Source organism: Prunus avium, chromosome 5 (genome assembly GCF_965620075.1).
Source record: "Prunus avium chromosome 5, drPruAviu1.hap1.1, whole genome shotgun sequence".
NCBI lineage: Eukaryota > Viridiplantae > Streptophyta > Magnoliopsida > Rosales > Rosaceae > Prunus > Prunus avium.
Genome location: NC_142288.1, coordinates 14,124,396 through 14,192,264, shown reverse-complemented (window position 1 = coordinate 14,192,264; position 67,869 = coordinate 14,124,396). Strand labels below are relative to the sequence as shown.

The 67,869-nt window shown below is 36.3% G+C and overlaps 9 protein-coding genes, 2 non-coding genes and 1 pseudogene across 16 annotated transcripts in view; 4 read left to right on the top strand and 8 right to left on the bottom strand.

Moving 5' to 3' along the window:
- Window positions 1-1,558, bottom strand: part of MCD1 (multiple chloroplast division site 1) — a 2,117-nt gene extending 559 nt beyond the window's left edge. For 2 of the 3 annotated variants that reach the window (XM_021969651.2, XM_021969656.2), the window contains exons 1-4: window positions 1,276-1,558; window positions 911-1,195; window positions 572-738; window positions 73-439 (exon numbers count right to left, since the gene is read on the bottom strand). In XM_021969651.2, coding sequence (XP_021825343.1) covers window positions 73-439; window positions 572-738; window positions 911-1,195; window positions 1,276-1,314 — 858 coding nt within the window. In that variant the 5' untranslated portion in view covers window positions 1,315-1,558. The remainder of the gene's footprint in view (window positions 1-72; window positions 440-571; window positions 739-910; window positions 1,196-1,275) is intronic. The other variant, XM_021969653.2, reaches the window with a different exon arrangement.
- A 1,943-nt stretch (window positions 1,559-3,501) lies between these two features.
- On the bottom strand, window positions 3,502-5,867 carry LOC110766344 (V-type proton ATPase subunit F). 2 transcript variants are annotated; one of them, XM_021969661.2, is made up of 5 exons: window positions 5,708-5,867; window positions 5,002-5,080; window positions 4,829-4,910; window positions 4,117-4,199; window positions 3,502-3,909 (listed from the first exon to the last, which is right to left on the bottom strand). In XM_021969661.2, the coding sequence occupies exons 2-5, from the start codon at window positions 5,062-5,064 to the stop codon at window positions 3,745-3,747; spliced, it is 393 nt and encodes a 130-aa protein (XP_021825353.1). In that variant the 5' UTR covers window positions 5,065-5,080; window positions 5,708-5,867; the 3' UTR covers window positions 3,502-3,744. The 2 variants fall into 2 exon arrangements, with proteins under 2 accessions (XP_021825353.1, XP_088109054.1); XM_088252928.1 differs by having other exon boundaries at window positions 5,595-5,850.
- A 1,093-nt stretch (window positions 5,868-6,960) lies between these two features.
- On the bottom strand, window positions 6,961-8,344 carry LOC148294368 (uncharacterized). The gene is made up of 4 exons (XM_088253722.1): window positions 7,568-8,344; window positions 7,432-7,485; window positions 7,261-7,355; window positions 6,961-7,039 (listed from the first exon to the last, which is right to left on the bottom strand). Exons 1-4 carry the CDS (start codon window positions 8,342-8,344, stop codon window positions 6,961-6,963), a joined length of 1,005 nt encoding a protein of 334 aa, XP_088109848.1.
- Window positions 8,345-10,921: 2,577 nt separating this feature from the next.
- On the top strand, window positions 10,922-14,580 carry LOC110766329 (GDP-mannose transporter GONST3-like; annotated as a pseudogene). Its single transcript, XR_015835678.1, has 6 exons — window positions 10,922-11,115; window positions 11,285-11,413; window positions 11,591-11,630; window positions 12,310-12,385; window positions 12,469-12,669; window positions 12,832-14,580. The product of XR_015835678.1 is annotated as a GDP-mannose transporter GONST3-like (transcript).
- A 1,350-nt stretch (window positions 14,581-15,930) lies between these two features.
- TRNAW-CCA (transfer RNA tryptophan (anticodon CCA)) lies at window positions 15,931-16,002 on the top strand. Its single transcript has one exon. It is a non-coding gene; the product is annotated as a tRNA-Trp (tRNA).
- A 7,243-nt stretch (window positions 16,003-23,245) lies between these two features.
- On the bottom strand, window positions 23,246-23,983 carry LOC110766336 (RING-H2 finger protein ATL80). Its single transcript, XM_021969644.2, has one exon. The coding sequence runs from the start codon at window positions 23,849-23,851 to the stop codon at window positions 23,348-23,350; it is 504 nt and encodes a 167-aa protein (XP_021825336.1). The 5' UTR covers window positions 23,852-23,983; the 3' UTR covers window positions 23,246-23,347.
- Window positions 23,984-25,873: 1,890 nt separating this feature from the next.
- LOC110766331 (outer envelope pore protein 21, chloroplastic) lies at window positions 25,874-27,505 on the bottom strand. Its single transcript, XM_021969639.2, has 5 exons — window positions 27,295-27,505; window positions 26,987-27,061; window positions 26,713-26,865; window positions 26,440-26,538; window positions 25,874-26,108 (listed from the first exon to the last, which is right to left on the bottom strand). Exons 1-5 carry the CDS (start codon window positions 27,385-27,387, stop codon window positions 26,025-26,027), a joined length of 504 nt encoding a protein of 167 aa, XP_021825331.1. The 5' UTR covers window positions 27,388-27,505; the 3' UTR covers window positions 25,874-26,024.
- Window positions 27,506-27,761: 256 nt separating this feature from the next.
- LOC110766332 (Ribophorin I) lies at window positions 27,762-32,065 on the top strand. Its single transcript, XM_021969640.2, has 10 exons — window positions 27,762-27,920; window positions 28,242-28,286; window positions 28,570-29,204; window positions 29,289-29,436; window positions 29,515-29,691; window positions 29,926-29,994; window positions 30,163-30,252; window positions 31,011-31,169; window positions 31,246-31,470; window positions 31,717-32,065. The coding sequence occupies exons 1-10, from the start codon at window positions 27,819-27,821 to the stop codon at window positions 31,906-31,908; spliced, it is 1,842 nt and encodes a 613-aa protein (XP_021825332.1). The 5' UTR covers window positions 27,762-27,818; the 3' UTR covers window positions 31,909-32,065.
- Window positions 32,066-32,392: 327 nt separating this feature from the next.
- On the bottom strand, window positions 32,393-34,515 carry LOC110766330 (FKBP-like peptidyl-prolyl cis-trans isomerase family protein). Of its 2 annotated transcripts, none has more exons than XM_021969636.2 (6): window positions 34,204-34,515; window positions 33,637-33,710; window positions 33,447-33,533; window positions 33,160-33,309; window positions 32,935-32,994; window positions 32,393-32,713 (listed from the first exon to the last, which is right to left on the bottom strand). In XM_021969636.2, exons 1-6 carry the CDS (start codon window positions 34,481-34,483, stop codon window positions 32,651-32,653), a joined length of 714 nt encoding a protein of 237 aa, XP_021825328.1. In that variant the 5' UTR covers window positions 34,484-34,515; the 3' UTR covers window positions 32,393-32,650. The 2 variants fall into 2 exon arrangements, with proteins under 2 accessions (XP_021825328.1, XP_021825330.1); XM_021969638.2 differs by having other exon boundaries at window positions 33,637-33,707.
- Window positions 34,516-37,708: 3,193 nt separating this feature from the next.
- LOC110766337 (MLO-like protein 9) lies at window positions 37,709-42,670 on the bottom strand. The gene is made up of 16 exons (XM_021969645.2): window positions 42,344-42,670; window positions 42,075-42,254; window positions 41,795-41,852; window positions 41,331-41,551; window positions 41,102-41,218; window positions 40,852-40,906; window positions 40,678-40,766; window positions 40,349-40,423; window positions 40,157-40,245; window positions 40,025-40,074; window positions 39,476-39,516; window positions 39,182-39,355; window positions 39,048-39,083; window positions 38,882-38,949; window positions 38,455-38,515; window positions 37,709-38,348 (listed from the first exon to the last, which is right to left on the bottom strand). Exons 2-16 carry the CDS (start codon window positions 42,198-42,200, stop codon window positions 38,097-38,099), a joined length of 1,512 nt encoding a protein of 503 aa, XP_021825337.1. The 5' UTR covers window positions 42,201-42,254; window positions 42,344-42,670; the 3' UTR covers window positions 37,709-38,096.
- A 9,418-nt stretch (window positions 42,671-52,088) lies between these two features.
- Window positions 52,089-52,160, top strand: TRNAD-GUC (transfer RNA aspartic acid (anticodon GUC)). The gene has a single exon. It is a non-coding gene; the product is annotated as a tRNA-Asp (tRNA).
- Window positions 52,161-53,063: 903 nt separating this feature from the next.
- LOC110766343 (DHHC-type zinc finger family protein) lies at window positions 53,064-58,203 on the bottom strand. Its single transcript, XM_021969660.2, has 10 exons — window positions 57,627-58,203; window positions 56,631-56,744; window positions 56,408-56,528; window positions 55,834-56,015; window positions 55,585-55,653; window positions 55,322-55,393; window positions 55,094-55,222; window positions 54,919-54,999; window positions 54,610-54,816; window positions 53,064-54,154 (listed from the first exon to the last, which is right to left on the bottom strand). The coding sequence occupies exons 1-10, from the start codon at window positions 57,669-57,671 to the stop codon at window positions 53,258-53,260; spliced, it is 1,917 nt and encodes a 638-aa protein (XP_021825352.2). The 5' UTR covers window positions 57,672-58,203; the 3' UTR covers window positions 53,064-53,257.
- Between the last annotated feature and the right edge of the window lie 9,666 nt (window positions 58,204-67,869).

The window sequence follows — 67,869 nt, the reverse complement described above, 5'->3', positions numbered from 1 at the left end:
TGTTAAAGTAGAACATCATTGCAAGGTTTTTTCCCTTTCTATTCACAACTGCAATGTATTACAAGTGCTTACCCTCTGCAGTGCTTCATGCTCAGCTTGAATTCGAAAGGGAACACCATGTTTCTGATACACATTGTTTTGTGCTAAGTCTTCATCAATGTCACCGGCAGTGGTTGCAAAGGGATGATTGGCAGGAATCCACCTAACCGTATCAGGGTCAACATCAGGAGGTATTGATTCCCCTTCCTTTAGGAATATTGTCGGTCTCTTCCACTGGTAAGCCCGTGATCTCCTTTTCTGATGGACAGCTTGCTGCTCTTTTGTAAGGGTAACTGGGGCTAGGCGATAAACCTTTCCACACATCTCTACAGTTGAATTGCCTTTACCAACCTTAACCAATGGATTATTGAATGGGTCATCATACTTGAGAGGCTGGGAACTGTGAAATACGGGCACCGAACATTTGCAAAGGGCAAAACGTAAGTAAACACTTAGAATTTTTGAAAGTTTTCAAACTTATGCCCTAAACAATTCTACACAAAGACAACGAGAAAAAGGGTCGGAATCATACATGCCTCTTCTATCAGATCTAAGCTGGCCACGTCTAACGAGATCAGCAACAGAGCCAGGACGATTGTACTTTGATTTCCTCACCGCATACACTCTCAAAGCAATGACCAAAAATGCAGCCGCAATACATAAACCAATTGCCAAATTGGATCCCTCTCTTTGCCGCATCTGATTATTATTCGAAAAAAAGAAGAAGAAAAAAAGTTAAACCCAGTTGCAAATTGCAAATATATAAACCAGCCAATGTACAGACACTGAAAATAAACCTGGAAAAAGAAACCCAGTACTTTTTCCAACATTTCCATCACAGAAACCCCAATATTAAAAATGAAAATCTTACCGAGAAGACGACGGGAGAGAAGGAGCTGATAATTCCGTGCAATTTGCCAACAGGGTCTTTGAGATTTATACCATTTTTGTTCTTACTCTTCACTACCCCATCATTACGGAGACTGTGGTCTTGGCCAGCAGAGGAGCTAACCGAGCCGTCAATGGCTCTCAATAGAAACCTCTGACTGGATATTAATCGTCCAGCCCAGCTGAGCTCACCATTTCTTGACCCGAATTCGGGTCTAAGCTTCAGCAGGAGGGAAGGGGTTCGATGCTTTGAGACCAAATGTGAGAGCTATGATTCAGAATCAAATCAGTGAATAGAACTAATAGTAATTATTTATTGCAATGATTGAAAAAGCTTCAGAAACATACCGGAAAGGGAAGGACTTGGAGAGTCGAAATGGAAGCCATTAGATTAGAGGATGATTGAGTGCTTCAATTTCATACCTGAGAACGAATTAGGGCTTAGGGTTTTGAAGATGTTACCGTTTGTGTGAAGGAATTATGTGCCTTTTGTAATTGTAGGGCTCAAAGAACAGGGAACTTGTTAGTAATCACTGACAAAGTAGTGCACTTTGAATTTGTGAGTTCATCGACGTCAGAAATTGGGAATGAGATAATCACTTTGATATTCGATTCTAAGCTGAGTTAGGAAAAAAAAAAACAAGAAGAAGATGCGGAGGAGATTTACTGCCTGTTGGATCAAACGGACGGTGAGGATCTAATTTTAAAAAAAAATAGTGAATTTGTGAGTTCTTTTTCTCTTTATTTGGAGAATCACAATACACATCATTCGCGTAATTGCTCAAGAACACTAATTAGTGAGTTAATGTGGCTCTAATCACATAATTTATTTCTTAGATCATCATCGAATCAATGATGATCTCTACGAAAAATTCACTCGAATAAAAAAACATTTAGTTATCTAACAGTTACCAAATAAAAAGACAAACACAATAATTTCGATAAATAAAAAATTGTTCACAATAATACCAACTGGCTATATGATTTTTGATTTGGATAAAACTTTGTAGGAATAACTTTGTAGGAATGATCTTCGAATTATTACATGAAAAATGAATTGTTTGAATTATGAAATATATCGTGTATTAGGCTTGAGCTAGTGGTTAAGCGTTTGAACGAGATTAAATTTTGGTCTATTGAAAGAACTACAATTAGAAATAGTTAGAGAATGGCATGGTGGGTTGGACAGGTTTGAGAGTCATGTAAACTGATCGGATTCGAATCGAATATACCTCAATTCAAATCCAAATTCATTTATAATTAAATTATCGGATTCAGATCGCATTCAGATTATCGAATTCGGATCGGATCATATTATTATTGGATTTATTTTGAGAGGTACAAAAAATCAAAATTTCATTAGTAGCCTCGTTCTTTTATTGTATTTATTTGCTTTTTTATATTTTATCATAAGAAAATAGTTTTAAGTGTATTCTTAGTGCATATAAAACTAAAATTACTCATTTACACTTGTATTTATCTGCTTTTTATATCAAATTTTGATATTTTATCATAAAAATTAGTTTTAAGCGTATTCTTAGTGCATATAAAACTAAAATTACTCATTTACACATATAAAATACTAATATAAAACATACAAAATTTAAATTAGACTTCATACTAAGTCGGATCGGATTATTATTGGATCAAATAAACTATAATCCATATCCGGATCCATTTATAATCGGATTATTGAATTCACATTGTAATCGGATTATCGAATTAAGAAGTTCAATCCATCTCCTATTAATTACACCGGATTTGGATCGAATTCATATCAAAATCCAATCCATTGACAGATCATGACCGTCCAAGTTACAAATTCTATTTGCTCATTAGAACTCAAGGAAATGAACCTTTTGACAAAAGAAAAAAGGGTTAAATACTTTTTGGTCATTCGGTTATATACGAAAATTCAATTGGGTCATTGAGAAAAATATTTAGGCAAATTAGTCACTGTGTTTCCCAAAATTTACAATTTATAGACATTTCGTTATCTTCCGTTAAGTTCCACCTTCAAAGCACGAGCTTTTCACCATCCAATTATTTTCTTCAAAGTGATAGAGCACCAAAATATATTGGTAAGTTGTAGATTTCATTTTAATTTGGTTTGACCTTTTGATTTTCCTAATTCGTTGAGTTTTAGGAAGAAGATTGAAGGTGCTTCCTGAAAAAATAAAAATAAAAATAAAAACTGCACTTAATGAAAGATAACGAAATGTCTATAAATTGTAAACTTTGGAAAACACAGTGATCAATTTGGCTAAATTTTTTTCTCTGTGACTAAATTGAATTTTCGTGTAAAACTCAGTAACCCAAAAAGTATTTAACCAAAAAAAAAATTCTCAAATTAATTGTTTGGGTTGCTCAAATTGCGGTAGGAACATGTTGAGGAAACTTCAAAAAACTAACGTGAAAGTTTGAGGTTGAGAAATAATAGGAAATATCATTTGACAAAGGCATATTAAATGGTTTTGATAAAAAAAGAGAGTAAAGTTTCTCGTCAACTTTTCTGACATTGTTCTGTAATTCTACTTATATGAGAGCTTCCATAAACAAAACCATACTCTCATCAAGATCAACAATGACATGAGATTTATTCCTATTAAATAACATGAGATTTATTCCTATTAAATAACATGAGATTTAATTTGCATTGTAAATTTACGCACAAAAGGAAACTAATATACGTACACATATATACCAACCGTCTGTGGGTCAGTAACAGAGCAGTTGGTGTGAACAAAGGGAAAAGCATACATGGTATCAAAAGCAATGCAATACTTATTGAGCAAAACACATGAAACTACTTGATGATCAACGCCTTCCTGATGCCACAGATTCGCTAGAGAAGAGGTACTTCACTCTTGAAAGAACTGAATCATGAGCAGGGTCATAGGGATGATCCTTGGAAGGGATTTCCAAAATAGCTGGAATTGGCTTATTGTAGCTATCAACTAGAAACCTTATCATGTTTGCAACCTGGTAAGAAAAGCGTAGAAAATGGTCATTTCCTTTTCAAATAATCTTCAACTAACAACCAATTTGGAAGGAATGCACACAAAGAATGCTATAAATTCTAATATGTATTGCAACCACTTGGACGGCAATAAGGATATTGCCTTGCGGACCAGAAAAGTCCTCTAATCATAACAGTTGAAGAACTTCAACGTATGAGAAAGAACTTACATATTGGCTGATCAAGACAATTGCAATATCCTCCTTTGTTGTAAACTCTTTGAATGCATCTTCAATTGCTTTCACTGTTGTTTCTGAGCAGAAAACCAGAAAACAAATACTATTAGACAAAAAAAACAAAAAAAAAAAAACACCAGAGACTGAACCTTGCTTCAAGTATTAATTTGAATTCATAGCTAAGTTTTTCACACCAAAAACAGAAAAGAAACTAAACTTTTCATTTAAGGGACCAAGTTGTTTAATTTAAAGTGTTGTGATACTCGTTAAATTTAAGGGAACTTCAAAGGACTGTCACAGCAGACCAAATTTAACTGACCAAAATGTAAATATTATACCTTTCTTCACTAATGAATTGTAGCCTAATTTGCTTGCTTTTCTTTGATAAACAAGAAAACGAAAACTTATACCATCGATAAACTGCAACAATACTTACAATAGAGCAACTTCTCAACAAAAAGATAATAGTCTTTTACCTAGAATACATCTCCTAGAAGTTTGTAGTTTCCTTTCCCCTTCCCAGGCCCCCCTATTTCATTTACCCACTGGATTAGTTCGTAAAATATTCTTACAAATAGATTACTAATCATATACCATAATTGGCATTTTAGTCCACCTGATGACCTATGCATACAAACATATAGAAACAGATTACCAGTATGGATGAAGTTCCAAAGTTCAAGCATCAAAAAAGCTCAAAACGTACTTGAATCAACAATAAGATAATTTGTCTTTCTCCGCAAGTCAACGTTACCCACTCCAGCCAGCAAAAATCCAGTTACAGTGTCCTACATAATAACAATCATCTCATCAGGAAGACAAATCAAGACTGCAACAACTATTTCAACCAAAAGAATTACAGAACAACATTATCCATACCTCATCAGCAATCATGGCAATGAGTGCTGAGCTCTTAGTGGGGATATGAGCTCTGCCAGCCATTCTAAGTTGATATCCACTACATCAAGGAGAAAACAAACTATCAGGACAAATATGTGTTCTCACTGACTACATTAAACAGTATAATTTACAATGTACAGAACTAGAGCCCATCAATATACTTGTCATTTGTGCCTACTACAATTTAACTGGTACAAAAACCATTATTCTATGCCTTTTGGTTGCTGAAATAAAAAAGAAACAAAAATTTAGACCTCAAAGTTTAAGTGTGATTGGATTCATAGATACAAAAAGCCTTTTACCAATCAACAACTTAAGTTCGGCTGAGTTGAGTTTCAATCACTCGAATTTTAGGACGTTAATAATGGTAAAACCTAAACTGGGTCAGCACAACGCATATATATGTATTAACAAATGACCAAATCTAGCACTGAGAAGGCGATTTTAGAAATCCAACCAAAAATCATATCAAAACACATAAACCTAAAAACATGGAATCAATAGATTTTTTGTTCATTGGTGTCAAACGAAAAGCTAACAAATCTGGAAAGAAAAAGAAAAAACAAAACAACCTCTCTCAACTGCGAAATTATGGAAGCCACGATCTCAGGCAGATATAATCCAAACTGAAACAACACCAGATGTAAAACGATAGCGTAAATAAATTTGGTGGCTAAGAGATTACCTGAGATAAATTCAGGCGGGCCGTGAGGTGTATGAGAGAGGGAGGGAGAAGAAGAGAGATCGGGTCGATAGTGTGGAAGATGCGAGGAAAGGATAAAGTTGTACCTATTTTCTCCTGTATAGTACAACTGTATATAACTAGCATACAAACCCAAATTTTATTTCGAAACAAAAATATATATATCCAAATTTTCTTTCAGCAAATCACAAATAATCCCTAAATCGATAATTTACAAAAGTATATACAAACTCCTGTAAGTTATGTGAGTCTCATTTTTTATGCTAAAGTGGTCTCTACCTCAAGGAAAAAATTGATAGAAAATTGATAATTTATTAAACAATTATAAAGATGAAAATTAAATTTATAAAACAAAAATTAAAACTCCAAAACAATTCAGCTCGTTTGGGAGTACTTCTAAAAGGGTTAAAAGTGCTTTCAGACAACCAAAGGCCCTTCTAAGAGCATTTGATAGAAAAGTTTAGAAATTCGCATAGGACATAGAAATGCTTTTCGGAGAAGAACCTATCATATGTTTCTTTAGGAAACACTAAAAGTACTTCGATTTCTTAGAAAAATTTCAACATCTTTATAATATAAGCGCTTCTAAAAGTGCTTCTTAGAGAAGCAGTCCCAAATATGCCCTTCGTTGGTAGCGTGTTGTAGTTTAGACTATCAATTCTATATAATAATAAAAACTTCAATTCACAAATAAGAAAGGCTTTTTATCACAAAACGTCCCTGACGTTTGCGAAACTATCAGATTGCATCCTTAAGGTTTTTTTGTATCACAAATGGTCCCTAACGTTAATATGGGTGCTCTTAAATAGTCCCTCCGTCAAAAAATCTGTTAAATCCCTATTTTATGAGGGATATAATCGTCAAATCAATCCCTTTGACCTCTTCAATGCCTTAGACCTATTTGCCACCAATTTGGAACCATTTCCCTCCATTTCTTATTGGAATTGGCGGGCAACTAAAGCTGCTGTTCATTTTCACATGCTAAAAGCGCTAAAAATGAAAGGGAATAACAAAAACAAATTGGACTATAAACAACTCACGTTGAACAAATTGAATAAACTAAACTACCAACCACTATGAACAAATTGAACCAACTGCATACATCAAAAACCACTTCCATACATAAAAAACTACTTTCAATTACATCATCAACCACATTCAGTTCCATCACATTAACCCCTACATGACTTCCATCAAAAATCACTTCCTTTTTTTTGGGGTCAGAAAGTAGGATTTCACTTCCATACATACAAAAATCCTAGACCACTTCCATCAAAAACCACTTTCAGTTCCATCACTTTAACCCCTAGAAAGCTTCCATCAAAAAACAATATCATACATCAAAAACCTTAGACCACTTCCAATTACAGTTCCATAAAACATCATCTCAAACTCTCCATGGCCTTCCTTTCTTTGCTGGAGACTTTAATTTCCTTCTTTGGACAGTTTGTGATGTTGAGGCTTGCTGGGATGAAGAATTGTGTGCAGTAGGAGGTTGTGATGCCACTTGAGGTGCTGGAGAGGGTTGTGAAAACCTGACAACTGCTAGAGAAGGTTGTGAAATACTTGTTCCCGTTGGAGCATTAGAGTTTGACCTTGATTGCTGTATTTTCCTCCCTCCTCTTGCCACCTAGACAACAATTAAAGTCAAACTATAATACAATAATTAGAACTATTTTAATCACAATACAACGATTTTGTAAAACCTTAAGTTTTGGTTTCCTTTGTCTAGGTTTAGGGACCACTTGGGCACTTGGAGGCTGCAAAGCATATGAAGAATTTTAGTAATTAATCAATAAGCAAATGAATAATATAATTCCTTGAAGTAAGAATATAATATACCTGTTGACTTGTTGATTTGCCACATGTTTTCTTATTATGGCCAGCTTGGGCACATTTGCTGCAACTAAATTTTTCATGAACCCACTTAGATAGTTTGTTTCCTTTGGTTGCAGCTGGTGGATCACCCTGCTCCCTAGCCCTTTTCTTTCTTGGCCTCCCAGTTTGCTTCTTAAATAGAGGAGGCAACAATGGGTGAGGACCAGTGCTTAGCCACTGATCCATGCTAGGCATTGGAGAAATAATAGGGTTATAGCACTTAAGATAAGCTTCCCTTTTGTAGCACTCATCTACATATGAGTAAGGGTCATGCTTCCTTCTAAGAATGCAACTGATTGCATGTGGACATGGGAGCCCACAAAGATCCCATCTCCTACATGAGCATGTTTTTATTGCAAGATCCACTGCAAATTGCCCCCCATGCATATTTGTGACTTGATACTTCATATCCCCAGACAAAGTAGGAATACAATAACCAGCCTCCAGCTTGTTCTTCTCCATAATTTGTTCAATCCTTGGACCAACATGCCTTTTCCACTTCCAAGCTGCAACCCTCCTGTTTGCCATCCTCACCATGAGATTTGTCCTTATACCCTCAAGCATTGAAAGAATTGGCTTGTCCCTTGCCTTTAATATTGAAGAATTGAAAGCCTCACAAAGATTATTCAGCAAAATATCATACTTATACTGGGTTCTAAAGTGTGATCTACTCCAATGAACTGCAGATTTTGGGTGCAACCACTTCCAAGCAACTTCACTCTCTTGCTTCATCCTCTCCATATGGCATTGCCACCAAGGGATTGTTGTTGCCCTAGCTGCATCCCACATAAGTTGTTTCAATGTCAGGCCACTATGTGAAGTCTTGAAATTGTTGTAAAAATGACGGACACAATGCCTATGTTCTGCATTGGGAAGTAAATCACCAAGGGCAAGTCCTAAACCCTTTTGTTTATCTGAAATGAAAGCATAACCATGTCCATTTTCAATGGCTAAGTCCGCCATCAGATTTCTTATGAACCAGTCCCATGTCTCTTTATTCTCTATCTCTACAACAGCATAAGCTAGCGGGAACATTCCATTGTTCCCATCAATCCCTACTGCTGCCAATAACTGACCAAGATGTGGTCCCTTAATGAAACACCCATCCATACCAATTACAGGCCTACAACCTTGCAAAAATCCAGTCTTGCATGCTTCCAAACAAATATACAGCCTATGAAACCTTCTTTGACCACCATCCAACTCAGTTTTAAGCAAAACTGTGCTTCTTGGATTTGCCCTCTTCAATTCCTCACAGTAATCGTGCAGCTTGTGGAATTGCTCAACAAAACTACCTTTGTTTAACTTCGTTGCCTTCAGCTTAGCTCTATATATTTGTTGCATACTCGGCTCCAAGCCAAAATCTCTCTGAATTGCAGCTGTAAATCCAGGAACTGACCAATCCGGATCAGCCCTTAACTCATTTGCATACCTTTGAGCAAAAAAAGTAGAATTCAGCCAATAATTTCTCTGATCCCTTGAACACTCGTGCTCCAAATTCATGGTTTTGATGACCATTGTTGGTGAGTCATCAATTCTCGAAGCAAATATCACAAAAGGGCAGCCCACCTCACATGCAACCCTTACTCTTTGTTTGTCATCCTTTTTAAACCATATGTTCTTCCCTACCATGCAAGTATAGTGTTGCACAGCCTCTTTAAATACTGTTTTGTTGGCAAAGTGCATCCCAATATCAAAGGTTGGATTTTTTAGCATAGCTTCTCTCCTCCATTGTCTGAAGTTTGGAACATTTCTTTTCCTCCTATTGCTGGTGACTTCACCATTCTCATCACACTCGTCATCATTGTCTTGTTTGCTATGAAGATCTTCTGAATTCTGGACATCATCTGAAATCTCCCCTGCATAACCCATTTCTTCAGGCTCTTCTTCAATTGGATTGTCAATGCACTCCTCAAACATTGTATCATCAACCTCCACCTCTTCTGCATCTGTGTCTTGCTCATAGTCACTATCTATGAACTCTGTATCATCTTCTTCATCACTCTCTTCATTTTCACTAGCATTCCCAGCTCTTTCCCTTTCTTCCTGCATATTAACTTCTCCATTTTTTGTACCATTACCATCTTGTCCCTCATTTTGCCCTTCATATTCCCCGTTCTGACCTTCAGCTTCTTTGTAGGTGCCACTTGCTGTTTCACTTAGTAAATCCCCATGCTGACCTTGCCATGACAACTCATAAAGTGCCACATCAAATGAAACAACATATAGAGGGATAATTTTGCTGTTAGGCCTTTCTGCAACCATCTGCAACACATTTTTATCATTACCTATTAATTTGTAATCCTTATCACGAGGCAACTTGTAGTAAAAGCATATGTTCTCCCCTGTATAACCTATTTCTTTTGCAATCCTAACCAGCTCAATCCACGATAATTTATCTCCATCTATATTGTCAAGACACACAACCTCCCCTCCACAATATTCATCCCCTTTTCCGACAGCTACTTGCATCAGTGTACCTCCATAGTGAATCTCAAGAGTAAGCTTGTCAGGATCTGCCATAACAAACAATTAATCCCAAGAATTGAAGTCTGTTTTTTTTCCTTCATTACCTATTTCAAAGCCTTTCTATAATAAATACGTACACCAACCACATGAAAACAAACCATATATGACAAACCACAACCACACACTGACAACAGCCAAAGTACCAAAGCAACAAAACAATAAACAAACCCCCATGTTTGAATATGACACAAACTAGTCAAATATGGACCACACCCAAAGCATAAAGCCACAGGTTAAAGCATAAAAATTCTCATCAGAAGCAAATAGTCAAATATGAACACTTTGCTTTTTCACTCTTCAAAAGATTCTTACCTTTATACGTTGGAGCCTTTCCCCCTTTTCGATAGTTTTCATTTGCCTCATCCATCTTCTCTCAATCACTTTTGCAGATGAGCTTTACCGCCCAATTTCCCACGACTGAAAAACCTTATTTCAAAGAAAAAGCATAGAAATGGGTCTGATGATGTTGACGACGACCTAGAGGAAATATATTTGAATTGTGAGAGGTAAAAGTGAGTTTTTTTTTGGGTCAAAGTAAAAGTGAGTTGATCTGACGATTATACCCCTCATAAAATTGGAGATTTAACGATTTTTTTGACGGAGGGACCATTTAAGAGCACCCATATTAACGTTAGGGACCATAAGTGATACAAAAAAACTTTAAGGATGCAATCTGATAGTTTCGTAAACGTAGGGATGTTTTGTGATAAAAAGCCAATAAGAAATAATCACCTTTTTTAAAATAAAAAAAAGGATATAATTAAGAAAATAAAATAAGAAAAAAGCACGGGAGAATTCTCCGAAAAAAGACCGCGAAGCAAACAATGGTGGTGCATTGATACCCTTCCCTCTCCAACTAAAATTGTTTCTCTGTTCCCCCATTTCACCAAAAAAAAAATAAAATTGTTTCTCTGTTTTTATTTATTTCTCAAATTCAAACCCTTCTGAATTTCCCTCTCTGCTTGACGAACTTATGGGCACAGGTATCTCGCATAAACCCTGATTAATCGTTGCTTTCTTACATACCCATTTGCCTTTTCTTTTTTTATGCCTCGTCGGGCATTTGGATTTTTTTATTTCATTCAATGGGTTTTTTTTTTTTTTTTTTTTTTTTGGTGCTTATTCTTGCTTTGATTGCTTGGTGAATTTCAGCACGTAGTTTGACGGAGGAAGGGAGAAATGGGGGCTGGGAACTTACTTGGGACGATAAGGAGGTTTGTGGGCACTATCTGGTTCGCTTTTGTCCTTTCGATCTCTTCGCCAATACTCGAAGCGATATAGGTGCATTGCTCTTCAATTCGTAATGAATTACACCTTTTTAACAGTCCATCTGGTTGCTTAGAAAAACCAACAAGGAATCACGATTCTGAATTTTAGTTTTTTGAATCATTTGCTTTTTTCATATGTTTAGAGAGTGCAACACATCAATAACAGCAAATCTTTTGTTTTCTTAATCAGGACCCTGCCCTAGAATACATGACCCCAAGTTGAAAGAAAGGTGATTAACTGGATTTTTTGTGTAGATTAGGATTTTCTTGTGGGAAATGTTACTTGGGTTTTCATCTTGCGTCTTTTCAGTGCATCCAAATTGAATGAAATATAATATATAAAGTCCTTCCCTTTTTCGCATGTCAACTTAATTGCTTTCATGATTTTGCTAACAATCTCCGTTTTTATGAATAATTATCTGCTTTATATGTGTGGAATGATATGTTAGTTGCTTGCTGATGTTTCACATGTCATGATGTGCTGCTCTTTTTAACTATTTTTTTAAAGGGTTCTGTTCCTGGTGCTTGAACCCTTTGCAAGCTTTTTTTTTTTTTTTTTTTTTTCATTTTTCTTACATGTAAACAGTTGATGAATATTTATTTTTACACTGTCTGGAAAAGGGTATATCATTGCTCCCATTAAGCTTTCATAAGAGCATCTAGATTGTTCTGTCAAAAGTTGAAGTTTTTTTCTTAAAGATCAGATTATCATCTGAGTTCATTTAATACACTCTCTTCCTTTTCATCAGAAAACTTGAGAACTTGCTGTTTTTGTTTTCGTATAAAACACAAAATATATCACCTGCTGCCTGCTACATTTTTTTTCTTCCCTTTTTACCTGATATGGCGCTGTGATTATATTTTATTGTCTCAGTTTTAAGTGGTTTTTTTATACGTTGGTGATTTTAGTTTTGAGAAGTCCCCACAGCATGATGCATATGTGGCCAAGTTTGAAGCTGAACTAGCTCAGTTTTGTGAGATATTGGTAAGTTGCACTTCTAGCCAGTGGGCCTTATGATCTCAAATTATTCACATATATGTCTTTGTCTTATTCTACTTGCATTGCAGGTGATGGATTTGGATAGAAGAGTAAGGCGTGAGCGAGAACGCCGTCATCAGGAGGTGGAACCTGCACCGCCAAGTCCACTGTCAACTGAACAGTTTGAACAGTTGTCTGTTGTGGAGGAAAAATTAAAGAAGTTGCTTGAACAAGTGGAGGCCCTTGGTGAAGCTGGGAAGAGGGATGAAGCTGAAGTGCCCATGAGAAAGGTGTTGCTATTCTTTCCTGATTTTTCTGTTAAACATTTGTTTCCAAATTGTGCAAATAATTTTACCCAGAAGTCTATGCACCCTGTGGTCCTGGCAACCAGGCGCATTTTCCCTATCCTGTTTTTCTTGATGGACTGACAGAATCTTTTGATCCTGTGATAGATGCCTAATAATAATGGTGTGGTGAATCCTGAAGCTGGTCAGGGCCGTCAGGTCCAGGGTAGTTCTAGTTCCCCTACTCTCTTCGGTAATACCCAATCAAACTGGTATAGTGTTTTACTCCAGCAAATCTCAGTCTATGGGGTAGCCGCTGGCTACTGCTTATCTGCATCGTTGCTTTCCATCATCAACAAATGGGCTGTCGTGAAATTTCCTTATCCTGGGGCACTAACTGCTTTACAGTATTTTACAAGTGTTATTGGGGTCCTCGTTTGTGGCTGGCTTAAGTTGATAGAGTATGATTCGCTTTACCTACTTACCATGTGGCGCTTCCTACCAGCGGCAATTATATTCTACCTCTCTCTCTTCACTAACAGTGAGCTCCTTCTCCATGCTAATGTTGACACTTTCATTGTCTTTCATTCTGTTGTTCCAATTTTTGTTGCCATAGGAGAGATTCTCTTCTTTCACCAACCATGGCCATCAATGAGGACATGGACCTCACTTGCCACTATTTTTGGGGGAAGTGTGATTTTTGTACTAACGGATTACCAGAGTAACGGCTTATAGTTGGGCTCTAGCTTACTTGGTAAGCATGCCCATAGACTTTGTCTACATAAAGCATGTGGTAATGACCATTGGTTTAAATACATGGGGTCTTGTACTGTATAACAATCTTGAGGCTCTTCTACTGTTTCCGTTGGAACTACTTGTAATGGATGAATTGAAGAAGATTCAGCATGAAATCTCAGATGAATCGGATTGGTATTCTCTTGGGGTGCTTTTGCCAGTGGGGTTATCATGTTTATTTGGTTTATCCATCTCTTTCTTTGGGTTTTCTTGCCGAAGGGCTATTTCTGCAACTGGATTTACTGTTCTTGGTATAGTGAACAAATTATTAACTGTTGTGATTAATCTGGTTATTTGGGACAAACATTCAACCTTTGTTGGTACAGTGGGCCTGTTGATATGCTTGGCAGGTGGTGTTATGTATCAGCAATCTACAAGCAAGAAGCCTAAGGATGTGAATCAAGTAAAAGCACAAGAGACTGAGGAAGAACAACAAAAGTTAATTGAAATGAAAAGCAGCTTAGAAAACAATAACAATGAGAAATGGACTGTTGAATCTGAAGGGGGAAAATGACAGACGGCTTTTTTCAAGGTAATATTGTTCCCTCTTTTTTTTTGTGGCTTCTGGATTTTATTTTTCTCCAATTCAGATTTATTGAGTTAAAGACAATTTGTGTTTGACAAAACACTATGATCGACATGTGGGTTAAAAGACAACTTGGTTAAATGAGTTATATTTTTCAGCCACAAAATTCTTTGTACTGATGATTAATTTCTTAAGCCTCATCTGCAGCATTATTCGACCGGAGAACACCCTGTCAGATGAAATGTTGCATTCTTTTGTTCTGTAAATTTATACTCATAAAAAAGTCCCAGTAGCAATAGCAATGCCTTATTTGTTGTAAGGATGCGGGATGTCTAAAGACATGCCTGCAAATATCAGAATGTTCCTTGTTTACCCTCAAAGCTTATTTTTTTCAGTGTGCGTGTAAAAATCATGGGAGATAGTGTTGTAAGCAGTTCGCAATTCTGTGTAACATTTTTGAATGAGTATTAAAGGGTTTGGTTTACTGGTTTGTAATTTAACAAAAAGAACATATATTGGTTTGAGGATTATATTTTAGAATAGGTGATGCATGTTTTGCTATAGTCTCTATTATCCATTTTTATCAAGGTTTTTCATGCCTTCTGATACATGTACACCAAAATTTATGGAATTTCCTCTTCCCCTCCCTACCCCAAATAAATAAAATAAAATAAAATTACAGGAAAACTTTTGGATTAAATACAACTATATATAGTGGTGAAGTGTTATTGTCATAAATTGTTTTGTTTGAGTTTGTTGGAGCAGGAAATTTTGGGTCTTTCAACAAGTAATTTAATTTCCATGTTGAGAAGCTAGACACCATCTTTGATTATCAACAGTGAGTGAGGAGGGGGGTACTTGTAAGAAAACACTCCGAATCTCGAGTTAGTGTTTGTTCAGGAATATTTCAGTAGAATCAATCATCCCTTTCTTCCCTTATGCTGGAGGATTAGTTGGCTTTTTATAGGCACTGAACCCTTGAATTTGGAGTCCAAAATCCCTTATTTATCTCCATGTTCAATGGTAGTGGATATCATGTTGATTCCCTCCACTCCCTCAAATTTAGGGTTCATGGGAAGTGTCTTATTACTTGAGCCTTAACTTTTACTCCCACCGAACTAAATTCATAAATCAACATGGTAGCTGTGCTCTGGCTATGCTCTATGGTCTTCTTTTTGCTCAAGAGCTGGTTTTCTTGATGATCTTATTTTTGGACTTTGATGCTCTTGCTGATGTTCAAATGGTGTTGGCTGAGGAGGAATGTATAGTTGCAATAGAAGAAGGTAATATTGTCAATGAGATAAAAACATCTGAGTCTTTTTGTTCCTTGGTGATTCAATACAGACAACGTTTAGCAAACAAAGGTTGCTCATAGTCCAAGAGCACACCATGCTCTTTGAGTGAGTTTACATGATTGTATGATTTGGATGATGGACTTCTTTCTTTAGTTCAAGCTGATGCTGGACATATTATAAAAAAACTCATATAAAGTCGAAAAACTCAAAATTAAACACTTATCATTTTCCAATGGGTTAATTGCCGAATACCTACTTACAATCACAAGTGGCTAATTTTGGGTTTTTCTCTCCAAATAGACTCTATATGAGTTTTTCTATAATGTGTCATGTTAGAGTGAGCCTATTTGTGAAAAGCCACAACAACAAAAAAAGAGCATTTCCCCAAGCCATTTTATGCGTTGAATATTTTAGGGACTTAGAATTGGGTTTCAAAAATGAAAGAAGCAAATATAAAACAAGGGCTCCAACAAAATAAAAAAAAATAAAAACAAGGGATATATATATTTTTTGTTTTGGTTGTTAAACACAAACTTGATAGAATCTTAGGAAATATTCGAATATTTGAGGTTATGGATAATTGTTGTCCTCTCTGCTCTTGGGTTGTTTCGTCTCTGTTATAATAAATATAAAATAGCAATCATAATACAAGGATCCGTGGCGCAATGGTAGCGCGTCTGACTCCAGATCAGAAGGTTGCGTGTTCGATTCACGTCGGGTTCAAATTTTGAGATTCATTTTTGACATTTTTTCAAATAAATTCTCACTTGAATCTTCCATAGCTTTTTGTAGTAATCTTCCATAGCTGTTTGTTTTATGTCATTGTTAACAATCTAAAACCAGAAAAAGTACGTCTCCATTAATGCAATGGGTCCCATTCCATGTGTTCTGAATTGTTATTTGCCTTTTTCTATCTCCGATGATTTATTAAGAGGCAAAACGTCACTTTTGGTCCCTGTGGTTTACCACTTTTACCACTAAGGTCCCTGTGATTTCAATCTGATCATTTTTACCCCTGTGGTTTTCAATTTAAGCAATTCAAGTCCAATCTCCAATTTTTGTCAAATTAGGTTAACTGTTGTTACTTGTTGAAGGGCATTTAAGTCCAAAAACAAGAAAGAGAGAAAGATTTAAAAAAAAAAAAAAAAAAAAAAGGAAAAAGATAGGGGAAGAGAAGCCGTCAGCCACACAACCACCATATATAAGAAATTTATCAGTTTTCTATAATAGAATATGGTCTTTTTTCAAGTGTATGGCATTCCAAATATTCTGGGCTGGGTTGGTAGGAAGAAACGGTTTTCAAAATCCACCGAGCTCGAATGACATTCACACAAGAATCAACCTGATCAATTAATACTGCAAATTCACAATACGAAAACATATAAATAATATAAAAATGATGGTATATATATATCCATCAAAGTCAAAAGCTGTAGTGTGAAATATCTATATGCAAGAAGTAATCTGTGTTGAGCTTCTGTTGGCTCTCACTGAAGTGACCATCTTCATGGATGATCAAACAATAAGCACACTAAGAAGAAAGAGCAAGACCAAGAACTCAGAAGCAAAGCAAATTTCTTAACCTAGCATCCATGGCCAACTAATTTACCTTGATTATTATTATTATTTCCGGTAAGCCGTTGCACGAGATCCATAAACTCTTGAGGCTGCACATGAAACCTTTGGTGAAATCAGATAAACTATAACTGGATTTGACGAAATCGGCTGCTGCTTCTTCTTCTTCTTCATCTCCTGCTTTGAATTCTTGCTCACCACAAGAGGTTTAGGCCTTGGACCCTGCAACTCCAAATGCCTTCTCATCATGTTGCTACAACTCATCATCTTTATTTCTTTAATTATTTCTGATATTAATGAAATATCAGGTTGAGGAGAGGGCGGAGAGTGTGGTGGTTGACGTGTGGGCTGGTTGTGTGGCTGACGGCTTCTCTTCCCCTATCTTTTTCCTCTTTCTTTTTTTTTTTCCTCTCTCTTTCTTGTTTTTGGACTTAAATGCCCTTCAACAAGTAACAGCAATTAACCTAATTTGACAGAAATTGGAGATTGGACTTGAATTGCTTAAATTAAAAACCACAGGTGCAAAAATGATCAAATTGAAACCACAGGGACCTTAGTGGTAAAAGTGGTAAACCACAGGGACCAAAAGTGACGTTTTGCCTTATTAAGATGGTGCCTTTGCTTTTGGTACTAGTTTAGGATTGTGCTTAAAACACTAATACTTTTACTTAAATAAATAATCATCTATTTTAAGGATGGAATTAGGTTATGCTAAAACTTTGAGTGGGTGTTTTATTCAACGGTTCCAAATAGAAATTAATAAATGGTTTATCAATAATAAAGAAATAATACTACCGTAAGGTTGTCCAAACACGTTTTTTCTTTGTTTTATTTTTCTCGTTTTGACTCTGATTAGGTCTAATTCACTATCTTTGCTTAGATGAAGACAAGAAAGTTGCTAGTGTTAGTGCAGTGACGATACTTTGGAAATTATTATTCCTTCGGAAGTTAGTGGACTCTTATTTCAATTGACATCAACAGTCAAATAAATACTCAAATATTAAATGTAGCAAACGATGTGTAGAAATAATATGAAGAGAGCCCAAAACAGGGTCAATTTCAGAATATTAATTTTGTAAATAAATAAAAAAAAAATAGATTGCTGCAGGGAGACTTATGACTAGTAAGAAGGGTGACTACACCTTTTGGTTCGAAACCATATGTAAAATATTGCAAATCACTTAATCTTATAGAGCTTAAAGGAAAAACAAATTTTATCAATGTGGGAGTAATTGTATTTGCTTTCAATTTTTATTTTATTTTTTAGGAATAACTATAGTATTGTTAATATTCAACAAAGTTATGATTTTCCTTTTTTGGGGCGGATGTGTTGTATTATGTTTTTCACACAATTTTTGGATTATTAGAATACTCCACTTTCAATGGTTGAGATTAAACATGAAATGACTTCTTACTTAGACAATTATTAATTTTATTTTCTCTCACATAAAAATAGATGAAACAATTTTATTTTATTTTCTCTCTTTCTCTCTCTCTCTCATGAGACCATAAAAAGCCTCAATCTCATTTTCTCTCTCTATCTACAACAAGAGTCTCCTCCCTCCCTCTCTTTCATGAGGCCAAAAAAGACCTCCGTCTCTTTTTGAGTGTTTGATTTAGGGATTTTAATCTTCTCATATATGAAAATTTTGACTATTACTATTTTTTTTTCAATTAAAAACTTTTATCATTTTAATAGGTAGAGAATACAAAGAGAAAATTGATGCCATATTGCTGATTATCTCGTGAATGAGGCAAGTTCTATTGATCCACCTTCACTTTTACCAATTAGATGAGCTTAAAACTTCTTTAATTTGAATCACCATTCATGATTAAAAATGATGTTCTATAACTGGAAGCTATCCTTGTCGAACTATTGAAATTATTTAGATCATTGAAAGTAGACATAGGGCTCAATTTTGATTAAGATTCTTATGCTTGAAAACTTATAGATAGTATTTTTATTATGTGAACAAGAATTCAGAACATTAGAGATGAACAATGTCCAAGATAGCACCTGGCATGGTCGAGGTGATACAATATACATAGGTAACCTTGGAAGGAAAGTCATTCTTTGAGATTGTTGTGAATCATGAGCTTAATAAACTGGGCATTTACCATTCTAGAAATTGGCTACAACTATGATTGGAAGTTGACTTGAAATTTGATTAATTTCCCCGGAGATATGTAATGAGAGTTGAAGGAAATATCTTGCGTGTGCTCCAACATTTTGATGAGACAATATTTACATTAAGATATGAGAAATTGCTTTGACATAAAAGAACTATTGAAGATGAATTGATGGTTGCATATGCCTATGCTTGAAGAAGGGGAAACTGAAGAGACTCTTCATGATTTGAGCTTTTAGTTTTTGGTGAGATTCTTTATTTATTACACTTTTGTTGCGTCGATTCAGCTGCACCAAAATGGATTCAGCTGCATCCTCAACTTGTGATACTCGCAAGTGCACGAGCCGTTTGGTAGTATAACATATGTAAGTGCGAGGTCGATTCCACATGGATTGGTGATTGCATAATCCAATTCAGTTTTCCTACACAAAACAGAAAAACAAGAAAGAAAATAAATAAAACAAGAAAGAAAGAAAAGAAAATAATTCAAGCAGATAAGTTCTCAAGTTCAATTAGATTAACAGATTGATTCTAGCTAAAGTATGATTAAGCCATGGTGTTTGGTCATAACCTTGTGTTCCTAATTCCCTAATTTGATCATTTGTTGTCTAACCTAAAATTAAGCATTAGGAACCCATTAAGCATAGAAGAACATTTTAAACAACCAAGTATGTATCTAATCCCTGTTGTCGAATGTCCATACATACTCTTCCTATCCATAGTTCAATTCGAATTAAAGCATGGTGTCTACTCTTAATTCAAACCAAGATAGCTAACATGCAAGCCTAAATGGTGATCAATCATTCAAACTAGCATATTAACTTTGAATTATCTTTCCAAGCATATACAGCCCAGCTCAAGGAAAAATAGGAAAGCCCTTCAAATGTCATTTTTTTGCCCAGTAACGCAGATGCTGCCGAATTTGACCTTAAGTTGCCAAAACTTGTATAACTTTCTCTAGAAGACTCGGAATCATGAACCGTAACATTCTCCAGAAACTAGACGTCCGCATCTTTCCAATGATATATGGCGCTTTATCTGGTTCTTCTTGAGCAAGTACATTCCAATCCGTGAAGTTGACTGATCTGCAGAGATCGATGAGCTAACTTGTCTCCAAAATGTATTTAATGAGTCTCAAGCTTATTACACTGAAATAAACACAAAACTTATTAAAAGCACAAGTTTAACTCAAAAACATAACCAAATCATAAGTCAGAAGGATACAAAATGATATGTAATTATGCACCGATCAACCTTAATAAATATTTTTAAAGATGCAGCTGAGATTACGTCTCCAAGAAAAAAAAGGAGGAGAGAGAAAATCGTTTCTTTTATTTCTATGAGAGAGAAAATAAAATTAATGATTGTCTATTTAAAAAATTAAACCTACTTGCCATGTCAGGTTTAATCTCAACCATTGAAAGTGAAGTAACCGAATGGGCCGAAAATTGTATCAAAACTTGTTAAAAATATAGTGTCACGGATCCGCCCCTCTATATCCTTTAGATTGTTCATGATTTTCTGAAATCAAATTAATTACCTTTATCATTCATTTATGATTCCCATATTTGTAGCTAACCTTGTTTGCTTCCTCATGCAAGATGCATGCACTTTCCCTTCTTCTCATCTTGATATCTGAATTTTGTTTTCATTTCCTAAGAGCATCCATAATCATGCTCCTTATTTTTTAGTTAAAATTTAGCTAAAAATACTAGAAAGCTATTTTAGGAGCTCCTTATAAAATTTCAACTCAACTCCAACCATGCTCTCTAATTTAGGGAATCATAAATGATTAATTTTTTTTTTTTTAGTTTAGCATAAATGCTCATTCTTCATATAAAATAATAATAATAAATAGTTAGCATTAAATAAATACTTAAAATAGCATTAAAGTAAAGTAGCATTTAATTATAAGGAGCCACTATGATTCTTTTCTCTCTCCTCAAATTTAGGAGCTTCTAGAAGTCTCCCTATTTTAGAAGTTGGATAGGGAGAGCATGGTTGGAGGTGGGTTTTCTCACTTCCTCCTTAAAGTTTAGGCCTTCTACCAAAAAAATCGAAAACCAGAGATTCACGATTGATTTTTTCGGGCTGTAAACCGTGTTGATCGAAAAGTTAATGGCGGTCTGACATTCAGAACAGAGCCGACGAGTCTCGGACACGGAAGCGATATTCAATTTCCCTAACTTGTCAGTTACCTACATAACCGATATATATTATTTATTAATTATTATTTCAATTACATGTGTCAGCATTTTTTTGGGTGTAATGGAGAGTTCTATGGGTTTACAATGGAGCCGGTTGCACTGAATCACCTGAAAATTTTAGTAATTCCTTCGAAATCATCGATCTCATCTCATTTTCGCAAAACCCATCAAACTCTCTCTCCTCCTCTCATTCTCTTCTCTTCTCTCCTCTCCTCTCCTCTCCTCCAATTTGGCGACTCTTTGCCTTCTTTGACGAGTTCTTCTCCTCCTCTATGATCGCAGCCTTTTGGTAAGAAAGAATAGATTTTCTCCGTCTCTCTATCCTTCTCTATTTCCCTCTATCTCTCTTTTTATCTTCTCTATTCTCTTCTTTCTTCTCTCCTCTCTCTTTCTCCCTTATCTATTCTCTCTTTAGGTTTATGTCGAATAGGGTTTGTTTAGGATGAAATCAATTACGGTTTTCTTTAGGGTTTGTTTAGGATGAATTAGGGCTTTTCGATTAGGGGTTTCTGTTAATTGGGGGTTTTGATTAGGGTTTGTGTTAGAGTTTTTATGGTGTTTTGTATTAAGGGTTTTTTTTAAAAAAAATTACGATTTCTGTTAATTGTGGACAGAGACCTGCTGCTGTTGCTTTTTATGTTGCTATGAGCTGTTGCTGTTTTTGTTTGGAAGCTTAATTTGAGGTATAAATAAAAATCACAATGGAAGCTTAATTTGAAATTGAATGCATCTGTTTTTGTTTGGATTTGAAAGCATCTGTTTTTGTTCGGGCTGTTCAACAAACTTTGTTGTAACAATGTAAGTTTTCACTGCACATTTCATATTCGAGTTGTAATTTTAAATAACTTCTTATTGCACTTCATTTCATATTTGTGTTGTAATTTAATTTTAAATAAGTTTTCATTGCACTTCATTTTCTATTTAGGTTGTAACTTTTTATTTAGTTTTCATTGCACTTCATTTTCTATTTGGGTTGTAACTTTTTATTAAGTTGTACTTGTTATGTATCATAATTTGATGATATGATGATGCATGATAATCAAAAGTTTTGAATGACAAAAGTTAGGAGACCTAAAACTTATATAAATAAAGGCTTGAAACAAATGGTCTAAAAAACCGGATCGTCCGATGATGCAGTTCAACTGTAGTGCGGTAAACCGCAACTTGCGGAACCGGTCACGGTTGTCATTTAGGCCATTCCGATGAGGGTTGATCGATAGCCGATTGCCATAGATCGGTGCGGTAACCGAACTGAAAACAACATTTTTAAATTTTATCTAAAAGGGTGATTTAGGGAGTTCATTGTGGATGCTCTAACGGACTCAAACAACTTTCAACTTTCCTAATTAATTTATTCGACCGTGATTATAAAAATAAAAATATTTAATTGACTTTTCCTGTATTAAAATGATTGATTTACTTTTGTTGTTTTTACTGGTCCCATTGCTTTAAAAAAAAAAAAAAAATCATTCATGGTCCATCTTGAAATTGAAAAATAAAATATTTATAGGTATAAAAATAAAATGGATTCTACATTTTACACATGTCATTTATCTATATCAATTTTGAGCTGTGGATTACAAATGTTAAAGTTCTACTTCTTTAGGGTTTGCGATTTAATAATAAAAATTTATCGGAAAATCGAAGATAGTTCATGAATGTGTAACAATTTCTTAAATAAAAAATCAAGTGAAAACAAGAGAAGCAGAATGATGTGAAAATATTTTTGCTCACCACTTTAATTCAAGGTATATTCTCATTACCCTTCTCAATACTTGACGTTCATGGGCATAATCATAGTTAACTATTTCTTTTATATTTGAGAAATCATTGTTATATATCAAGCGTTGAGAAAAGTGATCGTACACAAAAACGCTCACAAAGGATGTAGTAGGAATGTGGATAAATCAGGAATGTGAGTAGATTTGAGTGTTATTGGCAGCTAATATTATTAATAACGTGGGATCAATCGATGAGGCCTCCCAACTCATGTTAATAATTGTAACAGCTAGGCGCATGGAGCTAGCTTGCTTAATTAGCTTGCTAGCTGTGAGCTTTCTTCTTCTTAATTAACAATTAAATTAAGCGTTGAACTGAAATGCTTTTTAAGATTACAAATTAAAATTTACAAGTTAAGAACAATTAAGAAAATATCAATTAAGTAAGAGAAGAGAAGCCGCCACACTTGTGGCACTTATTAGAAACCTCCGGAATCTGACGGCAGGAGGGGCAGGACGAGTGCGATCGCAGCCACACGTCGATGCACGCCACGTGGAAGCGGTGGCCACACTGCGGCAGCTCCCGGATCTCGTCCCCGGGGGCGAACTCGGTGAGGCAGATGGCGCACTCGGTGAACTTGGAAGTGCAGTCCGCTGTGTAAGTGAGCTTCGGGAGCGAGCGTAGGATTTTCTTCTTCAACCCCTTGTTCGGCGGAGGAGTCGGAGGCGGAGGAGGAGGAGGAGTGACAGCGTTTGCGAGGCGGCGGAGCCAGACGCAGCGAGCCACGACGACGAGGCCGAGGACGCAGACGAGAGCGCAGAAGAGGGCGAGGAGGATCAAAGCGGTGTCGGAGCCCATGTTGGATGACGGTTCATCGTCGGGTTCGGGAAACAGTGAGGGAGGGTTAAAGTCGCCGCCTAACAGTCGCAGAGGACGAGTCATGTTTTGTGAATGTGTGAATTTGGTTAGAGAGAGAGAGAGAGAGAGAGAGAGTGAGTGAGTGATTTGGGTTTTGGTCGCTCGGTGGTTGCCAAATGTGTGACTAAACGTTTTTATGGTCGGAAGAAAATCAGTTTGAGGCTTGTTGTCTGATCCTATTACTAAAAATAATAACGAAATTATTGTAATGATCTGCCAAAAAGAAAACAAAAAAGGAATTATAATAAATAATCTGACCTACTTTATTATTTTTTTCATATGTCAAATTTGTTTTTCAAATTTTTGTTATCTTATAACTCAGTTTTAAAATTATAAAATAAAATAAAATAAAATAGTGTGGATTTCTGACAGGAGCTATTTTGTATGCACGATTAATTTATGTATAATTCCATCTCCATTGTCCACTAATAATATATTTTAGTGTCACACTTTTGTTCTTTTATAGTCTCTATGAAGTTAATGGTACATCATAAGGATGGTGCACTTTTGTGCACATGTGATGGAAGGACATTACATTTGTTTTATATGTGAGACGACTTGCCTCCACTATCCCCGATTTAGGGAAGTGGACAGTGACCAATGTGATAATCGATGGATCAATTTCGTACTGAAAAATGGTTGAGATTCCAATTTAATCTCTGATTGACATTATATTAAATTGAATTGAATGATCGGTGGGTACTCTAGATTAGATTTTGGGTCCTTTTCATTAGAGATTGAGATTGATCACATCTCTGATCACTAATTGTCCGTCAATGAGGCTTCTCTTCTACTCTTCTATCTTAAACTTGAAATACGTACGACATCATTTACATCAATCAGTAAATGAGAACACCTCCACTAATCGAGAAACACTAGTGTGAAAATAAGTATAACCCTATTTTGTTATCTTCGGCCAATCACGACATGTAACGCATGATAACTTTACTACATGCCAATTTGTGATTAATTGGAAATAGCAAAATAATGCTATTTCCGTTTCTTACAAGTTTTTCTGCTACTAATCTCTTCAGCATATGGTTCCAAATTTTGGGCATAGCCATTATTTAAGGCACCAAAGAAAAAGGCTTATGCAAAACAAAATCTTCAAGTGTCAAAAAATTAAAATGACAATATTTACGAGTGATTATAGGATGTACCAAGTTTAAAAGCTAAGGTCAGTTGATTACGGATACCCCCTTTCCACCTGCGAAATATATTTTTGTGCTTGCTTGTGCAGAACAAGCAAAACCAAAATCCTCATGCTCAAGGCACGCATCATACACAGTTTCCACCCCAATCCCTCTTCTTCTTTTAAGATCATCTCCAAATAAAATCTTACCTGCCACGTCTAGTCTCCATACCCATCTCCACAAATTATCCAAGCAGCCCAGTGTCGTCTAATTATTGTTAACCAAATAACCAAATTTAACCTGGTAATTGCCATTGCCATTGCCATTTCCATATGTGCTTGCCTAGCAGTGCACCTGTACCTGCTCAACCTCATAAGCTAAAATAAGATCAGCCTCCTCCGGACCATACAACTCACGCACCTTGGTACTCTACTTGTATGCGTACATACTTCATCCACCAACATAAACATAAACATTCGACCTTCCAAAGTTCCTTCTCCTAACATTGCAGATGCCAAACATCCATCAATCTGACTTCTCTCAACATTGGTCAATAATCTACAGTGACAACGCTTTCTAGACATTTTTCCAATCTCTTTTCTCTATTTTTTCCCCTAAGATACAAATCCAATGGCCCCGACTGCTGTCTTTTTAAACACCCATACAGCCACAAACGTTATTAGGTGCAAAATGAAGCCATCCGGTATTACAACCCGCAATGTTCACCTCAAGAATCGCACAATTCACCCAATTCATGACAATTGGCAATAAAAGATTTATGGCCTTGGGGTCACAGATTGAGATTAAAATCTGGGAGACATGCAAGATCTCTCCAATATGGTAACAAGATTTTAATCCCCATTAGTTACCAACGTAAGGTAGAAGTTTAGGGTAGCAAAAATATAGGAGCAAAGAATCAAGTAATGACCCTGCAAAATGTTGCAGTTTCAATTTTTACTAATTAGTTTTAGCACAATGGCTCTCAATTATAAGTAAAATACAGTACAACATGTTTCGTAGTAACACATCTGACCTACAAAAGAAGTATTTCAAGTTTCACTTTCTCACAAATCAAACCTCACATTCCATTTACCATTACCATCGGCATTGAGTGTCCAATTGTTTTCCCTGATCTGCATATATGGGACCTGAAAAAAGTAGGGGTGGGGAATAATAGATAAGCAGCAGAAAGTTAACAAAGAAAGTGATGTGACCTTAAAATGTTGGAAAGACTAGTAAAGGATTGAAAAGTGGAAATGAATTTGACAGAATAACTCCAATATTAGATTCAGTCGTTGAAATGGGGAAATAAAATACAACAAGGTAAAATAATCTTACAAAACCAAAGAAAAATTCTGCAACGTTGTTCTTAGGATCTGGTTAATTGTTCATTCGATGGAAGATATTGTTGGATATATGAGTTCAACAATGGAAAATAAGACCATCACAATTGTTGGAATTTGAGCAAAGCAACAATACCTTGTCCAACAAGTCATAGCCAAGTTTGAGCCTGACATCTTGGTCCTTTTTAAAGTTCAAAATGACCCAAGAAAATTCAGCAGCTCCTGTAGAGCTTCTCTGTCAAAGAATTAGAGCCAACATTATAGTACCAAGGTTGTAACTTTAAGTAGGAATAAAGGAATAACATACATTCTAGGGAGTGGAGAACCAGATTTTGGTTCAGTGATTATATAAGAAACGCGGATATAAGTATTTTCAAAGGTTAAAATGAACCACTGTATTTGTACCAACCTCTTTAAATTCTTTGTCAAGATCGCATCTTCCTTTAACATTAAAGCTCAACATCCCATCCGTTGTCACAAAGAAGGACTTTTTTGCTCGGACAGTGTACCGTAGTTTCTCGCGCCTATCATACTGCAGTCCAACTCCAAGGCTTGCCGAAAACTACAAGTGATTGTCATTGTCATTGTCAGGCATATCAATTGAAAAACTAACGATCAAAGTCGAGAAAGGAACAAAATTGATGTAAAGCTGATACAACTTGAATTTTAGAAAATTTACTTACATCTGGGTAGAAGCGCCTTACAACAGCTCTACCAAAAGTTGGAACTCCAAGTCTAGTATCTAGCTCTCCATGAATCTGACACACAAACAAAATAACATCAAGCATTTAGCATTTAGCATTTAGCATTTAGTTCAATTGAATTGCCAGAATTGCCAGATATTCTAGCATTCTATTTGCTACAGACTGAGACAGTAGATGGCCAGAAAAAAGGCATGAATGTTGAAGAAGGATCATAATTTTGCTAAACTAAGAAAGCAAAACACAGAGTGCAATTAAAAATTAAATAAAATTGGGAAAGGAAAGAGCACCTGCAAATGGGTTTTGGAATCCAGTGGTAGCTTCTCCTTCGCATGGATTTTTAAGGCTTTAGCGTCTCCACCATATCTCAGAGAGGTCTCCATTTGAGCACCTAAATCCAAAACCCTAACCCTAGCTGGATGTGGCGGAGTAGAGAAATGAAAGTGAAGACACACTCAACCTGCTAACTCTCCTTCCTCCCGTTATCTTAGGATTAGGAGGAGCAAAGCAAAGACCTTCATCACGTGCGTTTTTGGCTTGACCCATCCCAATCATTGATCGACACGTCAGGTGTAAGCACGTGCCCTGCGCATGCTCCAATGGGCCACTTGGGCCTTGCAGAAGTGGGTTGGGCTTCCTTTCTTCCTCCCATTAGCATTTCCTTCATCTGTAGTTACTGTTGACGATGCACTGCCAGTCCTTACATCGATGCGTCGTCGTTTTGGACCCTGAAGAAGAAACCTCTGCTTATTGCTTGCTGCTGCTTCTGCTACATTTGTTAGAAGAGAAGAGAGCGTGAGAAACAGAGAAAGAGATGCGAGAAATGGGTTTGAGGTTGGATGTGTTTCTGTTGGCACTCACCATACTATGGGCACCTGCGCTCTCGGATCTGGTCCTCTCCAAGGTTGACCGACGCGTAAGTCTCCCTTCCCTTCCTTCTTTTCTGAATTGGGGTTTTGGAGTTTTCTTTTATCAATGTTGTTTGAGATCTCCATCTTCTCATTCTCTTTTTTGTTTATCCAAAGTTGATAGGCCTCTCATTCAATATGTCACTACTTAGTGCTCTCTCTCTCTCTCTCTCTCTCTCTCTCTTTGTTGTTGATGTTTTAGGATTGCTAATTGCAGTTTCATTTATAAAAGTTGCTTTTTTTGTTTTATGGGTGTATTTGATCTTCGTTCGTAGTTGAAATTTTCTTCATTCGACATTGACCTCTGATTGTTGGTTGGTTGGTTGCAGATTGATTTGACTTCACAAATTGCGCGCATCACTTCCACACTGAAGGTGCCCCATCAGTCCCCTTTTCATACCCTTAATTGGTTTTTTTTTCCTTTTCTTTTTGCGTATGTTATCATTGATTATGCTTGAGACTCAACGAAATATGTTTCTCATTTTTGAATTCTTTTGTGTGCTTCTAGTGAATTGATAAGTAAAAGAATAATCCCAAGAATGCATGGAAAGTTATCCTCATTCAGAAAAGAAAAATCAAAACACATGTTTGTATATAAACACTATTGTAAAATGGACATATATGTTGAATTTTACTCATACCGTTTGCACTCCGCAGGTGGAGAATGCGGGAAGCGGTTTGGTTTCAGAAGTTTTGTTGGCCTTTCCTGAGAGTCAGGCAAAACATTTGGCGCATCTGACGGCAACCCCCAATGAAGGGAAAGGAAAAGTGAAAGGTTCTGGTATTAGTTACCCTGTTCAACTTGTTCACGCTAAAGACATGCCTCCTTCTTTGACGTTTTATTCAGTATCTTTACCAAAGGAATTGGGCGAGGGGGACAGCTTCACTTTTGATGTATTGGCTGTTTTCACCCATGCATTGAAACCATTTCCTGAGAAAATTACTCAGGCTGACATTCAGCTCCTAGTGTTTCAGGACAGTGCACACTATCTCTCTCCTTATGCAGTCAAGGTGCAAACACTCAGTGTTAAATTGCCCGATGCAAGAATTGAATCTTATACAAGGATAGAAAATACAAAGAATATTGGCTCAGAGATCAAATACGGTCCTTATGAGAATCTTCCTCCCTACTCGTACTCACCTATAGTTGTTCATTTTGAGAGCAATCAACCCTTTGCTGTTGCTGAAGAATTGGTGCGAGAGATAGAGATTTCCCACTGGGGTAATATTCAAGTAACAGAGCATTACAAGCTTGTCCATGGAGGTGCTCAAAGCAAGGGAGAATTTTCAAGGTCTTTTTTTTTGTTTCTATTTTTGTTCATTTCGTGCTGTGCTAGTGGGGACCAAATATTAATTCTTTCTTATTTCTTCTGCAGGCTTGATTATCAAGCCAGACCTCATGTAAGAGGTGCATCAGCCATTAAGCGTCTTGTTGCAACATTGCCGCCAAGAGCTCATTCTGTATATTATAGGGATGAAATAGGCAATGTTTCAACATCTAACTTATGGAGTGATTTTAAGAAGGTAATAATTTGAACTTGTGTGAACTACTATTCCTAGTTGTTATTCCTTATTTAACTCAACTTTTATGCATCATTTCAGACAGAACTGGAAATCGAACCTAGGTATCCTATGTTTGGTGGTTGGAGAACTGCTTTTACCATTGGATATGGCTTACCACTTCACGAGTTTCTGTTTGAATCAGATGGAAAACGCTTCATTAATATCTCTTTTGGTTGCCCTATAAATGAGGTGGTCATCGACACTCTCATTGTGAAGGTTGGTAATGTGATGACTTATTGATACTAGATTCTTTTGTCCTTTATTCTTCAACTTGTGTTGGCTACTCTATTTGTCAGATGGTCATACTGAGTTGCTTTCATATGATTTCCTTTCAATGTGTTGGATGTGTCTATTGATACCAGGGAAGTATTAAAAGCATGAATTGGAGTCAGATTATGTTAAAGGAAATTATTCTTCCTGTATTTTTGATTTGGTGACTGTAAACTGCAGGTTGTTCTGCCTGAGGGTTCTAGAGATATATCTGTATCTGCTCCATTTCCTCTAAAACAATGGCAAGAGGTATTATAGACCAAGTTTTAATGTCATCCCATATTCATGCTTGTACAATTTTTTTTAATATCTCTCTTTTGCCTCTTCTCGTTGTCTATTTTGAAAAGGCTATGTTTTTCGTTTTCTTATTTATTGATTAAGAGTTTTTCTAATTAAAAATGTCTATGATTCTTACAGAAAAAATTTTCCCACTTGGATCTTTTTGGTAGGCCAGTGGTTGCACTGGAAAAGACTAATGCTGTGCCAGAGCATAATCAGAAATTCCAGGTATTACTGGTGCCCATTTTCAAATAACAGGAAATGACTACGGGATAAGTTTTTTTTAAATTTTTTTTTATTCTGCTAATAATATCACATTTACTTTAGTTTCTAATATTGATTAAAGTTTTGGCACCTTCAAGTGGTCTATAAAAAAAAAAAGACACATGTTATTTAAGTTTCTAAAATTGCTTAAAGAGGAAAAGGCTTTTGGTTTATGGTTGCTTGCAAGTGTCAATTGATGCTTATAGTGGTAAGTCTTGTGTATGTTTTTTTTTCAAGCTTTCTGCTTCACCTTAATCAGAACAGTTTTCTGTTTTCGGTGCTTAAATGTATTTTACATCTCTCTAGTACTTATAATGTAAAATCAATCCGCTTATTCATTTATTTATCTTTTTGTAAAAATCGGAAGTGAAAATAAAAATGTTCTAGAACAGCTCTGCTGCCTGTTATGTATTGCAGAAGTTGCTTTTAGACCTTTTCCCTGCCTTTTCACTGGTATCCCACTTTGTTTGATATTCCTATTGATGTATCAATGCTATGAATGTTAAGATCTTTAATCTATAGATTTCGTAACTTCTGTGTATTGTATTATGTTGTAATATAATTTATAATAATTTACATGGTTTCGTTTCTAGATAACAAGAGTTATGCGAATTTGCTTACATGTGTGTTAAGACAGTGGACTGTTTTTTCACTCTCTTCCCTGATTGTACTGTATTTGTCATTAAGTTTCACACTGTAGTTTTATTTTGCTTCATTTGCAGGTCTATTACAAATTCAACAGCCTTGCAATGCTTTGGGAACCCTTGATGTTGATTTTTGGAATTTTCTTCCTTTTTGTGACTGGGATTGTATACATGCATGTGGACATGTCCATCTCCAAATCTTCTGCTTCTTATTTGGCCAAACTGCAGTGGGATGAAGTAGGTTTTTGTCTAGTATTTTCTTTTTAAATAATTTACAATAAGAAGACAGTTATTATTCTCTGTCTTGTTCTAGGTGCAAGCAGCAATTCAGCAGATCAGAAATATCATCACCCGATGCCTCGTGATACATGATAAGGTGGAAGCATCATTACGTGATCTTTCGCGGACAGGGGATATCCAAGCTTGTAAAGCAGCTCGAAAAGCAGCTGATGGTTTGTTGAAAGAGCTTTCGAAAGAGATGAAGCCCTTATTGGCATTCTTGCACTCATCTCAGCAGGCTGCACATCTACTGCCCAAGGTTGGTTATTTTTAGTTGCAATTATATGTATTTTACAATTTGGTTAAATGAACGAAACTTTATGCAACGTGAAGTTGCAAGTGAAACTCATATATTAGTTTAGCTACTTGAAGTTGACATTGGATTGGTATTTTCGTATACGTACTGCCAAACACTATCTTCCCCGTACACTGGGTTCGCATAGCGTGCAGACATGCTATCAGTACATCTTTTAATTATTGTATTTAATATTGTTTGTGTATACAGGTGGAGGAGCTGGTGGTGAAGGTGAAGGATTTGGAAGAAAGGTTAATGGTGAAACACTCTACCATTGTGGATTGCTATGAGAAGAAATATGGAGGAAGGGAAATCGAGAATCGGGTTGCTTCGCAAGTGCAGAAAATTACCGCCTTGAGGCAGGAGGTTGACGATCTTCTTGAGTTTATTGATGAGATATAAGAGATGGGCATATTTTGCGCTTGCTATAATATTTTCCGGAGCTTGTTAATTATGAAATAGAAAGAGGACTAGTTGCTTTTAGTTTTGTTTTGAAATTGCATTGTGCTAAAAATGTAAGGGACTCGTTTAATCTGCAAACACAGCCAACATTATTTTATGCATGGAACACTAATAATGATTTAGAAAAGAGAAAATGTTTATAACTCGTGCACGTACCTCGGCCCCAACGGGTACGGGTAATACCCACTCTCTCTTGTGGGTACCCGACTCGTATACCCAATGTACGTTTATGCATGCATTAGCATTAATTGTGCTTTGTTGTATTAGTTGGTTTGGTTTGAATGGTTCATGATTTTCAATGTGTTTTTTAGTTGCTGCTGCATAATATTTGCAAGGCTCGACTGCACACTGGAATTTCATTTGTGAAAACAGTCGGATAGGAGAGAAAATCCGAGACTCGATCATATCTTATAACAGAAAAAAATGGAACAAAATAAAGAATCTGTAACAAGCTTTAAATTTACATGAACGGTGTGCAATGTCAAATTACAGCAGTTATCCTGATTTTCCTTTTTCTTTCGAACGGGTGCTAGAATTGCATACAGAAACTGCAGATACCATGAACTGATTCAGCAATTGCAAAACTTTCTATTACATACGAAAGAATCTTTGAGGCTGGCTATATCACTACTCTTTTAAAGGTTGTTCAAACATGAACTTCTCACAACCTCCTACATCAGGCTCACTTTCCTTCAGGTGGAATCACTTGCAAAAGCTCCAAATTTAGCTCGAATGTCGCTCCAGGCTGCGGAATGGTGTGACAGAAGTAAGAAAGAATATTCAATCCAATCCACGTAATATATTAGAAACTAACAATGCCACTGCAGTACAAATATGCTAGCACAGTATAAAAAAAAATAAAAGAATGATACTCATGATGCCTAGATAAGGTGTGGGAGTTAAAATTGGTAAACCAAACAAAGCATTCTAAAAAAGAAGAAAACAAATGATGTTTAAAGTGCTTACAGGGATCTCATTCATGCCCTTTAGACCGTACCCAGCCTCAGGAGGAACAATCACAGTTCGCTGCAAGGATATCAGAAATTGATTATGGAAAAGCTTCAAAGTTCAAAGGTGAGAAAGGAAGGAAAAGAAATGGGTAATACCGACACATCAATGGAGATGTTCGATATAATAATAAATAGGAATGTAGCATATATGTATTTAAGCATAAAAGGAGGATGCCATCACCTTCCCCCCTACTTTCATCCCCTCAGTTACCGAGTACATTGCTTGAGGGGGTTTTGGTGCAGCTTGTGCAGAAAATAGACCATTTGCATTGTCCACAAACTCACGCTTTCGTTCTTTCCCAGGAGGAGCTCCGACCTTGAACACGTATGGCTAGTAGAAAACAAGGAATTGTGCATTGGGAATTCATTCATGGATTAAAGAGTTGAGCCTCAAATGACTATTGGTTTGGATCAAAAAAGGGGCTGTGCAGAAGCTCTCAACACACCCACAAAAGTAAAGTTGAGAACCTGGGCAATACTACGATTTCCAGCCAAGAGTTTAGATTCCCTGCTTGATACAGCCGTAATCCCACGATATAAACAGTCAAAGTGAACCTGTGAAGTATTTGCAAATCAAAAACAGAGGCGAGAACATATCCAAAGACTGAAAGGCATGATAACAAACATCATTTTCCTTAAACTAGAATTCTATTTATACCTCAACCGTTGATCCTTTCTCAGCTACCGGACCCTTTCCCTCAACCAAATCATAATATTTCAATCCCTCAGCTGCTGAGGTAACAAGAAAGCAATAGGGGTTAAATTCAAATGCTAATTACACGTAGAACACAAAGTTATACACCATTTGGACAGAGGAATTTCAAAGAAAGGATTTGGATAGAAAACGATTAGATTGAATGTATTTGAAATAATTCGGCATAGAACATTTGAAATGACTATTTGCAAGTAATCAGTTGAAATCCATTTGTTATCTTCCCTTCCTTCTTGTCCAAATCTAGGTATACATGGATTGCAACAGTCTAAACAGACAATTTTACCTAATACTATCATCTAAGTTCCACATGGACACAACAAAATAAGAAGATAAAAAGGGCAAAAAAAGGAACTGAATCAAAACGAAAATCAAGAGTCACACAAGTTTTGAACTTATTTAACTTTTAAATCACAAGAAATTGAAGCAACCCCACACCACATGCATAGGCAATTAGTAGACTTGAGATATAAATTAATTAAGAAGAGAGAAAGGGTTAGAGTAAGTAATTACAGGTAGTGCGGTAGTCTTCAAGAGGAATGACTTTCCTGTTGCGTCTCTCTCTGGCCTCCGAAGGCGGAGACGCTGAAATGAGGCTCAGAGGCAGCCAAGTGATCAGAATCGCACATCTTCTTGAAATCAATGAGGAAATGGGAACTGAAACTCGAACCACTTGCTCTGCCTTGTCTACTACTTGGCTTGTGCTTTTGCTGGGTTTTGAACTTGAACTTGAACTGAACCATGGATGATGATGATGACGGTGATTAACGGTCAAGCACCTTATTGATGCCATGGCCGTTGGAATAACAGAGAGGCCAGATTTTTAAAGCGACCTGTAATACCATATCCCTATCCACTTCCTATTTTTCTAAAATTACCATAATACCCATACTTTCTTCACCACCACTTTAGTATTGGGTTATGACATAAGGGAAATTCTCCTATAAATATTTTATGTTAAGAATTACTTACATAAGTTAATTTCAGCCATTAGATTGCTTGTATGCAGCATATTAAATGGCAAAAAGTCACTATTAAATTACATGTGTGCTGCATATTCCGCTATGGATGAGAATTCCCAGTTGAAAGCCATTGAATAATCCATCTCTTTTTTATTATCAATGTCTCAGTCTTTGGAGTTTGGAGTTTGGAGTGGGATTTTAATACTCATTCTGGCTTAGAGTTAGATACATCTTGGGACTTAAAAGAAGGAATGATCAGTGAAGTCCGTGATCAAGGATAAATACCGCCCATACTAATTGGTCAAGCATGCTTCAGGTCATGTGAGTTCTTCTTAAGATCAAGTGGGGGTGGTTCATTCCTATAAATAGGAGGACTTCATTCAAAGCAAGGACATCAAGCAAATCAACTCAAAACTAGGGATGGCAAAAATCCCTGCGGGCTGGGTCCCCGACCTTAATAGGGGGAGATTTCGAGGCCAAACAGGTACCGGATAAGAGGACCCCCGAAATTGAAAAATCCCCGATAGGTATGGGGAGGGGCTGGTATTGGCATCCCCATCCCCAAACCCGACTCGAATATATATATATATATATAAATAAATAAATAATTATAATATTCTAATTCTTCCTAATCTTTTCTGGAATTTCATATTGATGTGATTTTGAATAGTTGAGTTGAACTTTATAGTTAATTTGGATGTGTTGAATGATAATTTAATATGAAACTTAATGTTAAAATGTATGATAAATAATTTTTTATGCAAAAAGAATCGGGGATCCGGGGCGGGTATGGGGGATAGTCCCCCGACGGGGACGGGGAGGGGATTCCCCGAAACCTAATAAACGGGGATAGGTTCGGAGACGGGGGCGGGGATGGAGAGCGAGGACGGGGATGGTATTGTCATACCCAGCCCCAACCTGACCCGTTGCCATCCCTACTCAAAACCAACCCAAAATGCTGCTCAAAGCACATTTCTATACTTTTTACTACACATTCTCTCTTTTTTAGGAATCACTTCTATATCAACCAAGTATTTGTTGCTTCGAACACCATCCAATTTTATCCGTCTATTTAGTATATCGCCCAAATTCTTGTTATCTAGCAAGATTCTTGGAGCACCATCTTGACCACCATACTCGACGAGAGTCTCCTAGGTATTTGCCAGACTTGTTTTATTGATTAACACTAAGAAAGCCTTGTGTGCTAAGGTAGAGGAACCTATGGCCGAGATTTGTTCTTTCCTCGACCACAATCACTTCGATCAGAAGTCCAAATCCAATGCATCATCCACACTACCAACATTCACTCGCACGCACCACATCCACACATCCCAAAAAAGACGCCAATTGCTCATTTTTCTCAATCAAATATTGGGTTTATTAATTTTGTCATTTATATAGGGCCGAGAAATATTTGGGCCAACAACATAGACTAAAGGAACTGTTTGTACCATATTTGGAAAATTGGCCAAAAATGGTCTATTTCTCATAAAAAGATCTATTAAGCCCACGCCCAATATCTTTCAATCTCTTCTTTTTGGAAAAGACCAAAAGAACCATTTTGATTTTGGGCCAACAGTGGGTAAAAATTTAAAAGAAGCCCATAATGCTAAGGAGCCCAAATTTTGGTCCACACTAAAGTTAAGGAAATTAGTAATCGTTGCACATCGACCCACGTGGGGTCTGAAGAAGGATTGTCACCATTAATGGCGACTTGACCTTTTTCTCACCCAACAAGAAAAGCGACATGGATAATAGCCATAAGGACAGAAAGGAGCCGATCACCAACTGGATTTCCAGATATAAAGGACTCAAGTCAGAAAAAACATCTCGTATAACTAGCAGTTTTGTTAGAGGCATTTCGTCCTCTCACATATAAACCGGTCCAAGAAGAAAGATCAACAGCTGACTTCAGATAGCAGCCAAATATCCTCTTTTAGCTTTCATCATTGAGAATTCTTGCCTATAAATATAGAGCCTTTGTAACAGCAGAAGGGGACTCTCTCTCCAAAAACCAGACGCAACATCTCGAAAATACTTGAAAAACTCAAGATCTTTCCAAACAAGCTTACTTGATATTCAAATAACCAGTTGACAACTCCTGTGTTTATCTTTTGTTGCTCTACCATCCTCATGGTATGCTTTCTTTTAAACGATCAGTTTGAATTTATGTATTACTCGAACTGGATAGAGAAATCTCAAGTATTCCTTATATTGTAATCGTTGTTTTGAATTAGTTAAATGGATAAATCTACGACTCTTGTCTTTCTTTGCTATTAAGCTAAAATCAGATAAAGAGATCTTGAAATTTGTCTTGGCTATTTCATCAAATATCTGCTATTTTACTGTTTTTATATACATATATCTATAGAATAGTTTAATTTCCCGCCTTTATATATTATTCAAGCCTACCATTCGGACCCAAAACAGAGGTCTAAGCCCGAATATGGCCCCATTAGTTCGAAAGTAAAGATTAATACAGGCCCGAACTATACCCTTGGGCTCAAATTGATTAGAACCTTGACCCAATCTAGGGTCTTATCAGGTTTGAGTTAGGTTTCTGAACCCAAATAGGGTACCACTAACCACGACCCTGGTTTCCCTCTTGTTTGGTCAGGTATCGCTCGTATCTATCAAACTGACACGCACAAATGAAAGAATATTGAAGTCCTCTTGATTGAGGTATAGAAAAGAACTTATCCAGGCTAGTACCCCCCTTGGAGCACAATGGCTTGAGCAGAAGTCCAGAATAAGCGCAAATACAACAAATCAACATCCTGCACCACATATACCAGATCTATTGGGCTGGTCTCATACCCAATAGTGGCACGCCTACGCAATTCATGATCAGAACAAAAGGAACAAGTTGTTAGGGCCTAGCCTGAGCTCGCCTGTTCTTGTCAACCTGATTCAACTTTCAATTTTGTTCAGAAGTTGAAAGAATCTTCCTCGCATGCCAGAAATCCAATCGGAGCATTGGTGTTGATCCAACGGCCTTCCCACTCTCCAGAGTAGCTCGATCCAGAGTAACCACAAAAAGAGTATTGGCGGGAAAAAGGACCAACAAGAACACTATGAATAAAATGGTAACCGATAATTCAGATGAGCTAAATTTAGAAGGTGCTTGCTTGCGTCTTCAACTCTAAATTTAAACCAAATGAATCCACCATGTAGCTGATATTGGTTTCATAACAAAACTGCAAAGAAATAATATATAATATTACATACAAAGAAGGGATCTAGACTATTCGCCACATAAATTGGAGCCCATATTTATCAGGAACTCAAGATGTGTTCTGGCCTTGTAGAAGATTAGGTTCATGTTAATAATTTGGTCAATTTGCAAAATGTCACAACCAATGGTGCATGCATGGCCTTTCTGGAGCCTCAACAATATTGTCAATATTTTTCTCCCACATTCAGCGCCACGATCTCACCATAATCTCATGGTCCTCCTGTTAGGAGGTCATTCGTGTTGCCTTGAATATCTACACTGGCCAAGATGTTTGCCGTCTGTTCAGGAGTTGATGGACCTTTTTCCATTTCAGCCTTTGGTGGAGCCTTTGTTACGGAATCGACACTGGGTTTAGCTGCCGGTTTCCCGTCAGTCTTCTTCTTTGCAGCATTCTTTTGCCATATCTTTAAAGCTTTGTTAGTTTGTTCATCAAAGATTGACTTCTTCATTGTTGATCCCATCTATGATTTCCCAATAACAGAAAAAACAGTCGTTTTATATGGACAAAAAATCAAGATGAAACAAAAACAAAAAAAGATACATAGAGGAGTGATTAGTGAGTTGTACCTGCGTAACCAATGCATATAGGGGAAGAGTGATGTAGCTGCACATAACTTGTACGCATACCCTGCTCAAATCACATTCACTATTCAGTAATTTGGAGGGTTCAATCATGTCTCGATCTTTGTTAATTACAAACTCAAATGATTTCTGTCAAAGCACCGTCTAGGAACAAGAAAGAACATGTTCATGATAATGGAAGATGTGTTCTATTGTCAAACTGTGAATCATAGACCATTCATTGATTAAGTTGATTTTGGCCGAATGTGTGCTTCAAATTCACAGTTTGTCACGAGAACATAACTCTTAAGATAATAATATAATCTACTAGAGCAGTACGTAGCCTGAGTTTACGAGAACTTCAGTGGGTTAAAACTCTAATGAGTATTAGAAAAGTTAAAAAAGAGGAAAAAAAGAGAGAAGATATACATACCCAAGTGCAACTCTGAGTACTGTAAGAACGAAATTATCATGGAAACAAGATCTTATCCCAAACTCGTACTGCATTAGGATTCAAGAGAAAACTTTTAAATTTCGAATGCCAGAAGTGACATATACAAATAACCAAAATAAAGAAAGGTGGTTGATCTAATTTTTACCCATATCCAAAAGAAATATGTTATCTCAAATGCATTCTGCAAAAATGAAATGCACAGTTAGGTGGCAGATAATAAACTCAAAATCCTGATCATGGTTTCCACAAATGGATCAAATAAAGGGGCTAATAATATACCTGAAACAGGACAAAATGGATCAAATAAAGAACTAACTGAGGCCAGCTAAACCAAAAATGCTTGTCTGAGACTTGCACCAGAGGTATCCCTTGGACTACAGCATGTCTTTCTTTGATCTCAAGTGCCATTTGAGATATAATTGCTTGCAGCTTTGTTCCAACAGCTAATATTATCTTCAACCAACACAAGCCTCAGTCATTATTTTTTTTCAAACCATTAATTTTTATTAAATTGATTTAATTAATTGTGAGTTAATTCCCAGAACAATTTTTTAAAAAAAAAATTACACTTACAACAAGAGGAAGTATGGACAGCACAAACATAGCCTCCCATCCTGAAACAAAAGGCCAAGCAAAAAAGTTATCCGAGGATTAAACCCAACTCTTAAATGGGAATTTGGATCTATATCAAATTTTCTATACAAAAATAAAGGCCAAGAAAAAAAAAGAATTAATGAAACAAAATGAGAAATAACTAGGGAGATTCACTATTATACTCAATATAGGAGCCCAAATTATAAAAAAAACCCTATATGAAATGGACTTTATTAGAAACACACCCAAATCTCATTTACAACAAAACAAAAAAGATTTTAACTTCTTTTAAATTACAAAACTGCCATTGATTTCTTAAAACAAACCCAAACTCAAAACCTTATAAAAAAGCCCAAAACACTCAATAAGACATCAAAGTAATTTAATAATCAAAATTAAATTCAATAAGGCCACCTATCATTTTTTGGGTCTTTTTTGGGTTTGTTTATAGAAATTAAACGGTATAAGGTTTATTTATAGTTTTAATGCTAAGAATGGATATATGACTAAATATCTCAAATAACTAACCATGAACATTGAGAAGCAGGTAGAGAACCATTGAAGTCCACAACAGTGGACTGCCAGCACCATCAAAATACAGAGTTAGAAAAGAGCATTTCCCACAAAATTGATGAAAACAAAATGTTTTAGTATTTTTACCTGATTCCCACAACTACCTTAAAGTCATCTTCTAATGACCTTTTGATATACTTTTGAAAGTCAAACTTACTTCCAGGTGCTAAATGAACCTATATAGATATACATATAAGAACACACTTAAAGTCACTCACATCTTGCTGAAAATACTAATATGAAATGAAGATTGTTTCATGTAATTCTAGAGAAACATACCGTGACGAATCCATGTCGCATGGTCAAGTAGTCGGCCCTGCGGACGGACCTAAAGAATTGTCGAAGAAAGCTTACCTGCCAAAAATAAATTGAATATTCAAGACAATCATAGAGAAAAACTGCATTCTAGTGTGTCTATTGAATATATAATAGAGGAGAGTTCTCCTAGAGCTACTCCGCAATGCAATTCAATGATCGAAACTGTCTATATTTGAGGTCATTCTTGCAAAAAATTAGCCATATTGATAACTGTGTTCGATCATTGGATTGCAAGCACCTTAGAGGAAACTAGAAATAGGGAACAGAGGAAATAGTAACATCGTTCTTACAAAATAGAAGGTAAATGGGTTTTTAGTCCAACATCTTGTGTGGTCTCTAACAAATGATGTCTCGTGAGTAAGCCTGAATTTTGTAGGATCTGTTTAAAATACAAAGCTCCAAATTTAGCACTCAACACAGAGACAAGTAACAATCAGTAGCTGTTGCGTTGTCGAATGATTTACCATTGAATTCATTATCATGTTCCATCTCTCGTTCCCACACCTTCCACCCACGAATCTGCACAAATTCAGGAAAAAACAACGCTTCACCAAAATTTTATTTTATTTTAGGGTTTTAGTAATAAAACTCCACAAAAATTCTATATCCTTTGAATTGCAGATGGATATATCAAAACAAAAATATAGTCTTATAAAAAATTACAAGAAATAGTTTAATAGAAAAAAAGAAAAAAGAAAACATAGACGAACCCACCTTTAATCTTCCAAGTGTCATGGTTATGGCACCGTATACAACGTGAAATATTGCTAAAAAGAATATGAAGATGTGCAATTGATGTAATCCATTTGCAGATATGAGCGGCACTTTTCCCTGCGCATCACAATACATATTCAAATAGTTTTTTTTTTTTTCCAAAACTCATGGAGAAAATGAGACAGTAAATACGAATATACATGCACGTGTTGGTGTATAATAAAATTACCTCCTTGCAGCCTGGACCATCGCTACCAGCGGCTAAATATCTGCGCTCATACCATAAAAGCCGGCGACGATGATCTCCACCACCACCACCTCCTTCTTGATCATCCCCTCTGTATGGGCAAGGCAGCATTGTGTCTGCTGCCTCTATCGGAATACACACTTGAGCGATGTACTTTTGCCCAAATGTTAGCAACAGAGAAATAAATCCCAAAACCATAAGCTCTGCATGCATGCATGCCCAAAACACAACCATGCAAACCAAACAAACCAAAAGCAAAACAAAAAAAATTAATGAGATTATAAACACATATATATTCAAACTCAAAGTATAAAAGAAATGAAAACATAACATTTCTTTCATCGGGTTATTTTGGGTTTAGATTCACAGACTGACAACATAAATTAAGCAATAAAACATTATTCTATATTACGTAATACTATTTGGCGTTTTCTACATATACTTACCTCCTTTCACTTTCTCAAGAGCTTCAAGCAATCCACTCTTTTTTCTATGTTCAAACCACTGCAATATGGAAATCACAGGATAAGTATATATTCAATTGATATATAATCTCCCAGTTAGTTCCAAACCATTAAACCATGCATACGTATAAGCATGCATGCAGTTCAACAAAACCTAATTAATTACGATGATTCTTAATTGTTTGAAAAAGAAATTACATTAATTATACAAAAAGTAAATTAATGAAATGCAATATAAAGTAAAATTAGAGATTGTACGTACATGTCCGACCATATGAAGAACCTTTTCCAAAAGGATGGAAATAATAATGATAACGAAACAGACGGTGGCCAGAGCCCACGTTGGCGTCTGATCCAGCTCCCTGCCTCCACCCCCTCCGCCGGCCATTTATTATAATCTTCAAACCCCCAACCGCACTAGCTGGCTAGCTTTCCCTTAATTCTGTCCTTAATTATTTAATTATTAATTTACACAACAAATCAACGATGATGATCGAAATTTAAAAAAATAAAAAATAAAAAATCATCTACCTCTCTCTCTCTCTCTAGCTGTACAAAGCCAATGCGTTGAGAGGGTTGACAGGGGGTTCCTTGAAGAAGAAAATAAGAAGAAAAAGAAGAAGAAAGTTCTTTGGTTTTTCTTGTAACGGTCTTGAACCGGAGAGATGTACGGAAGGCTGGCTGATGAACAAATGGCGGATGGCGGTTGGGAATGAAGATTGCCCGTCTTTATGGTGTGTAATTTCATGTTTGCCATTTACCCAAAAAGCATAAAACATTCCTCTTTGCCCATTGCCATCTCTGTGGTGAACCTGTTAACCGGAGTGTAAATTGGGTTTCTTTTGCTAAAAGAAGGATAGAGGCCCTACTACAGCCACGAGGGAAACAATCCAGTGATGAAAGAAATCACAAGGCATCGTCTCCACGTGTCAATCTACTATATTGTCAAATCATCACCTTCCTAATTATTTCCAACGGTGGAGAAGACATAGAGTATGCTACTTTATTTGGATTTGTTAATGCCCACTTGACAACCCTGCTAGGAGAATTTTAGGAATTAAACTAAACAAATTTAGTGAAAAACCCAAAAGAAACAAGCTCCTCTCAAACACACCCAAAATAATTTCAAATTGATGAAAAAGCCCCTTATTTTAAACATTAAAGACATGCAAGTCCTAGGCCTCTCACCTCCCGAAGACCAAAGCAACATGTGAAGTTCTTGTCTTTTTCCAACAATAGCACAATAACAGTGTCAACAACGCAGAAACAGTGCAGCAGCCCAAATTTTAAAAGTTTTGTTTGTTTATGCATGTGAAGGCATCTAAAATAGGCATGTGAATTCGTTGGATTGTATGGTGTGTGCATGTGAAGGCATCTAAATAAGGCTTGTAGTTTTCCACAATGTAAATCCATAAGGCATCAGAAGCCTTGAAGCGATAGGAGGTGGTTGTGTGTATATAGCTAGGAAGCTCCGAAGAGAGAAGTACAACACCACCAGAGAAGAAAAAATCTCAATACTTACTCCTTCAGCTTTCAATCAATAAACTCCCTTTGTTCTTATACTTTCTCTTATTCTTTTATTACACTCTTTTACTCCGACTACTGTTAATACCACCGACCACCGTTAATACCCGGTCATAACACTTCTAGCAAAAAATGCAATTAAGTAAGTCTTTTTCTCTTTTACTTTTGGTTTTCTTAGTAGACTTCTTATCCAAAACAGGGAAACACTTTTATAATAATGTTATTATCTTGCTAAACTGACGATCAATACTTTGTTTGAGCACGTGGTCATGTTTGATATTTGAAAATATAAAGTACCCAATAAAAGTACATGTAAATGTTATCTTTGTGGTGAAGTAGGACACATTAGACCTAAGTGTCCCAAATTAGGAAAGCAACCTAGAGAAAAAATACAATTAATTGAGCAATCTCAATTAGAAGATGATGAAGACTTAGAATCAATTTATAGTCTTGATGATAATATAAGTGATAATGAAAGTATTTATAGTCTTAATGTCTTAGAATCAGAATCAGAATCAGAATCAGAATCAGATTATTCTAGTAATTCCGATAGTGAATTAGATGAATATATGTGTATGTTTGAAGAACAAAAAGAGCATGAGGAATTTAAATATGTTAATTTAGGATGGCCTCAAGAATGTAATCAATGTAAAAAAAATAGTGGTAGAAAAAATATTACACTAAGACAATAGTTTATTGTAAACCTTGTTATAATAATAGACCAATGGAAATAAATATATGTTGTTGTGTAGATACAGCTGCACCAAAATGGATTAAGCTGCATCCTCAACTTGTGATACTCGCAAGTGCACGAGCCGTTTGGTAGTATAGCATATGTAAGTGCGAGGTCGATCCCACGAGGATTGGTGATTGAATGATCCAATTCATTTTCCCTACACAAAACAGAAATGAAAAAGAAAGGAAATAAATACAACAAGAAAAAAAGAAATAACTCAAGCAAATAAGTTCCCAAGTTCAATTAGATTAATGGATTGATTCTAGCTAAAGTATGATTAAGCCATGGTGTGTGGTCATAACCTTGTGTTCCTAATTCCCTAATTTGATCATTTGTTGTCTAACCTAAAATTAAGCATTAGGAACCCATTAAGCATAGAAGAACAATTTAAACAACCAAGCATGTATCTAATCCCTGTTGTCGAATGTCCATACATACTCTTCCTATTCATAGTTCAATTCGAATTAAAGCATGGGGTATACTCTTAATTTAAACCAAGATAGCTAACATGCAAGCCTAAATGGTGATCAATCATTCAAACTAGCATATTAACTTATAAGCATAATGAATAAGAACAAAAACCATAATTGAAACTTGGAAACTAATTCAACTTGAAAACTTAAGAAAAGAATTTACATTACAAAGAAAAATAAACTACAACTAAGAAGCAAAAGGAAAGCTAGAATTGAGAACTAGAAAGCAAAATTAAGAGAATTTGAGGGAGAGAAGGGAGGGGAGCTCTAGAGAAGTGTTTGAGAGCTCCCCCCCTTGGGGTGTGTTTACAAGCTTAGAGAACTTCCCTATTTATAGGCCTAGGGGAAGTGAAAATCTGAATTATACAATTGAATTTTCTAAACACACTAACTTCACCTAACATACAACACTTAATTCACCAACTTAACCTAACACACAATTGCATTTGAAAACAATTCTTCTTGTCATTAAGCTTAGTGTTGCATCATCCACTTCAACTTCAATTAATTCATTTGGCTGCTGCAAAATTCCACTCAAAAATAGGTATTGAATATGCTTCACCAAACTTTCCCACAATCAACAACACTTCATCATGCATATGTCATGCATGACAATGCATTGCAGCCAGCTTGTGGGCTCGTTTTGGGCTTGTGGCTCCAATCTGAAAAATCTGGAAAAATATGGATCTTGAAGCTCTTTGAATTATCTTTCCAAGCATATGCAGCCCAACTCAAGGAAAAATCGGGAAGGCCTTCAAATGTGATATTTGGCCCAGTAACGCAGATGCTGCCGAATTTGACCTTAAGTTGCCAAAACATGTATAACTTTCTCTAGAAGACTCAGAATCATGAACCGTAAAATTATACAGAAACTAGACTTCCGTATCTTTCCAATGATATATGGCTCATCATCTGGTTCTTCTTGAGCAAGTACAGTCCAATCCGTGAAGTTGACTGATCTGCAGACACCGTTTTGAGCTAACTTGTCTCCAAAATGCAATTAGTGAGTCCTTAAGTTTATTACACTGAAACAAACACAAAACTTATTAAAAGCACAAGTTTAACTCAAAAACATAACCAAATCATAAATTAGAAGGGTACAAAATGATATGTAAATATGCACCGATCACATGTACAGTTGAAATAATAGATAACAATAATCAAAAGAATAATAGCCATAACATAGAGAAACAAAAGATTAGTTGATTAATAACAATTAATTGTGAGTTAGAATTGTCAAACAAAAATAAAATTCAAACAATAGCTATGATAGATATAGGTAGCACAAAACATGTAATAAAAGAAGAGTTAGTGTCAGAACAATTTAGACAAAAATTAACTAGACTACTATAATACAATTTGATAAAAGATATGTATATTTAACACATTGTATTAATAATATACTAATTAGGATAGAAAGACAACAATTTAATTTACCCTTAACCTTTATATCCCCAGTAGGAATCATATCCCTTTATCTTAGGATTAAATTTCTTAAAAAGTTTACAAGAAGGATTTTTATATACACCTCTAGATATTACATTTTTTAAGAAAGGCATAACCACAATTGATCAAAGTAATGTATTAGAGTCGTACAATAGTATTAACATAAAAGAACAAAATTTTAAATACTATAATATGGAAGAATTAGAAGAAATAAATGAAGAAAAGATAGATGAACAAAATAATCTAGAATATGATGATATAATATTTGACCATGAGTATCCAATTGTAGGAGAAATAGAGTCTTTAGAGATTATGCAAATAGATAGACTAAGAGCATCCGCAATGGGCTCCCTAAACTACCTCCTTAGACAAATTTTAGGGAGGAATTGTAAAAATGCAACTCCAACCATGCTCCCTATCCACCTCCTAAAATAGGGAGTCCTCTAGGAGCTCCTAAATCTAAGGAGAGAGAAAGTACTCATAGTGGCTCCCTATAATTTAATGCTGCCTTATTTAATAAGTATTTCAAACCTTTATTTAATGCTAACTATTTTTTATTTTATTTTTTAATAGAGATGGACCAATCAAAAAAGAGTTATAGCATTTATGACTCTCCAAATTAGGGAGTATGGTTGGAGTTGAAATTTTTTAGAGAGCTCCTAAAATAGCTTTCTTATATTTTTAGCTAAATTTTAGCTAAGAAATAGAGAGCATCATTGCGAATGCTCTAAAGACTTTAGAAGAACTGTTACAACTAGCTGAACAAACTAGAATTAAAGGAGAAGATCCCTAATTACATTGGAATAAGATATTAGCAAAATTAGACATTATCAATCCAGACTTAACAATTAAAACAACATATATGCACTATAACTTGTTAGACAAGCAAGAATTTGAATAATAAATAAAAGAATTATTAAATTTAAAAGTAATTAGACCTTCAAAATTCAAGCATAGATCAGTAGCCTTTGTAGTTAGAAAAAACTTAGAGTTTAAAAGAGGTAAAGCTAGAATAGTTTATAATCATAGGAGATTAAATGATGCTACTTATGAAGATAGTTAGAAATTACCAAATAAAGATGAACTTATAAATATAATTCAAGAAAGTAAATATTTTAGTAAATTTGATTGTAAATCAGGATTTTGGCAAATTAGATTAGCAGAAGAATCAATTCAATGGACATCATTCACTTGTCCAAAAGGACATTTTGAATGGCTTGTCATGCCATTTGGATTAAAGAATGCAAAATCGATCTTTCAAAGATAGATGGATCAAATTTTTAAGAAGTATGATAATTTTTGTAGTGTGTATGTAGATGATATACTTGTTCATAGTAAAAATAAAAATGAACATAGAAAACACTTATAAATTATTTTGAAAGAATTTATTGATAATGGTATAGTCATAAGTAGGAATAAAGTAAAGCTTGAAAAACAAGACATAAAATTTTTAGGTATGTATATTAAGTCAGGAACTATACAATTACAAGAACACATAGCTAAAAAAGCGTTATAATTTCCAGATAAATTAGAAGATAAAAAACAATTATAAGCATTTTTAGGATTATTAAATTATGCTAGAAGTTTTATCCCTGATTTAGGAAGAAAGCTTACAGCATTGCATAGTAAAACCAGTAAAACATGTCAAAAATATTTTAATAGTGAAGATATTAAATTAGTTCAAAATATCAAACAAGACATAACTCAACTTAAACCTTTAGCATTACCATTAGATAATAATTATAAAATAGTTGAGATATACGCATCATAATAAGATGGGCATGAATTTTATATCGAAAGAAACATAAGGAAGAACCAAAATCTGAAGAAAACATTTGTAGATATGCATCAGGTAAATTTTGTGATACACATGCTAGACTTCCAGCCACTGACTTAGAAATTTTAGGAGTCATTAACTCCCTTGAAGCATTTTCATTGTTTTTACATAAAGAGGTATTTACTATTAGAATAGATTGTCATAATATTGTTTCTCATTACTACTAATAAATAACCAGCTCGAATATGGGTCAATTTTGTTGATTCTATTACAAGAAATGGATTTAGACCAATATTTGAGCATATTAAAGGTATGGGTAATACAGGGTGGTAATCCATTAAGCATGTGTAGTCAAGCAAGACTAGTAGTAAATACTTATTATTATAATGGAATTCCAGTACATGAAGTTAGAAATCCTGCTAAAATATCGTACTCAAGCATCATTAGCAAATAAACAAAAAGTTCTTTTAGACAACTTTTGGAACATTAGAGCTAATAATGAAAGCATGAGAAAAGGGCATGAAAAACTTATTAAAGCCCTTGAACAAGAGTTTTTAGTATATAATTATGATCATAGAAGCGCAAAACAACAATTTTTTTAATTTATTTATAGGAAAAACATGAAAAGCAAAAGAAAGAGTATGATACAATAGTAAGAAATTTTAGAATTATTAATTTAAGATGTCAAAATTTAAGCATGATTTTACAAGAAAAAGAGGCTAATGAGCCCAACTTACTTGAGCATAATAGAGAATTTTTCCTTAACCAAAAAAACTAAAAATCCATATTTTCTTCATGCTCTAGCTAAAGAAAGATATAGATTTTTACCATAAGATATTAAGAGTCATATGATTAGATTAGAATATGAGCCAAATACATCTCTTCAGTTATACATTCAAGCTTTTCTTTTTAATTTAAAAAATAATCCACATCCTGGTATAAAAATTATTACTAAAAGTTGTTCTCATTATACTATTTATTTGGCTAGTATTAACATGGTTGAATATAGAGAACTACATTTAGAGCATAACCAAAACACTATCACAATTACTCCAACATTTTTAGCAGAGTATGGTTATTTAAGTCAACTTTATATTGAAAATAGCATCATTTAGATTCATTTTCCTCAAAATTAAAAGAAGTTATAAGTTTTTATATCCCTCTCTAGAAGAACGTAAAATTAGATTTCACCAGCATACTCCCAGAGTGGTTTACGGATAATATTTACCCATATGGAGCACAACATAGTATTATTATTTCTCATAATGAACTGCTTAGTCCGACATAATCAGTAAAGACAGAAATCTCTACCAAGCAAGACATTCAAAAATACAGAGGAGCAACAACAATGATGATCGTTTGAACCTCCTTCGCCAATCCAACTTTATCAAGATTTATTCAGAAACTATAGATTAGATTACACATATGAATTCAGGATAAGCAAAACAAGAGCAAAAGTTTTTGATGAAATCTATAACCAGATAGCAGAAGAAATTGAAGCAGAAGACAACGACAACTCATACTGGAATAGCTAAGAAAAGCTACACAATATAGACAACATGATGGAAGCATAACTCCATGTGAAGGCCTCATCATTTCATGTGAAGAGAGCATTCTAGAAACATAGAAGCAAATGCAGCATTAGTCCAGAGTTTATCAAAGCAAGAAAATCCAATTTTTTGGCTCCATACGGCTAGCAAGAAGCAAGACTTTTTGGCACCATATGAAAAGAAGAAATAGACTCCTTAGGCCATCTCCAATGCAAGGACCCAAACCCAAAATATTGCCCCAAATCTCTCCTAACCCAAGAAAATGAAGGACCCAAAATTTGGAAAAACCCAAATTTGGACCCAAATATGGGTCCAAGTATTGCCTGGACCTAATACTATTCACTGAACCCCACGCTGAGGTGGCAGAGCCCATGTGCTTCTGAAAAATGGTGGGACCCACGCTGGTCACATGTTCTGATGGGCTTGTCTGTGGCATGGGCCACATGTCAGCACTAGGTGAGAGAGTTGTGTGGGCTTTGGCTATCTCCTTTTTCTTTTTTTCTTTTTTTTAAATCAAATAGTATCAATTGGGCCCACATAGTCACTTTTTGGACTTAAAATTTGAGTCCGAAGGGTTGGGAGAAAAAAAGATTTAAGTCCGGGCAAAACCCAAATAGTCACTTTTTGAAGGGGGGAAATTTGGATTTAGCCCATCATGGGTTGGAGATGGTCTTAGGCAATATAAAAATGAATAATGACATTATTGTCCAAACACTATAATTTTGTCATTCTACATAAATACTTCACCCATTTTGGGCTAAATAAAAAATTCCCCATTAAACTATAGGAGTGACAAATCCATACCCACGTCTCAGTGGGGCCCACTTGACATTGTAGTTCAACCATCCGAACTGTGTTTTCAAGTTTTCATTCATAAATTATCCTTTAAAAAAAATTAGACAAATTAATTCTTAACAATTTAGACATCTAATTGTGATGACATAAAGAGATAATTTTTTCTTCAAGAAATACTAAACATCATATGGTGTGTATATCTCAAGACTATAAGATAAGGGGTTATCATAAGATAGTCAGGTCAAAGTTATCCCTTTTGGTTACATGCAGTGGCGGTCCTACGCCAAGGTAGAGTAGGCTGCCGCCTACTCCAATTTTTCCCAAATAAATAATTACCCATATACAATCATGTGGGGCCCACTTTAGAAGTATACTGCCGCCTACTCTATTATTAAGATATATGATTTATACCCCACTTCGAAAGTACAATCATGTGGCTCCTAGACTAAACAAGTGGGAAAGAAAAAATAAAGAGAAGAAAAACATACCCCCCCCCAAGGCTTATACCTATTATTATTAGGGAGATTCACTATTATACCCAATATAGGAGCCCAAATTATACAAAAAACCCTATATGAAATGGACTTTAGAAACACACCCAAAGCCTATTTACAACATAACAAAAAGACTTTTAACTTCTTTTCAATTACAAAACTGTCATTGATTTCTTAAGGGTACTGATTTTCCCACTCCCTTTTTATCCACTTACACTCCATTTTTCTAAACAAAAAGGAGTGTAGGTGGATAAAAGGGGAGTGGGAAAATCATTTTCCTTTCTTAAAACAAACCCAACCCCAAAACCTCATAAAAAAACCCAAAACACTCAATAGGGCATCAAAGTAATTTAATAATCAAAATTAAATTCAATAGGGCCAACTTTAATTTTTTGGGTTTGTTTATAGAAATTAAATAGTGTAGGGTTTATTTATAGTTTTAGTGCTAAGAATGGGTATTTAACTAAATATCTCTTATTATTATGTATGACCTTTTGACATAAATTGTTAAAAATTTATCCTTTTTTTTCTCTTTTCTTGGCACAGACATGTATCACACTTTTTTACTGCTTGTGAGTTTTTCTCTCAAACTCCATATCAAATTTAATTAGTTTAATTTATTTAATTACAGTTTGTTAATCTTTATCTTGTTTTCTCTCTACCTATGTTTTTTTTAGTTTGTGAAATTTTGATTTCTTCTTTCTATTGATTTTATTGGGCTTTTAGAGATATTTGCTAAATCGCTATTCAACTCTAAGTATGTACTTGTCTATTTCTTATAAATTTTCTTGCTTAGTATGTAATTGTATTTCCATTTGTTGCAATTGTGAACTTGTGTTGGTGAATTTTAATTTTATTTTATGATTTCAAAATATGAAAACTCGTCAAGGATGTGTAATGAATAGATAATATGATTTTTTTGGGTTTTTGTATGTCTTATGAGAATTTGAATTTTTATTGTTTATATGTTGTGAGAAGCCCCCACACATATGAAAACTTTGTTTCGCCAATGTGTATAGAGATGCATATTTGAGGGTAAGGCTTAATATGTCACTCATGTCTAGTTAGGTGTATTAATGAACTTCACCTACTTGACTTTTGAATCCTGAATCCGTCACTGGTTACATGTTCGTTAATTGTCACCCTTGACACAAACAGAGGACATGTTAAAGAGATTCAATTTCAAAATATTCTTGAAGAGGTATCTATAAACGATTTATTGATCTTCATCCTCTTTGTTTTTTTTAACACAGATTTTGTAAAAAATCGAAATTTATTTAAAAACTCCATCTTTAGTGTGAATACTTTATATTATTAATAAATTGATAATCTCAGAAAAATAAACAAATCGATTAATCAAGTCTTAATTAACCATCACTGCATATTCTTTTTGAATTTTTTTTAAATTAGATAACATTACTTGTGGTCGTTTGCAAATAAAAGCAAATAAATAATACAGAGACGATTTTAAAGTCAACATAGTCGTTGTAGTATAGTGGTAAGTATTCCCGCCTGTCACGCGGGTGACCCGGGTTCGATCCCCGGCAACGGCGTTTTCATTTTTGCCTATACTAAATTCAATTTTCCTCTCTCCAGTCTCCACCATCAACCACTGATTCAGCGACTCAATTCATTTCAACTTGTTTCCCCTTGTGATGAATCTGAAACCAACTGCACCCATTAATCTCTCACCATAAAGTTCAAATAAATATTGATAACCATTTTTACTTCGTATCAATTTTAATGTCATGAGATTGTTCCTTGCACACATTATGTACAAAAATGTACGTTGATTTTATATTTGATTTTTTTTTTCATTTTACAAAATTAAAGGCTCAAATTCTGTTAAATTTATACAGTTTGCGGAAGAATTGTTACCTCTTTTGTTTTTTTGTTTTTTTGTTTTTTCCCACAAGCGATATTAAAAGAGGGAATTCGAACACGCCTCAAGTACATTTGAATAGGAAAATCAATCATGTATCCGACATTAAGCCTCTCATACCTACTAATTGGTGTACTTGGGATGCATTTCCTCTAGCTTAGCTCCCAAAAAGGACGTCATCTTACTTTTCTTCGTAGTCAATCTTCTCATTTACAATTAACCTCTTATGGAATCTTTTTTGAGCAAATACATTTCTATGAAAAAATAAAATATCATGTAGAAGAAGTCTTTGCTAATGATTTTCCGGTCGCCATCTTATAGTTCTTCAAGGATCCTTTTATTGGCAACTGAAGACAACCTGAATGCATTTTGTGACTTGGGAAGAAAAGATACAAAACCAACGTAAAAACCTTTGGATAGAGGGACCCAGCTCAGCTTGGGGAGATGATCGTCCAAAGCATAAAGTTCTAATGACGCTTGAGGCAATGAGTTCTGGAATCACCTGTAACTATCGTAATTATGCTAACAAAACCAAGAAAGATATATTGTATACACACACCTGCAAAGGAACAGCAATTCATATGTGGGAATCTAGTTAGAGAAAAATGCTGATCAGGCAGAGCAATGTATTGGGTTAGTTAGTACAACATGATACAAACTCTGCACATCATGATGTTTTGTAACAAAATTCAAACTGAAAGAAACATCCCGGGTCCAACTCTATATGGATGAAAATGGTGATCAGTATTTCTCATGAACATAATCTACTCAAATCAATCTAGAAGAAAACTGGTTTTGCTGGGAATCGCTTGGAAGAAACACGGGAAGCTGGCCACCCCTCTGGGATCTACCCTGTTGATACGTAGTAGAACCTCTATCCATGCCAGAAGCCAATGAACTGATGATATTCCTTGTCCCTCTGGTTGGCTGCTCATTCATAACAGGCCCACCAAAAAATATGGATTGCCCCGTGTACGTGAGCTCTGCTCCAGAAATCTGAGAAGAGGAACCTGCAGATCTGGAAGACGAGACAAATCGTCCAGCTTCTTGATCCCAAAAGACTGAAGATCCCACTTTTTCTGCAACACTCAAGTTACCTCTTTTCATAGGAATTTGCCCTAAGTTTTCATTGCCCTCACTTTGTTTTGCCGACCGTGGAGATTGATCCGTTGATGACTGATAAATGGGGTTGAACTGATCTATGTTTGAAGCTTTCTGCTCTAGTGGCGAAGGGGTGAGACTAGAGACATGAGGACTGCTCAAGTTACTAAGAGTGCCACGGCCTGTTTCAACATCTTCTCTGCTAGCACGACTTGGTGGGTATGAACTCTTAGGAGACAATTTTGACGTCCCTGCTCTAGCATTTCTGTTGGTGAACCCCTGATCTGTGCTAATTGGACTGCTTCTTCCACTCACATTGCTACTCGATAAATAGTCAGCCTCATATGGTTGATGTCGAGAACTAATTGGACGAAGCACAGATGACGATGCTCTAGCTTTGGCACCTGCTTTGGTTGCCTCATTAGAATCCAACTTTGAAAGCTTCCATGCACTTATTCGGACTGGACGCTGGGGTAACTTTTTTGCCTTATCAGGCTGCTGTATTGTATCTGGATCCACTGTGGATGGTAGGCGTCCTGGCTCCAAATGTGGAATAATTTCATCCTGCATATACAAGACCAATAAGATATCAATTCTACCCTTATTCTGAGAAAAGTTATGAAAAACTTGCAATACTGAGGATCCACACGCATCACATGTGATTTAGTTGCTGCACTTCAAACCAATGGCTTACAAAATCACTAGTCACCACCAATTACAACCATAACTCTGGCAGAAATCTATTCCTTTTTTTTATACATAATCCTTAAAATTGGTTAAATTTTCAGTAAAACAATGATATCTTATGAAACCAATTTCACATCCCATCCTCTTTTGAATTACACACAATTCACAAATGATGTTTGTCGGAAAGGTTTCATGTACCTACAACAGGATGTATATAAAATTTTCTACAATTAACAAGGCCATACCAATTTCAAATTTTCTTAAGGAAAATACACTTCTATTAGATTACAACCGCTATTCCATAATTATATTTGAAGTAAAGGTAGTAGTACCTGGTGGTCCATAAATATTCTTGGAGGGGTGCACCAAGCAGCTTTATAGTGCAAATTCATTCCATGAGAGCTTCTTCCACTCATGGCAGTAACAGCTGAACTGGTTGGTGAAGATGGAAGACTCTGCTGATCACCTCCATCTACAGATGGTCCAGGATGTTCACTTTGTGTTCTCATGGCAACAACATATTCATACGTTGTGATGCCCTGCATCAAAACAATAATTTTAGTACATCCCCTACTAATATGGAGAGAGAGAGAGAGAGAGAGAGAGAGAGAGAGAGAGAGAACAGGTACAAACAAACATACCTTTCGAATCAGAATTATGTGGAAAAAGAATAGCTCTCCCAAAGGAAAAATGGCAAGAAAGGAGATAGCTGTGCACAGGGCCTGCAGACATTATAAATTTGTATGTTCTTTCAGTATCTGACAGAATCCAGACCAACGAATTAAAGGCCATGAAATTATAGGGCAGAGAACTTACAACTACAGTGGCAAAGGGGGGCTGGGAGAAGCCAACTCCCAGCCTCTCAGTTATCTCACTTTTCATACCATTTTTATCAACAAAGCATCTAACAAAGACGGCAATACCAACACCACATTCAACAATAAGCTGTGACACACATGCAAAAACATCATGAGAAATAAATTTATTTTGGATAGAAAGACATCAAAACATTATGTAAGGGAACCAGACCGTCGAAAAGCTCACCCAAACAAGGCTGGCAGCCATAAGGGACACAAATGTGATATAATTTTTCCTCCCCACACAATTATTCAACCACTGCAACAAAAATACTGATAATATTACTGATGCCAATATAATAATAAAGATGTTCTTCATACATTATAGGGACAAGTTACTATGATGCAAACTGAGCACTAGGATAAGTACCATAGCATGGTTAGATATGCTAATAATTCAGGCAGGATATAAGACAGGGATCAACATTTAGTATGAGATTTAGAAATTACCCGACAATGATGATCAAATCCATCAACACATTTATCACAACTTCTACAATGTTTACTGAACTTGCGGACCTACAAAATAACATGACAGCATGAGATGACCTGGAAGATAAAGTTTCCCTTCTTTTGTTTAGCATGCCGATACCAAACATTACGACCCTCACAACACCAAGAATGAGACAAGAATGAGACACGGCTTCAACTAGCTGAAGATGCTGAAAACTGAAATTAACATAACTAGCAATCTCATACCTCAGCATTGCACAAAGTGCAGAAGAGAGCATCCTCTCCAGATTGTTCCTGTTGCTGCAAAAGATCTTCATCTTTGCGGCAATCTTCTCTTACAAAACAGCAACAAAAGAAACCTCCTAATTTTGAACACCAACTTGAACCATGCCTATCCAACTTTCCTTCGTTATTGAAAGACACAGTCCCTAATAAAAATACAACATAAGCTTAAATTATAAGCTCCAGAGAACAAAGTCCGAAGGAAGTGCTGATATCTTCAGCTTAAGCTGGCAAATACTATCAGATGGGTAAAAGGATCATTATCTTTTTACTTAGGTACATGAGCAAATGACCTTCTATCGGATTCTCTCAATTAATAATCAATAATTCAGATAGGCTGACATACACATTTTCTTGTAGACCCCCTCAGGACTATCTATCAATATTCTTTTCCCCAAGAAATATCCTGACAAGTACACCATTACTAAAGTGGGCCTTAATTTCAATGTGAGATCACATGTCTGTTCTAGACTCGAATATGTACTTTAATGCAATCTCTGCAAAAATAAATAAACTATATTGCAGCCAAAACACTAACCAGGAGTATCTGTATCATTGTTTGCTTTGTAGGACAATGTCTTGTCAGCTTCAACTAGTATGCCAGGATCAGCAGGATCAATTGCTGTACACCGAACATAAAGTATGAATACAGCAAGTGCCTGAAAATCAAGATTCAAGCAATTAGACAATGACAAGAAAGCCTGAGCCAATGATTGGATTTTAAGTTTTTGGTTTTGGTGGTGGGGGGTAACTGAGCTTACCAAGATAGAATAAACGCCAATAGCCACATACTCATAGATGTCCTTTCCGAGAAAGGGAGCGAAGAAGGCATAATATGCAACAGTTAGCAGGAAAAAAACCGTTATAGCCACAACCTGAGCACAAAAAAAAAGGGGGGAAGAATGAGTATCAGAAGGGCATGAAACATCACACAAGCTCTCAATGTTTCTCCAAAACATGGATCCACCAATCCCTGGTAATGACTTAGGTAATTCAAACTTGTCTAATTCAAATCTGCTTGATTATCTAACAACAGCACCAACATAAATTATTACCTACTTATGACTTATGAGTGATGCTTCAATAGTTCCCATTTATGTTTGATCACCACTTATGCCATTTTTTAACTTTATTTTCAAGTTCACACTGCAACAACTTTACTTTCAATTCTCGCAAATGACATGATCACCAGTATGAAACCTAGTTATATGGTGTGTTAAATTGGATTAATGATTTCACTCAAGAACAAGGTTAGAATTAGAATGGGAACCCAATTAGCAAAGAAGACCTGCACTAAATTGAGCCAAATACAACAGAACAAAACGTAAAACATAGTCTTAATTGTTTCTTTTCTTTGGCTCAGTTATCATCGGACAGGTAGGGTCCAATAATCACCCTTAATGCATTCGAAATAAAATTTTAAAGTAACTGGTAATCCAACAAGTGCAATATCTTGCAAAATAAAAGGTTACATCATTTCCGGAAACAAAAGCTCTGAAGTCCTTCTAAGAATTACTTTACTTTTTACAAAAACAATTGTTTGAGAAGAGAGACCCATAAACACAAAATCCTCCGAAAACATTGTAAAACAAAGGAATCGCACACTCAAACACATAATAAATAACAATGATTCACCAGTCAGCCCTTGGAAAAATAATAATTTACCAAAAACAAAAATTTAGAGTAAAGGCAGATGAGAACTAAAATACACAAACAAACAAAAGACCACATTTTGACAATTATAAAAAACAATGTACCTGAAAAGTGTGAGCAGGGAGTTCCCATCCATGACGCCGAGCCATGACCAAGAACTGAGTCCAAATGCCTAAACCGTCAACACCATCAGAAAACCAAAACCGCCATTAACACAAGCCAACACCAGAATGCAAATCGTAACCAGATTCTCAGAAAAACTGGTTCAGTACTGTCCCATTGTTTCTTGCTTCCTCCTATCCTAGTACGGACCACAGCAAATCCAAGCCTTAAATATGTTTTCTTTTGAGATTTCAATGTCGACCCAGATGGTAAAAAGGGATTTCGAGACAACCCAAGAAGTTTGATTTTGGATTCTAGGGCTGGTGGAGGGTTGAAATCAGAAGAAATATCATGAGAAGAAGAGCAGAAGGAGAGGAGAGAGGCTTGGACTGTGTCTCTGTTTGATTATATTGAACACTTGTTTGCTGTGGTTTTTAAAGTAAACGGCCTCTGTTAGTTGCCACTTACTTACACTGTATCTGCCGGCGAGGCAACTAATTTTTATTTTATGAAAACTTTTTGCTCTTTTTGAAAGTCCTAAACAGAATTTTATGTTGACTAGAAAACAAAAAGAAAACAGAATTTTATGAAAGCCAGCTCCAGAATTTTTGAGACTCCATCACCCTCAATTCATCAATCCTTCTATCCAATCCAGTCAGCCGCTACCGTAATTTTGGTGATTTGGTTGGATAATTAATATAGTCAACTCCATTTTTTCACTTGATGGTCAAAATCAGTTAATCATGGTCTGGCCACATAATTTTTGGTCAAATTGGGTAAATCATTATTCGATGATTTATAATTTTATGACGCTTTCTTTTAAGAGCCGAAAATCACTAATTACTATTTAATAGTGAGTTTTTAATTTATCGTTTAAATTTTATGAACGACAATTATTGAATAAAAGAATACGAGTTAAAATAAAATTCAAACAATAATGTAAGGTCATGAAATTTGTATACCGAATTATGTAGTGCTACACATTTTTACATCTTACTTGTTATATATAAATGAGTTCCATGACTCCAATTTGAAAATATGTAAGATAATGTCTCATCATTTGGTCATCAAAATTCGGTAAATAAATTTAGTAAATGAAGCAGGCCTCAAATTGAAAACACCCTCATTTGAGAAGCCTGTAAAGGTAAGAAGATTTTTTACTATCATAATTTTATAAGAGAGTACTACTGTAGTCACTAAATTTGTTTACTAAGGTGACAATGTCTCATTTATATTTATTCAACTTTGGCATTAGGTCAACGGGGTATAGCCTAATAAAAAAGGACCTTAACTTGCAGACCAGTAGTCCAATTTCGAACTCCCATGACACGCTGGAACTTTGACCCAAAAAAAACTTTGGAATTAGTTTGAACTTCATTTTGTACCTAAAAAAACAAGATAATGAAATATATTTTGACTCATCATTTGGTAGAACATTTGGTAACTTTAAGATTATTTGTTACAAGATCTCCATCTTAATAACTCTCTTAAATTGATAAATACTTCTTACTTTGCTTAAATTATCATGTCCATGAAGCTAGAAATGAGGTGGTTTTGGTAAATACAAAAAATTGTTATACAATCAGCACTTTGATGCTTGAGTTATTATTATTATTATTATTTTGAGTACAAGTGATTGGGGGAGGGAGATTTACATAAATATTCATTGGATGCAAGGGGTATTGAATCTCTGCCCATATTAATAAAGGTGAACGAGCTTAACCAACTAAGTTATACTCCACCGATAAATGCTTAGTTTAAGTGAGCTAGGTCAGGCATTAAATTGTTTGTAACTACTGTTTTGTTCAACCACATGTTTGGATTTTTGTGTAAAAGGTTCAGCTGTTTTATTGCAAATGCTTTAACGATAAGCTTTCTATAATCCTTTTATAATCATGGACCCTCAATTTCTTTTAATATGAGTGCATTGTCTCACTTTTTTTTTTTCCGTCTTTGCCATAATTTGCTTGAATTCACATAAACAACCCTTAACAATAGCACTAAATCATTTGTATATTATCACTGATATAATATAATAAATATATGGAGACATTCTTAGACACTTAAAAAAAAAAATTAATTTTCAGGGTTTTTAACTTTAGTAGTCATTGAATTATACATGAATTTCAATTTACCCAAACTTTTTTTTGAGTCAATTAGGTTCTCCAACTCTCTCAATCATTCCAATTTAGTCCTTCCATAACATTCCGTCAATTTAAGGGTTAAAATTGTTCATCTGAATTAAAAACTTAAAGTAAAATATTATAAAAATTAGAAAATGAAAAAGAAAAAGCCAACCTCACCCCACCCTCTTTCATTTGTCTCTTAACCACCTACCTTTTCTTCATATGTCTCTTCTCCCACCACCCACCCCTCCTCCTTCTCTCTCATTCTTAGTCCCTCTTTGACAATCACCTTTCCTCCATTTGTGATTTTGCATACCCTACTTTCTTTAAAATTCTTTAAAAAGTTCCAAAAAATAACACTAGATCTTCTAACTACAGACAATACAATAAATCAATAACCAAAGTGATTTGACATTTCAATGAAATAATTTATGGAAAATAAATTAGTTAGTTGCAAACAAGGTATTAAATATCGGTTCTTTAGGAAATATTGGGAGTTTCAAAATATGGAAATTTCGACGAAAATTTGGATAAAATATTGATATCGATAAAAATTGAATAAAAATCATGGAAATTGTTAGAAAATTATGAAAATCTCAATTATCTACTCATTTAACAAAAGAAATTGAAAAAACTTCATTGCATGGTAAGCTTGTGTGACTAAGATTGCATATAATGCATACTAACAGATACTATTACTTGCAAAATATGCTCACTAATTACAAACTTTGCATGCGCATCAATTTAATTTATAATTAGATTTAGTATTGTTTGTGAATGAGAAAGAGAAAATTCAAGATTTCTATGAGGAAAAAAAAACAGAGATGAAGTATTTATAAACAAAATAATAATGTTAATTTAGATTTTAGGATATTTGTAGGAAAGATGGGGGATTGTTGGGAGAAAAAAAAGGAACGGAAAGCACGTATAATGATAATAAGAGTTGAAGCCATTCACAAGTCAAGCTTCAACTCATTTGGAAGAAAAAAGTGGTGGCAATTCAATGGTGGAAGTGGTTGGGTCGATAAATTTTCCCAAAAAGTCAATAAAATCACAGTAAATTAAGGAAACTTGCCAAAATATCCTAGCTTGAGAAAAACTATAAGATCACCAAAATATCAACAATATTATCAATATTTAAGAATATGGTTGCAAAAAACCTAGCCGCACCCTGGTCTCCTTTCTCCTTGTCGACAACCAACCACAAGGAAGCTAAAGGAGGGAGGTGGCCACTACCCCTCCTCCCTTCCGCCCATCTTCCCCTTCCTCTCCTCATCTCCCCTTCTTTTTCTCCTATCTTTCCCTTCCTCTTATCCCCTATTCTCCTCTCCTTCCCCTCCCTAGATATTCTAGATATGTTTAGATCTAGATCTGTTTGTCTCTTTGTTTTGTTTGGTTGTTTTTGCAGTGTTCTAGGTGACTAGTTTTGTCTTTGTTTCAGCGGCGGCGACAGTAGTGACACTAGATTGTGTCTCTCCTTGGGAGAGTTGTGATACCTGGTGGCAGTGGAAGCATCGACGCTGGTGGTAGTTGTTGGGATGTGGTGCTCTTCTCTACTCTGTGCTAACTGAAGAACTATACTTGGTCATAGGAGGGTTTCTTTGTCAGGTTCTAAGTTGAAGTGGAGTACTTCTCAGGGGTCTTTTTACTGTTATTTCTATGTTTCTCTCCGTATTCTCTCTTGGTTTATACTATAATATGCCTTGCAGTTTGTGTAGGTGTCAAAAGACTACGATTTTGCTCATAGAAGGCTTCTTTTGACAGTTGGGATGTTTTGTGGTCCTTTCCTGTGGGTTTTCTATTTGAGGTTTCTGCAGTCCTCTCATGTAGGTCTACTGTGTTGGTCTCTAGTTGCGGTTCTCGTCGGAGGTCTTTGTGTTAGTTTTCGTTTTTGATTTGTTCTTTTATTGTAATGGTCCAAAGTGACCTAAATTGGACTCTCTTGTTAGTCCATGACATGTGTGGTAATCTTTCCTCCCCTGGAGTTTGTCCTATGATGTTGTCCTAGGAAGGTTTTAATGAGGCCACTGTATCATGTCGCTCTTTGAACGTCTTTAGTTCTTTGAATGAATTCTCTTTCTCAAAACAAAAAAAACAAAAAAAAAAAAAAAAACAGACTATGGTTGCAAAACAACTCACCATGTGTTTTTTAGTCGAAATTAAAAACCAACCCATTGTTTTGACCTTTTTCTCCACCATAAAACCAAAGTCTTTTCCTCTCTCCTCTCTCATAAAATCCAGAAGACATAGAATTTCATACATTAAACAACAACATAACTTTATCTACATCCAAATCCAAGATTCTCGCACAACCAATCCCCGCAATCAAACACAACGACATACATAGAGATTTACACGCATAAGCGAACTCTTTGACTCTACCCACAATCACCTAAGTCTTTTTCTTTGACCTTTTTTTTTTTTTTTTGGCATCTCCCTTAGGAACTCTTCCTTGTGTGCTAGGGTTTTCGCAAAGACTATTTTCCTATTTGGAAGGAAAATATTCTTTCCCTTAAATGGAGAGATTGAGTCAATCATGGATTTCAATTAGAATCAAATCCCTAATTGATGATAATATCTCCCAATTTTGGCCTACATAATCCCCCAAATAAATGGGCCCGATTATTGACCTAGAAGATATTCTTCTTGTCCACATGGCTCCTTGTGATTGGAAGCCGGAATATTGCTCCCACAAAAGCCCCCCAGATTCCCCATAGCACTTGTCAGGCATGGAAGAGATGAGAAATATTTTTCGAGCTTCCCAACTGCATCTGGGCTTTCTTCTTTGAGTTGGGCTCCTAATTGGAGTAGGCTTTTGACTTCTTCTTGGAGTTGGGCTCTCAATGGGAATAGGCTTGTGACTTCTTGTTGGTCAAGGATACCCAACTACTATAAATGCAAGGCTTCTCTTCGCTCCTCTTCATATCGCAAACTTGCTTTCCTCTACTTTCTAGCTTGTGAGAGAGATCTTGGAGGACTACACTGCTTGTTGAGGAGAGGAGTTGTTGTGCACACAAAGGTAGGTCACACTTGGGTTTTTATTTTTCTTCAATTTTTTCTTCATGGCAAGGACAAGTTGGCTGGTTGCCATCAACTGTGGCTGTCACCTGTCGACTACTGAGACCGTGGTTGCTCCTGCGGTCGTGGGCCTACTAGGGTTGTGTTGGCTTGCTGGTGCAATGCCCTGCTATGATATGGCTCGAATTGCTTATCTACTTTATTCACACATCCAAAGCTTTATTATTTGTGAGTTCTTGTGACTAATCAACTTCTGTCTTCTGCTTGTAGTTTAAAAAGATCAGTAAAAGGCTTGATTTGGAACTGGACATGGCCAAAGTTTGCCAGCCCATAAAAGCAGGAAGGTGGTCTGTCCCCAACTGGTGGTGTTTGAGAGATGGAAACATCATGATCTCGACTTGGATGATCAGCTCGATGAAAGGTATGAGTCCTCGACCGGCACTTCTGGAAAGAGGAAGCATGTTCTCCATTAGTGTTTTCCAGGTGAGTATTTTGTTTGAGGTGAGCAGGATACCGTCACAAACATAGGTACGGCCGATGAGTAGGTAACTGGTGAGACGATGGTTGATGAGCCTATAGTTGAGGATGATGATGCTAAGGAGGGTGCAACTAATAAGGCAGAGGCTCATGTTGTGGAATAGGTAGCCAAAGCTAATGAACAGCTGGCTGCAATCGATGAGCAGGTAGCCGAGGCTAATGAGCAGATGGCTGCATCTGATAAGCCAATGGTCGGTGAGACAGGAGCCGAAGAGAAATGCGGCTAATAAGACTGGAGCTGAGGAATACATCAACAAGGGGGAGTCTCCTATCGAAGCCTCAAAGTAGGTGAAGACTTTTTCTTCTTTGTAGCTTTGTAGCTTTAAGTATTGGTTTCGGTTGACCACTTCATTTGAACTTGGGCATGTCGGTTGCCCACTAATATATTTAAACTTCTGGATTTGTTGGTCACATGTTCTTTGTTGAACTCTAGCAAGTTGGTCAATTTACTATGGAAACTTCAGTTATTTCTTGAACTTCAGTTCGCATTGTGTCTTGTGAATTGCTTGAGTGACCAGCTGGTGTCTTGGTATCATATTTTCCTTAGGACGTTTGAATGTTTACTCACCGCTAGCTTGAATGGTGCTTTTCTGCTTCATTCTTTAGGATACTTTGACTGCCATGTGTCTTCCTTAGGACACTAACAGGAACTTGGGTCACCCTTAGGATACTCATAGCGCATCCTGCATCTCCCTTAGGACACTTCATGGATTGCGTCTCCCTTAGAACGCTTATAAATAGTTGCTTCCCTTTGAAACTCTTTTTTTTTTTTTTCTTTCTAATGAGAAATTGAACTCGTATTGATGCTGAAGTGGAGTGGACTTAGTCATCTACTGGGAACTAAGTTGTTCTCCTTTATGGTAGCAGGACATTAATTGTTGCTGATAAACCGCAACTCGAACTATAGCCTGTTTCCGTTATTCATTGAGCGAGTCAAGGTTGGTATTCAGCTGCTTGGAATTCTGATCATTGATGCCCATCTCAATGCTGATGGATGGAACAATGATATGAGGAGAAATGATTGTTTCAGTTCCATATGCTAAGGAAAATGGGATTTCACCGGGATCTCCTTTTGGTAGTGCGATAAGCTGATAGGACTTCATGAAGCTCGTCTACCTATTTTCCCTCGACACCTTTCAATCTTTGTGAAAAGAATTTGGTAATCTGCTTGCTAATGAATTGCGATCCTTTGTCGGTGACCAGTGATCGTGGGCAGCCAAACTGGCAGATGATGCTCTTTTAGATGAATCACTCAATGTCGGCTTCTTTAGTAGACGATAGAGTTTCAGTCTCGATCCATCTAGTAAAGTAGTCGATGGCCATAACCGTCATCTTCTTGTTGGCAGGAGCAGGCGGCATGGGACCCACTATGTGATAGCCCATTGCATGAATGGCCATGGGTTGTTTTGCGGATGATACACTTCGGCAGGTAAGCTAGGAACTGGGTCGTATTGTTAGTATCGATCACATCTTTAGACATACTATGTAGAGTCGTGGTGCATGGTAGGCCAAAAGTAGCCTATGCTTAAAGCTTTCAAGGCCAGTGATCTGCCCCCAAAGGTTGCTACACTTGCCGTCGTGGATTTTGCAGAGCACTTCGAGAGTTTACAGGTACTTGATGCGGGTGAGATGGGGATCAGAATATGATTTGCGAACAAGCTTGTTGTCCTTCATGTAGCATCTTGCAGCTTTTTGCTTGATTTTTCTGGCTTCGGATGTGTCTTTTGGTAGATTTCCCTTTGCCAAATAGTCGATGATGGGGTCTTGCTAGATGGCGTCCTTATCAATCTGCATTGAGTCTACTTGTTATATTTCTTCGATGCTTAGCCGGTCAAGGTGCTTGATGGGGATGAAGCTGGAAAGCCCAGTATGATGGCTTGCTCCAACAAAGTTCCATCTGGGGTGACTATGACGACACCTGCTCTAGCTCCCTTGTGATTTGAAGCTCTATCTACACGCAATTACCACATATCTTTGGGCAGGTCTGGATTGGCGAAGGAGGTATCGTTCGCTCTCGAATTTTCCTTGTTTTTATGACCAACTTCTCTTTTTCGGCTGTTGGAGTAAACTCTACAACAAAATCTGCTAAAATGCTTGGGCTTTTATAACAGTTTTCAGCCGGTAAAGGAGGTCGTACTGACTGAGTTCGATAGCCCATTTCATAAGTCGTTGAGAAGCATCAGGGCTATGAAGAATCGATCTCAAAGGAAATTCCGTCATGACGATTATCTGGTGAGCTTGGTAGTAGGGTCTTAACTTTTTGCTGAAACTACAAGTGACAAAATAAGCCTCTCCATTTTCGAACAACTAGTCTTTGCATTGAGGAGGGCTTTTGACGTGTAGAATATGAAATGTTGTGCCCTCAGCTTTTCTCAAATAAGAGTTGAGCCAACTGCTGAGTTGGACACTGCTAGGTAGATGAATAAATCTCCGCCTTGTATTGGTTTTGAGAGCAGGGGAGGTGAAAGTGAGGTAGGTCTTTAAGTTTTGAAAAACTAGTTTACACTCTTCGTCCCATTTGTCTCTTTCTCTTTTCTTCAAAGCTTTGAAGAATGACATGCACTTGTCGGTAGATCTCGAGAGGAATTGGTTGAAAGCTGCTGTCCTACTCGTTAGACTTTGTATCTCCTTCATTGTAGCAGGCGATTTCATGTTGAGGATGGTCTTGATTTGATTTGGATGTGCTTCGATACCTCTTTGGGTGACTAAGTATCCCAAAAATTGGTCCGATAAGACTTCAAATATGCACTTACTCGGGTTCAACTTCATTTGGTACTTTCGGAGCAAGCTGAATGCTTCGATAAGATTCTTGATGTGGTCTGCTTGTTGGGGAGCTTTGACTAGCATGTCGTCTACGTAGATCTCCATACTCTTGTCAATCTGCTCCGTAACAATCTTATTCACAAGTCTCTGGTATGTTGCTCCAGTGCGTGTAGCGTAGATTCTAATGGGGGCGACCCTTGACGCTTAGACCCGAGTCTTCTGGTTCCGATGACGGTGTTACGTCAAAAGGAGAAAGGTGGAACAACGTGGGTGATACTGGGCAGATTCGGTAGATTTGTTGTCGGCACGTTGGTGTCTTCTAATGTTGGCTAGCAGCCTTCATCCTAAGATTTACATATCAGAGGCCCATGGTTCAGCTGGTATCGGTGGTGTTGCAAAATGACACTTAGAAGGTTGTCGTCCGAAGCGTGGTCGAGACCTTCATTTTTCCCGGCGCTGAGCCCTGCGAGTTTCTGGCATCGTATTGGCGAGTTCCTTCCAGCGTCTGCCTAGGTTGGTTTTGGATAGCAGCCGCTGAGGAACTCTTCGACTCCGCCCGGGTTGGTTTTTGCAGCTGTGAACTGGTAGACACCCTTCAAGCAAGCGGTGGGTAAACATTCAAACATTATAAGGGAAATATGACATCAAGACATCTTGTGGTCACTCAAGTAGTTCACAAGACACAATGCAAATTGAAGTTTCCATGGTAAAGTGACCAACCGGCTAAGTTCAACAGAAAGAAAATGGTTAAACAAGACCAATTATTGCAAATAAGAAAGAAAACTACCAAAAACTTGAAAATATAAAGGAGTCTTCATCTACTCCGATATTTTGGCATCCACCTGATCTGTTGCGCCTTCAGCAGCTCAAGCTGCCTGCTCCACGACATATGCTGCCATCTCATTAGCAATGCCCTCCTCGGCGTCATTCTACTTAGCTACCTTCTCGTCAGCCACCTGTTCTTTAGCTCCCTCCATATCCATAGCATTGATCTGCTCACTTCAAGAAGGGAGCAAGTCAGGGCAGAACGCCTCGACATCTTAATCTTCAATGGAATAGCAAGGAGCGACCCCAGTCTTGCAGTCCAAGTAACCCAACTTGTAGGCGTCGATGACAACCTCAGATTTAGACCGCTCAGTAGACAATTTTACCCGGGAATATTTTAATGGGTTTAAAGTTGACTTTTTGTTTAGGAAAGAATTTGGGGATTTGAGTGGCACCGTTGCGTAGATTACGTTGAGATGAGTCCGTAGACACGTAGTGGGCTCAAATTGGAGTTGTAACGAAGAAGTTACGAGCTACGGAAGCCTAGTGGTATAATCGTAAATATTTCGAAGTTCAGTTTTTAAAAACCCAGATTTTTCTTCATCTCCCTCTCCTCCTTCACGAGCAACCAACTTCAGATGGAGATATCTCCACCGTCCGGCCACCAAAATTGGTCCCACAACTTGTAAACTCTTCATCTCTCTCTCTCCTTTAGCCTTGGCTCCAAGCAATTAAACCAAAAATTCGAGCCAAAATGAAGCCAAAAAGGGGCTGTTTCAAAATCGGAACTTTCGAGGGTTTTTCCGGCCAACTCTAGCCACCCGACGTGATTCCATCCCGAAATAATTGAATCCAAACTTAGAAATTTCTAGGTTTTTCAAAGAGAAAACCATTCGTTCGAGGGCTTTAATGGCCAAATTAATCTTCGACTCAGGTATGAAACTTACTCCTCTTGATATGCTTGATCTTTTGGTATAGGTCTTGACTGGCGGTTCGGAGATTTTCCGATCACCAGAATTTACTCTGTGCACCCACG

What these genes read in the sequence shown, in the direction of transcription:
- LOC110766344 (XM_021969661.2), bottom strand. Translation starts at nt 5,064, where the DNA reads ATGGCTGGCAGAGCTCATATCCCCACTAAGAGCTCAGCACTCATTGCC. An exon ending in TTGCCATGATTGCTGATGAG is followed by an intron (nt 4,911 to 5,001) that starts GTATGGATAATG and finishes GTTATTATGTAG; the next exon opens with GACACTGTAACTGGATTTTT. An exon ending in TTATCTTATTGTTGATTCAA is followed by an intron (nt 4,200 to 4,828) that starts GTACGTTTTGAG and finishes TTTTCTGCTCAG; the next exon opens with AAACAACAGTGAAAGCAATT.
- LOC110766337 (XM_021969645.2), bottom strand. Translation starts at nt 42,200, where the DNA reads ATGGCCGGCGGAGGGGGTGGAGGCAGGGAGCTGGATCAGACGCCAACG. An exon ending in ACATGATAATGAATTCAATG is followed by an intron (nt 40,767 to 40,851) that starts GTAAATCATTCG and finishes TATTTTAAACAG; the next exon opens with ATCCTACAAAATTCAGGCTT. An exon ending in ACCCATTTACCTTCTATTTT is followed by an intron (nt 40,424 to 40,677) that starts GTAAGAACGATG and finishes TATTTTTGGCAG; the next exon opens with GTAAGCTTTCTTCGACAATT.
- LOC110766332 (XM_021969640.2), top strand. Translation starts at nt 27,819, where the DNA reads ATGCGAGAAATGGGTTTGAGGTTGGATGTGTTTCTGTTGGCACTCACC. An exon ending in AGCATAATCAGAAATTCCAG is followed by an intron (nt 30,253 to 31,010) that starts GTATTACTGGTG and finishes CTTCATTTGCAG; the next exon opens with GTCTATTACAAATTCAACAG. An exon ending in CTGCACATCTACTGCCCAAG is followed by an intron (nt 31,471 to 31,716) that starts GTTGGTTATTTT and finishes TTGTGTATACAG; the next exon opens with GTGGAGGAGCTGGTGGTGAA.
- LOC110766331 (XM_021969639.2), bottom strand. Translation starts at nt 27,387, where the DNA reads ATGGAGACCTCTCTGAGATATGGTGGAGACGCTAAAGCCTTAAAAATC. An exon ending in ATTCCAAAACCCATTTGCAG is followed by an intron (nt 27,062 to 27,294) that starts GTGCTCTTTCCT and finishes TTTGTGTGTCAG; the next exon opens with ATTCATGGAGAGCTAGATAC. An exon ending in GCTATGACTTGTTGGACAAG is followed by an intron (nt 26,109 to 26,439) that starts GTATTGTTGCTT and finishes TACTTTTTTCAG; the next exon opens with GTCCCATATATGCAGATCAG.
- LOC110766343 (XM_021969660.2), bottom strand. Translation starts at nt 57,671, where the DNA reads ATGGCTCGGCGTCATGGATGGGAACTCCCTGCTCACACTTTTCAG. An exon ending in CAATGATACAGATACTCCTG is followed by an intron (nt 56,016 to 56,407) that starts GTTAGTGTTTTG and finishes TATTTTTATTAG; the next exon opens with GGACTGTGTCTTTCAATAAC. An exon ending in GAATATTTATGGACCACCAG is followed by an intron (nt 54,155 to 54,609) that starts GTACTACTACCT and finishes TTGTATATGCAG; the next exon opens with GATGAAATTATTCCACATTT.
- LOC148294368 (XM_088253722.1), bottom strand. Translation starts at nt 8,344, where the DNA reads ATGGAGAGGATGAAGCAAGAGAGTGAAGTTGCTTGGAAGTGGTTGCAC. An exon ending in GCAAATCAACAAGTCAACAG is followed by an intron (nt 7,486 to 7,567) that starts GTATATTATATT and finishes TATGCTTTGCAG; the next exon opens with CCTCCAAGTGCCCAAGTGGT. An exon ending in AAAGGAAACCAAAACTTAAG is followed by an intron (nt 7,356 to 7,431) that starts GTTTTACAAAAT and finishes ATTGTTGTCTAG; the next exon opens with GTGGCAAGAGGAGGGAGGAA.
- LOC110766336 (XM_021969644.2), bottom strand. Translation starts at nt 23,851, where the DNA reads ATGACTCGTCCTCTGCGACTGTTAGGCGGCGACTTTAACCCTCCCTCA.
- LOC110766330 (XM_021969636.2), bottom strand. Translation starts at nt 34,483, where the DNA reads ATGGCATCAATAAGGTGCTTGACCGTTAATCACCGTCATCATCATCAT. An exon ending in TGAAGACTACCGCACTACCT is followed by an intron (nt 33,711 to 34,203) that starts GTAATTACTTAC and finishes TTGTTACCTCAG; the next exon opens with CAGCTGAGGGATTGAAATAT. An exon ending in AGAAAGGATCAACGGTTGAG is followed by an intron (nt 33,534 to 33,636) that starts GTATAAATAGAA and finishes AATACTTCACAG; the next exon opens with GTTCACTTTGACTGTTTATA.